This window comes from Patagioenas fasciata, chromosome 1 (genome assembly GCF_037038585.1).
Source record: "Patagioenas fasciata isolate bPatFas1 chromosome 1, bPatFas1.hap1, whole genome shotgun sequence".
NCBI classification, from domain to species: Eukaryota; Metazoa; Chordata; class Aves; order Columbiformes; family Columbidae; genus Patagioenas; species Patagioenas fasciata.
In genome coordinates this window covers 153,758,790-153,830,640 of record NC_092520.1, presented here as the reverse complement: position 1 = coordinate 153,830,640, position 71,851 = coordinate 153,758,790, and the positions used below count along the sequence as shown (strand labels likewise).

At 43.5% G+C, this 71,851-nt stretch overlaps 1 protein-coding gene across 1 annotated transcript; it reads right to left on the bottom strand.

Annotated features, from left to right (window-relative positions):
* Positions 1–19,484: 19,484 nt before the first annotated feature.
* AKR1D1 (aldo-keto reductase family 1 member D1) lies at positions 19,485–57,125 on the bottom strand. Its single transcript, XM_065841092.2, has 9 exons — positions 56,827–57,125; positions 40,147–40,314; positions 35,558–35,674; positions 29,804–29,881; positions 27,441–27,563; positions 25,598–25,707; positions 24,955–25,120; positions 24,085–24,167; positions 19,485–19,651 (listed from the first exon to the last, which is right to left on the bottom strand). Exons 1-9 carry the CDS (start codon positions 56,917–56,919, stop codon positions 19,609–19,611), a joined length of 981 nt encoding a protein of 326 aa, XP_065697164.1. The 5' UTR covers positions 56,920–57,125; the 3' UTR covers positions 19,485–19,608.
* Between the last annotated feature and the right edge of the window lie 14,726 nt (positions 57,126–71,851).

The following is a 71,851-nucleotide window of genomic DNA, read 5'->3' as shown; positions in this document are numbered from 1 at the left end:
CTTATGCAAAGAAAAAAAAAAATAGCTGGAGATTTAGCTCTCCTACATAAACAGCTTCATTTCAAAGTCAGAACCCAGTGCAGACAGGCACACATGCATACACATACTGTTCTTCTTCAGCAGGCTTTAGAAATCAAATGCATACCACCCATGCGGTGTTAGCATTGTCTTTGCCACGGTCTCTGGCAGCACCACCAAATTGGGCAATCTTGGAATTTGTCACTGTGGGAGATCTGTTTGGTTTGGGTTATTAATCCATCTTTCCAGGTTCTGTCTTCCCACGCAGGAGGGAAGGGAATGTTATCAGAAGCTGGTGCTGACTGGAGCACAGGGTGCCCTCTGGCCAGCAGGACCTCAGCTCCACCAAACATCCCCACTCCCTCAGAACAGAAAACTCAATGTTCTCTATTCTTATGGCTTGGAACAAGCAAATATTTCATCACAAGCTGTACATTTCTAAACTGATCTGTCTTGCACAACATCGCTATGCATTCAGGCAGTTCACTCTAATTATCACTTTATAAGATTTTGCATCTGCTTCTGTTAAGGCACTGGAGTTGCTAGTATGTTTTCTTGACTTGTTTTATTTTTAAACAAATTGTTTCAGTGTCTGGCTGTCAACAGCTGCACTCTTCCTTTTGTGCATTTTATATCCACCCCTTTGTGCAGCGTGTTCTGATACTGCAGCTCAGCTTCAAACTTGGACCCACAGAAATCATCTGACAGGCTGTCGATTAGGCTTGCAGTTCACCCACTGTTTCAGGATTTTTCCCCAGACCCATGGAATTCTTTCTTGAATAACAAATAATATAACTTAAGCACTCACAAAGGTGTGGCAAATGTTAGGGGATTTTCAATAGGGTTTTCTCAGTGTGAGGAAGAGCTCTCCAGCCTCAGCCAGATGTGGGCTGGTACCGTTGGGTGACATGTTTGACTCTTTGGATACAGCTGGTATCACCCACTCTATCACTCACTCTGGCAGCAGCAGAGCTTGCCAGCTCCGGGTGGTGCTCCAGATAACCTTGTTAACATCTAACCTCAGCCAGTGTCAGGCTTGGTATTATCAGTAGCTCAAAGTAGGGAACATAAACAATGAAGTGGATCTGGGTTAAAAATCACCAAACAATGACTGAAATGCAGGGTTCAGTATTGGATCATTTCAGTTCTTGACACAACGTGAAACCCTGAACAAGAAGTTTATCATGGATTCCATCCCCTTTGGAGTAAAATAATGAAAGACCAAAGAAAGAACAGAATTATGGGACTTTTAAAGAAAGCATTCTTGTATGTTTATTTTTATAATTCCAAATTAGAAGCATTTTCTATTAAATCCTTCAATATTTTTAAAAAATAACAGTGTCAGTGCCCAATGAACAAACCATTGCCTAATATACCCCTGTGGCAAGATCTATTGAAACAAGTCTACTGCAGATTTCCTGATGTTAATGTTCATAGATAGTTTCCTGATTTCTTTCTTTCTGTGGCTCATAAGCTCATTTTCTTATGCATGAATTTGTTATTTATAGCAATTTGTTTGTTTATTTTTCTCTCTAAGTTGTACAAATAATGACTTGCAACTTGTGTTGTATATTGCCACAAACCTGTTCTGGCTGGCATCTATTAACAGCAATGTGCAGTGACTCAGGTATTAAGTGTATGAGGATGCTTGTATGCTCTGTCTTGTATGCTCTGTTAGTGTTTAAAAACATTCAAGACAGTAATTAAGTAATTAGATATATATTGATATTTGTTTGGTTCAGTCTTCCTGAAAAAATACATGAGCAGTATTGGTTTGGGAAAAAACTCAGAGATCTAAATATCTGAGGTGGAAAAATTGAAGTTTGCATGCCTGAAATGCTGAAGTTCTCTCATGTTGATATGTGTGACAGTGTTACTGCTGACAATAACAGCAGTTGTTCATCAGCTGCCAGCACTGTTACAACACTCTAAGCAGTAAGGCATAAGCAAACCACCAGTAACATATACTGTATTTAATAATTTTCAGTCCCAAGCAGGACACAGGCACCTCAATGTTAAGAGTTGGGTTTGGTAAAGTATGATTTTGAGACTGGAAAACAACAATGGCATATGTTGTCATATAGAGGTGGGATTCCATGTTTGTCATGATTATGCGGGTGACAAAGTGTGCCCTGTCCCCAACGGGTGCCATGTCAGGAAGGCTGCAACGTTGCGTGTCTCTGGGGCAGCGAGGGTTAAGCCGTGTAAATACCATTCTGAACAAAGGCTGGATTCATGTGTTTTCTTCCTTGAAGGGAGCAGGAGAAAGAAACATGAGTAAAATATATCAAATGTTGTTGTGAAACAAGCCTGTTGCTGTTTTCTGAAAAACAAGGATGTGAGCACTCATTTTAGAGGCGTGCTGAAGCAGCAGGGGAATGGGAGGGTGACTGCAGCCGTTCTCCCTCTGGGGGCTGTCATTGCCCTGCCAATGCCAAGGACTAAAATCGGTCAGCTTCTTAGAAGAGGACGTGGTGCTGACCATGTGCCACAAAAAATGTCTGCTGTACAAAAAACCACAAGCTATTTCCCACTCCAAAGCATAATCTTTAATAGTAGCTGTTCTTGAAGTAATTGGAAAAGTTATTCTGATTCCTTTTTTTTTTTTTCTGGAAAAAATATCTCCAGTTGCAGCTTATGCTTTTGAAGAGCAGTTTGAAAATCAGTCCAGCTGATCTAGAAAAACTCAAAATCCATTAGAATAAAACTTCTTCATTGACTGCTCAGCTGGGGTCAGAATAACATGGTGTATTACTGAGTGCTGATTAGTGAAAAATCAAATTAACTCATTTGTTCTCAGTTATTGCACTCAGAGATATTATTGATGACTTCTACTGAAAAGTTCTCTCCCTCACCAATGAAACCAAGTGAAACACACAATCGATGTTAAGGTTGACATGAGGAACATTATAAACTCTTGTGACTAGACAAGAAACACAGTGAGATATTATAACTGTAGTCACTGTAAGAAATAAACTATTGCTGCCTCTTAGAAGGCTTTGCCTACATGCAGCAGTAGATCCACTGTCGTCTGGGTGGAAAAAATAGATGTGTCTATTATATAGCTCTGACAAATTATCAGCATTTTCAGTAAGCTGTGGTAACACATCCACAGTCCCCTGGGAAGGTGAGATCTCTGCTGCGCGAGGTCCAAAAGGCGTGTGCAGGAACATCCCCCTACAAATCTAGAGCAGAATCATGTCACTGCTGAAGTGCAGTGCGTTGGATGGTATTTGGCCAAATTGTCCAGTCTCTCTGCAATCCCGGTTTTGTGCGTAGTACGAATGTGAAGTTGGGCATTGGCACTTCCTTTGCCAATGAGAATCATAGAATAGTTTGGGTTGGAAGGCCCGTGGCAGGACATGGACGCACCCCTCACTGCATCACTGGCACAGCCCTGCACATGCTCTCCCTCCCAGTCGCCATTCAGCCACCCCAGGGTGCACTTACAGAATAGAACCATAGAATAGTTTGGGTGGGAAGGGACCTTCAAAGCTCATCCAGTCCAATCCCCCTGCCATGAGCAGGGACATCTTCAACTAGATCAGGTTGTTCAGAGCCCGGTCCAGCCTGGCCTTGAATGTCTCCAAGAAGTGGCATCTACCACCTCTCTGGGCACCCTGGGCCAGTCTTTCACCGCCCTCATTGTAAAAAATTTCTTCCTCATATCTAGCCTGAATTTACCCTCTTTTAGTTTAAAACCATTACCCCTTGTCCTGTTGCAACAGGCCATGCATGAGCCCAGGCACCGGGGACCATGCTGGAGGGCAGGAAGGATGTGGAGCACTGGCCAGATGTCAGCACTCAGTGGGGTTTGGATACTGCTGAAGAACCTCAGGTCTCAAAGTCTAGGGAGGTGAGTCTCCACAGGCTGCAGAGATGTCAGGTGAATGAGACAAAAGGTGTAGCACAGCAGCCACAGTGTGTTCCAGCAGTATCTTCTGTGAACCTGATAGCAGACATGGTCAAGGCTTGTTTGCACTAATGCTCGCTCCAGGTGTGCACTCACCTTGGAGAAGTTGGGTACATGGACAAAACGAGAAGCTACAGGAGATACACTGATGTGGTGGATGAGTCCTGTGCAAAGAGAACACCTTCTTGTCAGCATATTTAGGCTTGGGGGCTTTGGGAGGTGTCTGACATCTCAGGCAGGTGGCTGTACATGAAAATGAACATTAATTTCATGGCCAACTGGAAGGTCAATTTTCAGCCAACAATTAAATATGAAAAAGCAATTATATCTATAGAAAACAACTGATAATACGTTTCTATGGTTCATAACAGTGCTGCCAAATGTTACCACAGACAATGAGTTTATTGATTTTGGCACTGCTCCTTGACCATACATTTTTGCTGTTGATTTCTTAAGGGGTCGTTGTTTAATACTTTGACATTCAGCAGTTAAAATATAGAGAAAAGCATGGGACTGCACTTTTTGCAACCTGAAGAACAATATGTGATTGCAGTGTATTGCTCATACCTGCCTGTATGGTTAATAATGCACGCATCTTAGCATACAGGTCTGGCAGTTTCTTGCAACTGCACCAGAATGTGCTTCTAAATGAAGTCAAGAAGCAATAATTACAAATTATGTTTTCTTACATATATATATATGTGTGTGTATATATATATATGTATGTATCATTGAAAGATACTAAATGAAATCATATTTCATTAGGCTAGATTCTGTAAGAACATTGAGGAATATATGTCTTCATACTTTGCAAAAATGTATTTGAGACTGCTACATCAAAACTTTTAAAATTACTTTTATTCTGAAAGTGCGTAAACCCATTAACATTAAATGAGACTTTTCAAAACAGGATTCAACCTTCTCAATCCAATTGCAACATGCTTTATTTGAATACATACACCAAAGCGTAAAATGATGATAGTAATTATTCCTGGATGGTATTAAAAAGTTTATCCATATGCATAAATTGAATTATGGCTCTGGTAAAGGTGCATTACAAGCAAATAGATGCAGTAGAAAACACTTCATACTCCTCTAGAATCTGTTGCCAAAACCGTCTAATCTTTTAAAATTAGTTCAGGCTGTTGCTGTGAGATAGCTTGCCTGTACTTGATTACATATGCACAAAAATCAGGAAATTAAAGAAATTGTCAACAGTACAAAAGTGATTTCTTGAAAATGTTAGCAAGAGAAGGCCAGAAGTGAAGGTAGAAAAGACTACAGCCTTCTGCAGTCCCAAGAACTGGCTGTTCAAATGCATGAGCAACACAGAGAAACCATAGGGGAACTCAGCGCCAAGAAGTCTAAAGGCATTTCAACAGCACATTTGTGAAGTGTAATTTTGCAAAGACTTATAAACTGACCAAATTGGGAAGGTTTTCCTGGGATTAGAAAAAGACATGGCCTTGCCATGATAACTGCTGCTCTGCCAGACTTGATGTTCTGCTACAAAGAGTAGTTTTCCTCATGGAATAAATGTTACAATGTTCCTTGGACATTAATGTTGTTAAATAACAATAATAACCACACAGAAGCAGCTCTCTAACATGGAAAATTTCAATATTTACACAGTGCAAAGCGAGCTGTGGTGAAAATCAAGGTGTTAGAATAGGAGGGATGAGGCAACTGAGCAGTAATCAGGGTTACATCCTCCACCCACCGCATGAACGTACACGTGTGTATGTTTTGTTGCTATGCCAGCTACGAGTCAGCACTGGAAACTCACTGCCCATCTACAACAATGTGCTTCAAGTAAATAATGGCAATTAAAAAAACAAATGGAAAGGTGTATCCAAGCAGTTTCTTGGTTAATACTTCACTGAAAAAGCAGTCAGAGATAGACACAGGAAAAGAAAAAAAACTATTTCTTTTTTCTTACCCTCCCCATCATCTCCTCCTTCCTGACAGACAATGAGCATTGCTGCTCTGGTCCCATGCCAGTATCGGGGTGCTGAACTGTGTGATATGAAACTCATGTGAATGTTTAGTTGTGGTCATGACAGTGGCAGCCAAGGAGGCCTGGCAGAAACATAGGGTCTTACGTGTGTGCCCAAGCTGCTTGAGTCTTTATTCTCTCCAAGGTTCAGTTCCCATTCCATAAAGTCAGGTCACTTCTTTGACCCAGATGAATATTGTAGGGGTAAATGTGTTCAAGACTGGAAGTTATATCCATCTTGCAGTAATAAGAAGCCACCAAAACTACTGAGAGTCTCCTGGACTGCCAAAGCCTCCTGGCCTCTGTACAAGTGACTGTGACATGTAAACAAATGCTGGCCTTGTTGCAGGACTAAAGGACTTGATCAGAAAAGAGGGACACCATCCCCCAACACTTCCCCACTAACCCTCCCATTGAATTTAAATAACATGGTGGTCAGTTAGTGAAGAACAAGTTAAATGATCTAATACAACTTCTAACCTTTTGTCTCTATGAGTTTTACTTTGTTGCTGGCAGCAAATGTAGGATAAATTGGTAAAGCTCCTGAGCTGGGGAAATGGCTCTATGTTTTGCCTGATGTCTTTGGAATCTTTCTCTCTAAGACATCCTCTGCAAACCATGTCCAGAGTGCCAACCACATGAAGAAGCAGGATTCTTGGAAACTGTATGCAGATGATGAATCAATGAGGAAAAGGGGAGAGAAAGCATGGACAGCCTAGACAGGTGATAGAGCCTGTGTTCTACAAATCCAGACTGCCTTAAGCTAAAGCAAACAAAGCAAGCTGGGAAAAATACAATGGTTTAGATTTTCTAAATTCAACTTTTTCTGTTTTATTTTGAAACAATTTGCCCTTAAGGAGTGTCCATTCATTTTAATTTGCAGAAGGCTGACAGCTCATCATGTTACATTTTTTTAAAACTTTGCTGGAAAGATTTTTGTTTTGACTGATCCCCAAAGCAATATTTTCCCCTCTAATTTACATTAACTACCTTTCAGTATAACTCCCTCACAATATCAAGGCATGATAGAGCTCAGTATCTGATGGGTGTTTAGAACAAATTTTCTGCAATTGACAGATTTTCTCATAGTTGTTCTCTTGTAATTTTTCCTAGATTAACTCATCTGATCTGATGTGGCAGTTTTTGTGCTTTGGGAACATAGCCTTCTCAAGTGCTCAGACAACATGAGATGAAAACGGTGTCTAACTTGAGCTGCACAGTGCCAAAACGTAGTGCTGGAAGGAGATGGACGAGTCATTGAGACCCATCCTCCTTTGCTAGCAAGCTGTAGATGTTTAGTTCAAAACTCTTGGTAGAACATGTACTCCAACCAGCTCAAAAAGCTTCCCAAAACCCTCAAGACACAGCTCTGCAACAGTTGTGTGTTATTTGGTGGGAACAGGAGAGGGTGAGGCCAGCCCCACCAAGAGGGTTGAGTCCCTGTTGGGCAGAGGAAGAGACATAGACTGTGAAAGGCAGCAAAGGAAAATTTGATTCGGACTTAACTAAAATCTTTTGTACCAATAAGGGCAATTCAGCCCTTCTGTAGGCTGCTGGGGAAAGAGAGAATCTCATTCAGGAAGGTCTTTAAGAATATGTCAAAATGCTATGGTTGCTTCATCCTGGGGTTGGATGGCCTTCTGTGGTCCTCTCCAGATTATTTTCCCTGTATTTTTCTATAGATCACAAAACATTTGTAAGCTATTTCTTCCTCTCCTACCATGATTTATCTACAGAAATCACTTCTGAAACAATTTTCAACGCTTTCCTCTGAAACAACCATTTCCTCTGAAAAATTTCCTCTAACTGTTGTATGAAGTACTCTCAACATCCAACTAGAAGAAAAAATTATTGGCTGGAACATGACTTATCTAAGATCACATCCACAGGCACAGGAAACCCTCAGAAATTACAGGGACATTGGGAATCTCCTGAAACTATGTCTTTCAAAGAGTTTAGCTGGACCATGACTTTACACCCCACCTTTCTAACCACCCCAAGACTAGTCTGGGGTCCACCTTACCCATTTCTGGGAGCACAGCTGTCTCACTCATGCTCAAACCAATCTTACTGTCCACACACAGATTCTCCAAAGGCTTGCATTGATTAGCAGTTCTCATGAAGGTGGAAACTCTCTGTGATGTGTGATCCAGGAGTCCCTGCTTGCTAACATGCGTAAGGTCAATGCACAGGGACCCACAAGTGCCAGTGACTCAGAATGCAGATATCCACGCAGCTGTGGAGGTCAGTGTGGGCAGGGTATTGACACCAGCTGCAGCCCTGGGAGCCTTGCAGGAACATTACGGTGTTTTGCTCTTCTGTCACTGGTAAAATGAATCACTCCAGTAAAGTTAGACATCTGTGTGTATAGCTGGGAACAGGAGGGTGAGCCAGTAAGCGAGACTGGATGTGTTATGGCTAGCTGTCTTCTGTCCCATTTGATCACTTGAACAGACAGATGACTGCTTACTTTAGGCTATCAGGCATATTTGTTGTACAAAAGGATTCATGGAGTTTCAGTTATGCTTTTTTTCTAAACTTGCTGGAATTATACTGAGTGTTCATTAAAATTCTGGGACTCTGCTTGGTGGGGAATGAAGACAGTACTAAGTATCAAGGCAAAGGGTAAATGCACTGCTCTCTATGCTGTGCTAATATGCTTCCTTACATTAGAAGATTATACAAACTCACAGAAGAGAAATGTGGATAAATAAAGTGATAAACAGAGTGGTAAATCCAAGTACGAAAAGCATACACAAAAAAAAAAAAAACTTTATAACTTTATTATACATGTATTTCCAAAGCTGAAATATTTCCAGAGGACCAGTTTTCCATTGGAGGAAAAGTTTATTCTGTGGAGCTATATCAGCAACCTTTACACCTGTTTGGAAGAGGGAAGTTTTATTAAAATGCTGAAGGCCAAGTGATTTTATTCCATGAATTACTAGAACTGCAGAAAACAACTAGCTGTGGGCACGTCCTGAGAACTGGCTTGTCTCAGAGCTTGTTCAGATAAATGATCTGAACTCATTTATTCGCAGAAGATTCACACTGAGCATCACACTCAGTAACTAGCAAAATACAATTTTTAATGATGATCACTAGACGTATAAGAAAATAAAATTAAAAAAAAAAATCAGTAAAAGGAAAGAAGAAAAATGATGTAACTTTGCAGACAAATCTCTTCTGCACAGCTCTTTAACAAGAGCTTTCAACAAGGGGGAGTGTGTGTGGGGGAACTGATCTCACCAGCAACCCATTCTTTGAGAAATTAGACCAAAGTATACTGTTCCCCAGATGGGTGGAAAGTCCCATTTTAATGCATCTTAGTAGTTACAAATAGTCAAGAGCAATTGCTTGTAGGATCCTAGGAGTGCTCTTTGGGTTTCCTGCTATAAACAGTAGGCAATTAAAGACAAGCGAACTTTAACCCTCCCGATGAACTGAACTCAGTTGCTCAGAAGGCTACAAGACCTTTCCAGCAGAGATTGTTGTGAGTTGCTTAAACTCACTGCATAACCTGGAAGAGCAGTGGAAACACAGATCCAAGAAATCTGAAACCTTGCGCTAGGACACTTACCTCAAAGAATGCCAAAGGGGGCAAATCTTTTAGGGTCAAAAAAGGATGAAAAGCAAGGTCTTCTATGGCCTTGTTTAATGCTTAGATTCTGAAAGGCCAAATATTTATCTTCTGGATTTTCAGAAGGAAAACTTCCATGTTTTTCTCCAGCAGAGGTAAATTGGAAATGGGAACCTTCCCACAACCAAAACTTAGTTTTCAATTCACTCTATGACAAAATATAAAATATAAAATGTAAAATATAAAAAGCAGACTGAGGCTTATATCTCCTCTCTGAACATTTCCCTAACATCCATGCCCCCTGAAGGCCCTTGGCGGTCTTGCTGCCCACCAGAGCCTGACGTGCAACCTCAAAGTCACAAACATTGTGGGACCAAAAGTCAGCACTGCAGTGGTCAGCACTGCACTGTCCAAGGCACCTCCTGCACCCAAATCAAGGTAGATTGTAATACATCTCCTTCCACTTAGAACCATAGAGTAGTTTGGGTTGGAAGGGACCTTCAAAGGTCGTCTAGTCCAATTCCCTGCCATGAGCAGGGACATTGTCAACTAGATCAGGTTGCTCAGAGCCCCATCCAGCTTGGCCTTGAATGTCTCCAGGGATGGGGCATCTACCGCCTGGGAAACCTGGGACAGGGTTTTGCCACCCTCATTGTAAATAATTTCTTCTTCATGTCTAGCCTGAATCTCCCCTCCTTTAGTTTAAAACCATTATACCTTGTCCTCTTGCAACAGGCCCTACTAAAGAGTCTGTCCCCATCTTTTGTATAGGCCCCTTTTATGCTCTGAAAGGCGGCAATAAGGTCTCCCTGGAGCCTTCTCCAGGCTGAACAATCCCAACTCTCTCAGCCTGTCCTCGCAGCAGAACTGTTCCAGCCCCCTGATCATTTCTGTGGCCTCCTTTGGCCCCTCTCCAACAGGTCCATGTCTTTCCTGTACTGAGGGCTCCAGAGCTGGACACAGGACTCCAGGTGGGGTCTCACCAGAGTGGAGCAGAGAGGCAGAATCACCTCCCTCACCAGTCAGGGGGGCTGATGGACCCCATGGAGCACAAGCTGCACCCACATGTAGGCAGCAGCAGAGCTGGGCACAGGTGGCTTTCCTGCAAAGGTGCCCAGTGAGACCATTGATGACCAAAGCATACTCTCTGTAACTGCTGTAGGCTTTGGCTTCCTCAACTTGGGAAATACAGGAAATTCGAGGGGGAGGGAGCTATTTCACAGCAATGCCTGCAAAGAGCGTGATTAATTTATTTGTTCTTCTGTGAACACCCTAGCTCGATGACTAAGTTAGATCCACAGACGGATGACCCAGAAACAGTAGAGATAAGTTTCATGTGTAGGGGAAAGAAAAAATAAGTTAAAAGCCGTACATAGATTGTTATTTTCCCAAATTCAGTGGTTTGCCTCACAGGTTGAGCCCTAGTCAAAACCAAGAATATAGGACAGATACTTCCCCCTCTCAGGGTGGGGTAAGTGAGATTTGCTGCACCTGTGACTTCTTAAATTAGCAGCACATAAATTCATTATAGCATCTAGGTTTCTCAGGTATCAGAGTAGCTTGTTTCCTTTTGTGGTTCTTGTTCAAGTTGTTGAGGTGGGAGCTGCTGGTTTTACTGCACCTTTTTCTTCCCTCAGGTAAGATGTTTGCACTTGCTGGGGGGTAGAAGGAAAAAGGAAGAAAGTATTAGGTGAACAAGTCTGATCTGGTAGCTTGGGCTGTTAAGCTCCCTCTGTGGAGGGAGGAACTTGCCTCCTCCCTGATCAGAGGATAAATCTGCAAGGTGGGATGCTGCAATGATCTCTGAGGAACTGAAAAGACTAGGTGAGTGTAGGGTGGGAAAATGCTTCTTGGTTTTGCTTCAAGCCTGTTTATGAGAAACCTTTACTGTGAAAGTGTCAAGCTGCAAAACAAAGTGGGTGTGAAGTAATCTATAGCAGGCTAACCAGTTAAACTGTGGCTAATATCAACCTGGTGCTAAACTAATGCAAATATTTTGTTGTATTTGTTAGACCTCAGAGATATTCCCTGGGAGGCTGTATCTGTGGTGCAAATGTGGTTTTTAGGCTGTTGTGTTGCTCTCAGCCTGTGATTCCTTAGTGCCAGTGAAGTGCTGTATGTACAGCTGTAGCAGATGAGATGTTCTGGGTGCCTGTAGAAGCTGATGTGTCTCATTCCAGCATCTTCACCTGGAAATGTGTGGCAGCACTCTGCAGCGAGTAAGATTCTCAGCCGGTGTGCGTACGCGTCTGTGCGAGCCTGCAATCATAAATACACTCAGTCTCTTGTCTGAAAAGGTCAAAATATCTATGTTTTTCTGGCCTTGGAGCACTGGGGTTATTTCTCTAAAAAAAAAAAAGTGCTTTTATTGAATGCAACTTGAAAGTACTAAGCCCTGAGTCATGTGTGACCCTGGCACCAGCCAAATCCCTTTTGAGTACTTGGTCATCTAACCCTGTGTGCATCATGCAGGTTGAGGTAGGAAAGTTCTCCTCTTCCCGTCACCTTCTCTTGCAGCTATCTAGACAGTATCTGACACAGAGGCACTATGCGCTGGCTGTTATATAAGCCATCAGGTTCAAACCCAAACACCCTTATTTGGCCCTTTAACTGCTGTAGCCATGAATTCCGGAATGGCCCTGTGTAGCTAAGAACTCGTATCTTGACCAATCTTATGCTCTTTGATTGCTGTGAGTATTTCCTCATTCCTGTACTGAGATATAGCTGTAAATGTAGAGGTTAGTGCCTCTCCCTTATTATATGGTTTGCAATAGGAGAATCTTGCTTCTCTCTATACCGCTCTAAAAGGCCAGTCTTCATCACTGGTTAGCTGGCTTCCTCAGCTTCCCCACCACTGTTTCTGCTCTTTTCCAGTCTTGACTCTGCCAGAGGCTGTATTCTGTAGGGCACATCAGGCTTTTATTTCACGTGAAGCTCACAATCCTTCAGAGTCAAAACTACTGAAAGGTGTACAGTGTTGTTTCCTCACACTTTCTCTCTCCTAAATAGTTGTGGTTTGTAACTCTTATGGTCTAGCACAGCATATCCATGCTTCCATCATAAGTGCCACGGGGAAGACATACTTCACATCCAATACTCTTTCTAAATGATGAGTTTTACCAGAGCTGGGAAATAGCTCAGGTGAGCGACCTTTCCATGGAGGTGGTCTACATCAAGGCCTCTTTCTTCGGTGAGTGGGAGGAAACCAGAAGAATGGGGACAAGTGTCCGAGCAATCTTGTCAGGGAGTGACAGTGTGTGAGGGGGACCCTCGCTCAGCAGTCAGGTTTGATTGAATTAGTTGTTCAGGTATGTGGCAAAATGGAACTTGGGAGCAAACAGAGAACCCAGATGGATGTGTTTAGCTGCAAAGAGGGTCAAAGGAATAAGGTTTAGAGGAGGCAGAGATAATCACACAAGGTCAATCACTGATGTCTGTCAAGTGCTGGAGAAATTGGGTCAAGGGGAGGTACAAATCAATGTCTTAGTCCGTTTAATCTGTAGTATCTCTGCGCAGCCTATTGGGTTAAGCGTTTGGTGGTTAAGTGATGGTCAAGGGTTTGCTCTCACCAGACTAAAACTCTAGAAATGCAGTGAAGTGAAATTCATACTTATACATATTGTGATGGAAGGGCCATTTACATCATCCTTTCCAAAACACAGAATCCTCTCTGATAATATAACTGGTATTGCGTCCAAAAGAAACATCAGAGTGCGAGCAACTCACATAGCATAGGAATGAGCCATAGTATGAGGAGGGGAAGTTCTGATCCTCGTTGTACAAGGAGGGGAAGTTCTTATCCTCGTTCTGCAGGAGTGTTTTCCAGTCAACAGTGACCTGAGTGAGGGCTGGACTTCAGGTGCCATCCTTCCCAAGAAAGTACATCATGTTTCTCAGCCACCAAGTCCTTCCTGTTTCACTCTTGGGAATTTATCATACAAAGTCAAAGTTCAGTGGAATGGATGGAGCCAGTTCCCGTCCAGACAGCTGTATAGCTTGATAACTGGATGAGGTGAGACATGTAGGTTTAAAACCCCATAAGAATTTGAACCTGACTTTCTGCATCACTTCTTGGTGCTCGAACTGCTGAGAGAAGGGAACTATAATGCCCCTGTCCCTCCAACCATGCTTTCTGAGGATGAACCAAGATAACTTGGTGGACCCAGGCCTGGACATGTGTAGATTGTCAAGGGAAGTCATGGCTGCTGATGTGCTATAAATGCTATGCATAGGAAAAAAATGAGTAGAAAACCTAAGTCATGTGGGTAATTCTAATGTGTTACATTTTACTTTCACGTTTTGTTACTTCCACTCCATACTGTGAGGACTATACCTCACAGGGAACCAGGGAGGCAGCACTGGCTTGTTGAATAAGGGTAGAGATTTCTGATCTGTGACTTAGAAGCTTTCAGAATGTTGGTGATTCCTCTTCAAAATTTCTCAAATACAGATCAATGTAGTCAATGAAAGGTAAATGCAATCCCTTCCTCTTACTGCAGAAAAGCAGTGCAAAATTGCAGTCCTACCACTGTGGAAAAGCAGGGAGGAGCTGCCTGGGATATCCTGGACTGTGTAGGACGTCAACAGTGAAAGTGTTGGCTGGTGGGGACATGTTGCTGGGAAATCTCTCTGTTTCACATGTGAGGACCTCTGGGCGTTGCCCTGTAGGTGGAAGCTGAGGCTGGGTGGCATGAGGAGCAAAGCAGGATCTCTTTTGCCAGGAGATCATGAAGACAAAATACTCTGCAAGGTTTTCCCAGGGTCTGTGCTGACCTGGGAGAACAACATTTGTCAGGCTAATTGCGGGAATATAAATTTTAAGATGAGCTTCCTTGCACTGAGGGCATATGGGGCTTCTGTTTTGTGTGCCTATACTGGCATGAGCCTGGAGTCAGCAGAGTCACTCCTGATTTATATGTGCTGAAATGTTAGCAGGATCCTATCCAGTGTCCTGCGCTCACTCACTTGAGTGACCTTTTTCTTGTTATACATGAGGCTGCTCTGGGACGTGTTCTAGGTCATCATGAGCTCTCGTGCCCTCAATTGTGAGCAACACATTTGTCTCAGTGCAAGATTTTGCCTTTGTTATGTTTGGTCACCTCGGGCTGATCTGAGGCCTCCATCCAGGTAGCTTTGCAGTCTACAGAGCAAAACTGAGCAGCTTCATCAAGTGGTGCCCCTCTGTGTGCATGTGTGTGTTCATGCACACGTGTCTTTCTTTCCAGCTCCTTCTCTCCCTCCTATTTTTCCATTTGGTTCTGCTTTGCATTTTATTTATAATGTGTTGTCCTGTTGTGAGTATTGCTCATGCATGTTAAGATTCCCTAAGGAGTCTGTCTGGCACTGAAAAATTAAAATGAACTTTTTTGTTTTTCACACTCTCAAAGCCCTTTATTATAAGCTAGGGTTTTTGCTCCAGGGTAGTAGGATGTTGGGAAGAGCTGAAATATGGCACTGATGAGAATCAATTAGTATAAAAACTGCATTAGTACCCAACTGCATGCTGATTACCTCACCCCAAAGGCCAATGTGTTTGCAGTTTAGGTCACAAGTGAAATAAGCGTGTTGAATCTCATTCTATCATGTCACTCTCTTATGGACTTTCTTTTCCACCTCAGTGCTTTTCTCTAGATCTGCAAATTGTGTCCTATTGAAAACTAGGCAAAATATGTCTGGAAATAGCAGCTCCTTCCCTTCTTCTCCCCCAGAAAATAAGGGAGTTGTCTTGCAAATACCAAACTGATTTGCTTCAATTTGGTAGATGGCAAGAAGGGACTTTGGTGCCATTCGAGAGTGAGGAAGGTGGTAACTTATCTTAAATCTACAAGTTTGACTTATTTTACATGAGGGATCTGAGTTTGTTATCTCTGCTTGCTGTAGAGTCCCAAGACATATCTTGCACAACCAGTCGTGTGATTTCTTTTCCTCTAAGAGTCTGTGCAACACTGGCTTTCCTTCCAGAGTTAAACGATTCACACAGTAAATTGAAGAATCAACTCTGATTCCGGTTATGTGGTGATCTTAATCAGTTAAGAAAAATAGTGTCCTCTCTGCTGTTGAATTCCTTTGCAAGTCCTAAGGATATGGTAATGGTTCAATATCCTGCCAGTCTGGAGGTGAGCAGATTTTGGGGTTTGTTTAATTCAAGAAAGGAACAGAGTAAGGAAGATCTATCAGGTGAGGACTTGCTCTATGTAGCCGAAGGCTTTGTCTTTCGTGGCCTCTGATCCTCTCCTACTATTCAACAAAACTTAGTTTTTGTCCTCAGTTGTCATTACGCTTTGGCCAGGAGAAGAGAGATGTCATTTTTACTGCAGACCACCCAGCTTTGTGGCACCTAGGTTTTAATGGCAGACAGGGGGTGAAAACTGTGGGAGGTTCTGTCTTCTCTTTCCCTGTGTCCAGTTCTGCTTAACCACAACTGTGTCCTAATTCTGACTGATGACTTGGTGTGGTCACTTGCCCTTTCTTCCACAGGACACATCATATGCCTCTATAAAACCTCTTGATAGCTTTGTGGTACAAAAATGTGCAATGTAAATCCAAAGGGCACTCTTTAAAGTAAGGTTGTAAAATGTATACAGGGCCCATCCCACTTTGTTTCTTACTATTTTCCCTGTTCCTGTTGTAGGCACCTGCACAGCATCGGGTAAAATCTGATGCATTTTCCTTCTGAAACAGAGTACTACTCCAGATAATTAGTCTTGGGGAAGATGAAGCTCTGCCTCCCTGTGGGGGAACAAATTCAGCTAACCAAGTAGGCTGGGGCTGGTGTTGGCATGTCACACGATAACTGCTTGACAGTGCTTCCTTGTTGCTTCACTTATTGAACATGAGCATTATTGAACACATGCTCAAGGAAAGGCAATACTTGTTCCTCTGACAGCCAGATAAGCCCATGTCCTAATGTACAGCTGTGGTAACTGCTTTGCTGCTGTGGATACAAGCATATCACCTGGTTTTCTGCTGGCCGGAGCAGAACATCTCTTGGGCTGCAAAGAAAGACTCTAAAATGCCACATCACTTGTTCTTCTCTTTGACATAAAGTCACTTGTGCATAGTCAAGCAAACTTATTTGGTCTGGATTTCATTTCATTTTGCAACTACAGGAAGTCACAAACAGTTACTTACAGTAAAAGTGAGTAAATTTTCCTGGTGCATATTTGGGTTTGTTCTTGTCATGCACGATTGCTATCAGAGCAGGAGGTGCTGGAGCCCTCTCTGTCCGCGCCTGATCCTTCCTGTTGGAGCAGGGCTGTACGTGGCTCTCCTAAGTGACGTGTTTTGCACCTGGCAGAGAGTTCAATAAACCTCAGAAATTCACTAGATGTGCGCAGATGAGCATGGGGCCAGGGTTTGGGTTCTCTCTGTCTCTTTGTGCAACTGCCAGTGGAATGCATTTCCCAAGCCCCCATCTGCAGCCCAGTTTATTTTCCCTCCTCTAAACCTTTTCTTTGTAGGGCAAAATGGAGAACAATGGGGAGCAATGGTCTGAAACTGAGAAAAGCGAGGGAAAAAACTAGGCTAACCGTCAGCAGCAGTTTCATAACTGATGGAAATGAGTATGGGAGCATTTGCCCCTGGGAAGAGGCTGAATCTTTTTTATCAGATTCAAATGAGGCAATGCAAAGGAGAAGGAGGATTCTATTAAAATTAGAGGAGAGGAAAAAATAAAAAGGGTTTGCTGGCATGACTTGGGCTGGAGGAACTCTTACAATCTGTTAACTCGGTACAGATTGAAGACTTGGTTATAGGGTATTTCCTGTTAGAGACACTTCAGCATGTTGCCTTTCTTACAAGAACAAGGTCAAACGAAGGGACTCTGATTTATTAGAACCTCAGGCACTGCCTATCCTCTGGGGTGGATGTCTGGAAGAAGCGGATAGCTGTGAGGAGGCTGCTGTGGACATTTAAGAAGAGAATTAGATGACATTTGCAGTGTAGAATACAAGACCTTTGTCAAACCCAGCCTGAATGTTGGCTGTGGCTGGAGACCTGCAGCTGGTGTAGTTACAGTGCAAAAATGTGTACAGTGCTATTGTTGAGCTGTTGAGTCCCTGATAGCTCTATTTAAGGCTTGTACTTACAAAGCAACTGGAATAATATATTTGGTATGGTGGTAACTGTTCTCTCTGGCACTTTTATTTAGACTTGAATTTTGTTCAGGTTTTTGGCCAGACCCTCAGCTGCTTGCAAAGTGGTGAAGCAGGACTGTGATAATGGTTCTGACTATCCCTAGGCACAGAGCTCCACCTCACCTTGGGATTGTCCATAGATCTATACCAGTAGACTTCTAATGTGTTATCTTCCTCCTCAGTGATACCTCCTCTGCCTTTTTTTTTTCCTTTCCTACCCCACTCTAGTCTAAGTGGGTAATAGAATAAAATGGGAACTGCCCTTGGATAACCTCTGGTGAGCAGAATGCTTCTTTGCTGACACAGCTTTATAAATGGATTTATAAATGCTATGTGAAGGCCACCATCGTGTCTCCATGGAGGAGCTTCTTTAGTGGTGCCTACTGAGCTCATCCAGGCTGCTTTGGCACTAGACCCACTTGGGAGACTTGCCTGCTCCTCCTGTGAAACGATCACCCCCGTATGCCTCCGCCTCAGCCCTGAGGAGCACACTCTGATCCAACAGAAGTGTCGCCATGAACCACACGCTCTGGTGTTTTCCTGTTTCAGTCACTTTGGGGACAATAAATATCAATGGTAATAAATAAAAGCAGATGCTATAGACTGAAGATTATGTATGACCCATTTTTGCAACTGCAGTATGCATGTTTTAGTACATGAAGTACTCTCTCTGTGTATGGTTCAGTTTCTTCTCCTACAGCTCTCTAGTGTAGCCCCTCTGTGGCAGGGAACTGGGGTGGCTGGGCAACACAGGGAGGGAAAGGAGCCTTCTGTGGGTGCGGGTTTAGTCTGATGCACCTATAGGCTGCAAAACTTGTTGAGCAAACAAGTCCTCTGAAAAACAAATTCATGCTGAAGGGGTTAGTCTTCCTTACTCTGGTGTCCGTGCTTCTGTGCCCATTTTTTCAGGGAACTGAGGACAGATTGAAAGAAATGTCCAGGTTTCAACCTGGTTCTTTCTGCCTAATTCCTACCCCCTTCTTGGACCTGCCAGTATTCTCCAGTCTCAAAGCATGGTAGAAAGTGGTATTTAACAAAATACAACTTCCTCTTTCTTTAAAACTCAGTTTCCTAATTCAGTATTGTCTTGGTTAGAACTTTATACAAAAGACTGTAAGAATTTTAAAGTAAACAGAGATTTTCTTGGGTGAACTGGTTTGCAGAGCAGGAGAGAAGGTTAAGGGATTTTTCATCTCACAAGATGTGGCACTCACTAGTGTAAGCTCCAGGTCGCACATGCAACACTATGTGTTACCATCCTCATATAGCAGCTCAAGTAGAGATGCAGTAGTCTTAGACTCTTCTGTGTTTCACTGAGGGTCTCAGTTGAGATGAGGGAGGAGGTATGAACATGTTTATAATGCTTTAGGGCTTGAACTAGTTGTATGTGGAGCCAGCTGGGGTGTATCTCTGGAATGCAGCTCATGTATGAAGAATACATGAAGAATACTGCATTCAGTGTGAAACAGGCTTCGCTGCATGAAGCAGTGAATATATCTATATGGATATAGATATAGATATCATGTGTGCATATGTTTATCTCAAATGCAATTAGTTCCCACTCCTAACTTTCATTTGAACTGTGAAACAAAATGATACTGCTTCACGTCTACTGAAGCAGAACTTCTTGTTTCAAATTTGGTGACAAATGTGCCATTGAATGAAAATGATTTGGCTTAAACTAGTGAGCCTGTTTTCAAGAGAAACCTTCAATTCTATCAGCTGTCAGTTTTTGAGCTTCAGTGCTCAGAATTAAAGTATCCTCAGCCAAAACCAGAAATTCAATAGGTTAAGTAGATTTGCTTTTCAGTAGCAATAAAAGACTGACAAGACAAGGGGAAGTAAATGTAATGTTTTTAATGCTGATTTGAACAGTCTCCCGTGAAGTCAAAGCACCAAATGTTGGGTCTCTTTCAGTGAAGCCAGATGGCACTGAATTAGGAACTTGCCCGGACACACCTTGTTTTCAGTATTCATCGCTGAAGGGATACTCTGGATGGTCACGCCACCTGTGAATAGGTCAGAGTGAACAAGTGAGCTTCTTGAGAGAACCAGGTTATCACGACACTGATGCAGTTGTCCTGTGCCTAGCAAAACTGTTCTCTTCCTTGGACTACACAGGTGGCCTTAATGGAAAGCTCTTCTGCTTATTCAGAAGCTGTCTGCTCCGAATAATCTTCCCTGCAGAGTTGGAAGCAAACCTGTGCATTTAAGGAGAGGACAGCAAAGGACCATTTTTCAGGCTTACAGACTGCATACCTTAAGGACAGATGGGAAAAATCAACAAGAGTTTGAGTGTCAGCTATTCTTGCTATATTTGTGGATTTAACTCAGGTTAGCAGAAGTATTGTTGGGAAGTAGGATGGCTTCACTATGTGTGCGTTGTGGAAGGGGAAGACTTCTTTGTTCAGATGTCTAGAAGGACCCTCAGAAATAAGGGCTATATTTGAAGGGGAGGTGGACACATCAAACTGTATCACTTTGGCTTATGCACTTAGAACTGGCATGAACAGGTCTGGGTCTGGTATAGTGCTTTCTCCAAGAGGCTGCCATACCCATACAAAGTCTGGCTGTCCTCTAGCTCAGCCTGGATGTAGATGCTTTTAAAGGTTAATAGCATCAGTGGCAGAGAATTCACAAAGGAGCCTTGGGGTGACCCAGTTCAGGGGAGAAAGGTATGTTCGTGGCTGCATACTAACAAAAGCAGGGATGCTTTAGGTTTCATTTTAAAACCTGTGTGCTCAGGGAAAGCATGTGATCCAGTATCATTATAAAAGGCAAGAAGATGATTCCTGGGCCAACTGCAAGTGGGGAAAAAAATAATGTTGTTTGCCTGTTACTGTCAGACTTGAGAGAGGTAGTTGAGTTTTTCTGTGGATTTTCTTGTTGGAGATGATGATGCTAAACCACAAGCTCTGGCTTGACAAACACTTCTTATTAGCAAAATCAAAATTTTCTGAAGAACGTTCTCAGGTGCATCACAGCAGCTGGCTGCCTTGCCTTACAGCAGAGCACAAGAAGTACTGGCATTTATCCCAGCTGTGAATCCTTCCAGTTTGGGAAGAATACATTTCACAACATTGAAGTTAACTAACTGGAAGGCATCAAACATTTTGAATTGGTTGTGTCAAAACATTTCATTCCGATATTCAGCCAAGCTGAAGTGTTTACACATTAACAGATTTACTTGGTTCAAAAAAATAAGCCACAGCACTTTGTCTTGTTTGATTTCAGTATAATTTGACAATGTCTGAGTTGCCAGTGTCATAATCTCTACTTTCTATCTGTGGAGCATGCTAATCAGATCTTGTATGTTCAAAGGTCTGAGTCCTTCGAGTGAAAATGACTCACTCAGAGGAGTCAAGGCAGCTTGGAATAACTGGTAAGGAAGAATAACTGTAGCAGAGACCAGGAGCACAAGATAAATCAAGCAGCAAGATTAATATAAAACTTGCCCAGCACAATACTCCCAGATTTCTTCAAGGGGAGAAGAAACCATTTCAGACTAAGAGTTCCTGGAATACTCATAATTTTATAAAACCTCCATTTTCACTTCAGATGCTTAAGGCTTTCCACTGATTTCAATATCCTGTTCATATAGGCTTACTTGCACCATCAGAACAACAGATGTGCACACAGTGCCCATAACAGCTGATAACTGGAAGACTTCGAGGAAAACTGGATTTTTCCATTCCTGCTGGCATTTGTGTCATAGTAGCTGAAGGTTCTGCGCTAAGCTGACTAACTAAAGTCTTTCTGTATGATGGTTTGACTTTTTTTCAGATACTTATTGCTGGATGAAATAAGAAATCTCTTTAGGCTGATAACTCATCTATTGTTGTGTCAATTCCAGACGCTCCAGTGCGAGAACACACAGTAAGGCAGAATATGTTTAGCTACTCCTTACATGGCAACATCACTTTTCTAAGAAAGCATTTATCACAGTTGAGTTCAGAGTGTATGTAGGCATTTTCTGCAAACATGGCACTCCTGCAAAAAATAGTGCTAGCAATGTCCGTCCTACGCATCCTGTTTTCTGCGTCTTTAGTGGTCTCCTGTGACCAAATTTAGTCTAATAAAGCAAAACAGTTTTTGGATAGGTGGCTTAGGAAGTTTTTCTCATGTGGGCATTTACATCCTCTAATTTTGCTTCTGGAAAAGGCTCTTGTATTTGCACCAAGATTACATTTTGTGTATATACTCACTAAAAGTTTAAATGATGTTATAGCTCAACTTCGCTATGAAAAAACCAAACCATTTCAAATACCAAAACATGCAAGAATCTGCTAGGTCATTTGTGAGAAGTCTTCTGGAACTATGTGTTGCTATGTTTTTTAAAAGGTATCAATGGAATCACCTCATCCTGCATAAACTGGTACATTGCATTTTTGTTGCTCTATTTAAGAGCTATGTTGGTATAAACAATGTATTTTAAAAGTCACATTCGTTGTTTACGTTTCCTCATTTTGATCTGTCTCGGTATCAGCCTGCTGCTGCTGTATCATTTAACCAAAGCAGGTACCAGTGCCTCTGCCATCTAGCTTAATAGCTAGGGAACAAACAAATTTTAGTCAGCCAGGTTTAAACAGGCTGTACCAGCTTTAAGAGATACCAATGTAGGAGCAAATTGCTGTGGCTGCTCTTCAGACCGGCTACATTGTTTTGCTTAATGGCCATAGGAGAAAAATATATCTGATCTATTGCTGTGTTGTGTGGATTAAAGAATCGACCTCAGCATGGAGAAGAAAGCAACAGTTCATGATCTCTGCACCATCTAAGGGGGGACCTTATCACTCTGTACAACTACCTGAAAGGAGGCTGCAGCATGGAGGGTGTTGGTCTCTTCTCCCAAGTAACAAGTAAAAGGACAAGATGAAATGGCCTCAAGTTGCACCAGGGGAGGTTTAGATTGGGTATTAGGAAAAAACTTCTTCACAGAAAGGGTTGTCAGGCATTAGAACGGGCTGCCTAGGGAAGTGGTTGAGTCACCATCCCTGGGGATGACACACAGATGTGGTTCTTAAGGACATGATTTAGAGGTGGACTTGACAATGCTAGGTTAACAGTTGGATACTGTGATATTGAAGGTTTTTTGCAACCAAAATGATTCTATAATTGATGGAAGGCTATTTTAAGTTTTAAGAAACTAAAGCTTTGGAACACCTAGCTGAACTTAAATGTGAACAGTGAAAGCCATTATGATGTTTTAAACTTAATTCATATTTCCTATCGTACTTATGCAGTAAACCACAGTAAGTGGTTTACTTGTTCCTTTGCAACATTCCTTCCATCTTTTGAGCAATGAAGCTCCTTCTCTTCATTTTTAGTGCTTGAGCACACTACAATTTGGCAAGATGCAGATAATCCAAAGTAACAAGAAAATTGCATGGAAACTAACTTCTAGCATTTGGCTACACACTGAGAGCCCTGAAAATGGGAAAGTGTAAAGTTTGGCCATAAACCATAGATGTTCTTGAGCTGAAGGTAAGATAAGTGCCTTCATTCTTCGGAAGAGGTGTTGAGTCAGTCTGAGCCTGCAGGGGTAGATCAGCCTTCAGGTGAAGCAAGACTACATTGGGTGGAAAGCTTTATCTCATAAGCAGCAAGAGATCAAGCCTTCTTAATGATCAGAAGAGACAATGAGGAAGTGGTCTCACAGTCAAACAAGATGCATGGTTTTCTTCTTTCCATATAAAAAGATACAACTCAACTGACCGCAGAAGAGGGAGATTGCTGAAGAAGACAACATCAGAGGAAAAGTCAAAACAAAGTTTCTGACCACTTGTGGTCACTAATGTATCCTCATTCATGAGGAAGTTGGGTAAGCAAATTTTGATGTTCTGACCAAAGTATTAAGTGAGGAGGAGCAGAGCTTTCCTTAAATTAGCCTTGTTGTTTCATGTATTAGCACTCTTAACTCTTAGCTTTCCATATGGCATTTAGGACAAGTTGCCTCTGGAATCACTAGGTTTACAATCCATAAGCCATTATACTCAAACAGTGATGTGCTTTGCTGAGCACTGGAAGTGAGGGTGGGAAGGAAAGACAAGAAAGGGCTCGCATTTGAAGTTCTGCTCTGATATCCACACTGCTAGACAGGAGCAATGCTACACCTTGTGAATGGCTGAAGCCAACATTATAACATAGCAGAAAGCGTTTAGGGAGATGGAGCAGAGAGTGAATAGCCTGATATATTCAGTTTCTACTGAGTGGGCTTTTGACATCTGAGCTGTAAGCAAGTATTGCATGCTTATTTTTGCAGTGGGTGCAGGAGCATATTCAGGCTGCATTAAAGACCTCCCATATTTAAACCTTACCTTAAAATAAGGTTGTTTACACAAAAATTAAAAAGTGATTTTTGTTTTGTTTTTTTGTTTTTTTTTTAAATCCTCTGAAAAGATAGGAAAGTTCTATGAGGATCTAGGATTCCTCCTGGACTTACATTAACAATTCCACATAACGAACGTTTTTGTTCAGGGCTTCAATTTCTTTCATCTCTTTCTCAGTGAGGGAGAAGTCAAAGATCTAATGGAAGGAGATGTTAGGAATACGTTAACATTTCTTGACATGATCAACATTCATATGTTTCAGATTTCAGAAGTCAAATCTCCCCTTATTCCCCCTGGCCATCTACCCTACAAATCAGTACTTGCTTGCACTTTTAGTAAAGTCTTGAGGACATTAATAAGTCCAGTCAATTACTTATACTCTCTTGCAAGAAGAGGAGGTAGTCTGGCAATTACTGGGCCACCAGCTTTGGAAGCAATACATTGACAGGGAAAGCAGGGAGCAGTATGAGCACTAAGTGCTGCAAGGCACACAGGAACAAATGCTTCATCTTATTTGGGTGTGGTGGTCTAGTCAGATGTTTTATGGTGGTGTGGTTATGAGCCTTTCTGGCACATTGGTATGCAACAACCCTTCCTTAACAAAACTGCCCCATACATGAAGACTGGGTAGAACCAGTCAGTTATTCCCAAATACTGATGGCCAGGTACCTAGGGCTGCTGACCTACCGAATTATTTCACCTCACTTGTGCTGCTTGCTGCAGTAACTGGTACTCTGGGATACACCTCAGTTGGAACTTTAGCCACTCCAGAGGGTTAGAAGACACTGAAATTTCCTCTCTACTCTGCTCTGTTATTGTCATATCATAATACCATTAAGTGAGGGGACAAAAAGCATGAAATGCGACAGAGCTTGACATTGGTCAAGCCTTGTGTTTAGAGAAAGAAATGGGATCATCACTTTCTATTGGGCACAAGCCAATGTAAGTGGATTAATCCATGCACCCTCAGAGTATGAACTGACCTGGAAATTCTCCTTGATACGTTGTGGATTGAAGCTTTTTGGGATGACCACCACCCCTCGCTGGATGCTGAAACGCAAAGCAATCTGTGCAGCTGTCTTGTTGTACTTCTTGCCAATGGCATTCAGCACAGGATCTTTCAGTAAAGGAGGGGAGGACACATTTACCCTGGAAAAAAATTGGAGAAGGAAAACAAAAAAGCTCTCCTTATCCTCAATGTCAAAACATAGCAGCATCTACTTGTTTCTGAACAGCATACATCACCTTTTTGACAACTAGTGTGAAAGATGGGAGAAAAGCTTTGGCATTTAGGTTGGCGGGCAGTCAAAAGCAACTTCCTATGTCATGTCCCAATGTTGACTTAGTTTCTACTTCATCGCCTAAGCCTCAGTATTCCCAGTTACAGACATTCCAAGTTACAGATGCTTTCTGTTAGAGGAGACCTAAGGTGACCTGCTGTACAGACCACCTGGCACTTTTTGATGACAGCATGCAGCAGGAGTGTCGCAAGTTTACATTCACAACAGTAATATTTAGACACTGAAGTTCAAAACTACTTGGAAAAACAGGCACAGTTATTTCGCACAGAGACCCAGCAATGGAGAACTATCATGGCCCTGCTGTTAGAAAGTGACATAGACTTACCATGTTTCATCTCTTGAGGTTCCCAATGGGCTGTACCCAACAATAACAATGTCATGTTGCCTGCAAAATTCTAAGAGTTTGGGTTGGGTAAAATAGGGATGGCATTCAACCTACAAGAGTAACATAGAAAGAATTATTAACTAACAGACCAGGTGCAGAAGCAGGTGGTGTTGCAATATTTGTGAGAGCTACAGACCAGGTGACACTTTCAGGAAAGGATTCATTTAAGTTCAGGAATAGGGAAGCTCAGTCTGTGGTTACTGTTCTGTACATTGCTGGGTGATAGATGATTTTTTTTTTTTTTTTTTTTTTGGTGGACAGCAGATCAACATCTGCAATTATACTTTGGTTGCAGAGAATTTTTATTGGCCCCCAGTGGAAAGGTGGCAATAAGTGGGGTGAAGGGATAGAGATGAGTGAAGTTCACTAGAAGTAGGCAGAGCAGGTAACCCATTTCATGTGGGTCAGATCTTTGTTCCTCTGCCTCTTGTGTTTGGAATGATGTTTTTAGGGCAAATGTTGGCATAAGCTGTCCCAGATAAAAAGGTAAGGGGTGTATATGTAAAAGCTGAGATATCTCCGTAATAGTTATGACCTTGTTACATGCTCTGTCCTCCTACATTGCAAATACTGTACATCATTCCCTTACAAGCAAGGATTTTCTGGCTGTGTTCTCAGTCTCTGCGAAAGGGATGTCTACAAGGTGACAGAGCAGCCACTGTTTGCAGGCAGACTGAAGCTAGCTGGCACATCTGTGCATGCTGGCTATCTGCCCTAAACTGGGCTTAATCTTTTGCCTGGCTTTCCTCAACGCTGGGAAGCAGCAGCAATGCTCAGTGCAGTCTTAGGTGCACGCCAAAAACAACAATTGCATTTTGCACCCGCTGGGCTTGTTAATCAGTGAAGGGAGCTGGAATTTCCTCCTCTCACAGGCTGCCTTTACCTGCAGGCCAAGGACAGAAATGAAGGCTACAGCCAGCTGTCATGCCTTGGTTTATGTCAATCCTATCCCTCCAGGTAACAGCTGAGGGTGGGAAGTTGGTCCCAATTGGTGTCTGACCTCTTCTCTGATACTACTAACGTGGGTATTTGTTCATGCCCGATGAGTCAGAAGAACTTTCCACTGAAATGCAGCGAGATGCCAAATGCCAGAGTCAAAGGTATTGGGCATAAAGATGGGTCACTGTTCCTTACTGCCTTCTCTGAGACCTGCTACTTTAACTCAGACATGCCTATCATCTTCATGGGCTTGTTTGGCTCAAGTTGGTTGCTTAATGGGTTCTCCTCTTTAATTTAGGTTTTTCTCTAACTCTTACTGATGTCTTATAGGAAAGGCACACGAGAGCAAGTACAGGCAATGAAGGAGTTACTTCTAATGGCTTTTAAACTTCAGAAGCTTAGAGTGACTTAGGATCCCTGATATTTAGGGTTGTTTTGGTTTGGTGTCAGCTGAGGTAGACATGGCTTCATTGGTTAGCCCTGAATGGTTTGTCTTGGGAATTTTTTGAACTTGAAGTAAGGTACGTGGCAGAGAGTTAAGATCTTCATTCACTCAGTATTCAACCTTGTTAAGGAGCTTCACACAGCGGCACCAGTTTTGTAGTCCTGGAGCAGGAACTGAGGAGAGCAATCATTCCAGCATCTTCAAATGTTTATCTTTAGCCTAGATAGGATGAGTAATATTTTCAAGCTAGAAATGGAAGTGTGACAGTACAGAGGGCAGCACCTGCGGCAAAGTGTATGTCACCCTTCTGCACGAGATGGCTTTGGCCATGTGTTGCTTCTGTGTTGCCTGCAGGGCAGTGGCACCATGGTGGGTGCTGCCCTTGGCTTGTAGTCATACCTGGTTGCTGACAGGTTTGTACTTAAGTCCAGGCTTGTTCAGGATCATCTCCAGCTGCCTGCGGTTGAAATTGGAGACGCCAATAGACTTTGCCAAGCCTGCATCTTTACATGCTTCCATAGCCTGCAAAGAAAGCAAAGACTGGTGGAGCCACACATTGGCTTGATTCCTTGGAGCATGCTTCTAGGGATGGTAGGTGGAAGATAGCCCATTCCTGAGACTGCAGAAAAACCTTTGCTGCAGCAGAACTAACAGCTCTACTAGCATGAGGACTAGCACCATCCTGCTATTCTAAACTCTGTTCCCACACAGACCCCCTTTCCAGACCAAACCCTTACGTTTCATACCTCCTGTGAGGGTAGAATTTGTCTGGAGAGCAGAAAGATTAATCTAAGATATAGATATGTAAGTGCCAAACTTCTGCTTTCAAAGAGTTTTTCTTACTTTTAGCACTGCCTCAAAGCTGGAGAAGGGAGTGTGAGCAAAACAGATTGCTTTCCTGATGAGTCAATTTATTTCTTTTGATTGTATGAGAATTTTTCATATGAAGTCTCTATCCAGCGAAATCCCCTAAATATATGGCAAGGCAAATCACAAATCCAGCACAGAAAACTTCAGTACAGCATAAACTTGAAAAAAAAAATTAAGGGAGAGAAGAATTCCAGATATTCTGCACTTCAGAAGAATCCTAATAGCTGAGAAACCCTTATGAATACTGGATATGAATACATACCCTGGTCTTCATTAACTTAACCTGCTGGGTTGTTAAGGGGAAAGAGGGTCCTTTCCTACAGTCTCCCCCTTTGCTCCCAGGAGCTCTGCACACGAATGATTTGGTGACTGTTTGAGGCAGAGCAGACCCCACCATGGAGCTGAACGCCCCTTCTGCTGGTTTTGTTATTCCTTTCTGTCTCGCAGGAGCTGAAAGCAGGGAGGTAAGAGGCACCATGTATTTGATGACCTCTAGTTGGCCTCATATGCTTTGTATCACTCGGTGACAGGTCAGCAAATACAGTCATCTGGAGCCATTTTTGCCTGCTAGCACCATACTGAGAGAGTGAAACTATTTGGATTCAGTTTAGCCAGTTTTATTTAGATTGATGCTATTATCTGCAGGCATTCACCACCACCTATTTTTCTCTTGGCTTATTAGCCAAAGAGAGTGGCCTGCTACACTTTGTCCTTTGCAATAAGCACCAGCTTGGAGATAAAAACGTAAGTGTTCCAACAGCTGTTGCTTTTAACATTTGAGCAACTGGCCTGTGAAAAAGAGGAATGAACCACATCAGCCGAAGGCAAGGGTAACATAAACAGCCAACGTGGAAGTCCCCGTTCACCCTGAGACACAGCCTGGATAGCTCAGCTGCCAGGGGAAAGCCCGAGGTTGCCCTGGGCTCTCCCTGACTCAGAACTTTCACTCAGAATTTCACCCATTCTTCATCTTTATCTGGTGCACCTCGAGCAGAGCTCTGGATGGTGCAAGCTGAAGTAGAGCATGTAGCAGTCCATGTTATCTCTCTCAGTGTGAACTGGGATGAATTAGTGATGCTTCTGCAGCAGATCTGGTGCAGAAGGAGAGCTGACCAGCTTTGGCCATGAATTAAAGAGTATCCAAGACTTTGAAAGGTGAGGAGATTGTTAATTTCACTTTCTGCCTCACCTGAGATCCTGATGCCAAGTGACAGTAGGCTTAAGGAGACATCTAGATACAGGAGTAGAGTGCATCACAAACAAATTCAGGATGCAGTCTTTCAGGCAAATGCTACTACCCTCCACGTTTTCCTTAGCAGAAAAACGTTGTATTTTCATCTGATAATAAAAATCAGGAGTCAACCTGTTCTGATGGCAAGGGTTTGTTTGGTGTTGTTGTCTGTTGTGGGGTGGGGTCTTTTTGTGTGTTATTTGTTTTTCGTGTTTTTGGGGTTTTTTTAAATTTTTTTTTTAAATGGTGAGCTTTAAGGGAAATTCCATTTTATCTTAAAGGTGAAAACCTTCCTTTTTTGATGAGGATTTGGTCACATCTTAGGGCTCCAACTTTTTCCTGCTGTAAAGATCTGATAAAGAGTGGAGGTTGGTAAAAACCTACAGATACTTCAACTACCAAATGTAGAGTGCGCTCTCTGAAAGAAGGAATGTGGATGTCAGATATTTCAATAATGTTTTATTTGTTATGAAAATAATTAAGTGATGGCAAGAAGCAACATCCTTAGGGACAGAAGTAAAATTTATCCATGGAGCTAGTAGAATCTGATCCGTTTGCCCTGTTAATATGCCTCAGCACTGTTTATGAAGGCTACAAGTAAAACTGAGAATGAGGATTTGTGTTTTTAAAGCATATATGGATGGATGTTTTGTTTGCTTACCTCCCAAGTGGCACATAAGTCTGTCTCATGGTAGATAAATTTTCCATTTTCATCTTTTGGGTAGATTGCATCTCCTGGCTGAAAAGTAAAACCACACTTTAGTGCTTTAAAGAAAATTTTTCACAAGATTTTTCCATGGACTCTGTTTCTATTCACAAAAAAAAAAAAAAACAAAACAAAACAAAAAACAAAACAAACAAACAAACAAACAAAAAAAACAAAAAACAAAAAACAAACCCAAACAACCTAAAAAAATTTTTAAAAAATTCAAAAGCTTTCTCAAAACCACCCTAAGTTCAACAGGTCATTCATGCTGAGCTTACCACATCCTCTACGGCTGGATCATCCTTGGATGCACTTCTGAACTGTCACATGAGTGCACACTCAGGAGTTCCTGGATGGCCTTGGTTTGCAATAAACTTTTGACCTTTACATTATGGCCTCCAAAGGACTAGTCTCCTTTCAAAGGGCTGGATTAGAGTACCAACCTGTATTCTCTTCCATTTCATCCCTCCTTTTATCCCAGCCCTTCCCCTGATCCTGCTTGTGTCCTGGGCACCTGGGAGGAGTACCAGCTACCTGCAGCTCCCAACAATTGGAGGGACAATTTCCAAGAGTTATTTACTAGTAGTAGAGGGTTACCTGTATAGCTATAATACAGGCTGTGAACCTCTTAAGTGCATTATTCAGCTTTCTTCTGGCATTTGGAAATCTTTCTTCCTACCTCTATTCCTCATAAACAAGACTTCAGAGATGAGTCATGAGTCAATATCTCACATGCACAGCTATCTTTTATTTGCTGGTCATTTCACTGCTGTTGCAGGCAATGTATTAACACCTCCCTCCCTTTTGTCTGATTGCAATTTCACTTTTTTTTTTGTTTTTCATAAAAACCCTTCAGTGGTGTTTGACATTTGATCTGACTGCAAACTGCTATATTTCAAAGGTCCGGGTACAAGATGTTGACATGATAACTTGGGAACATACAGCTGTGACTAACATGATCAGGAACTGGTGCCTCTCAATTCAGTTAAGAAGTTCAATTTCAAGGCATTTCATGGGAAAAGTGAGCCTAAGAAAAACACAGCCTCAGATTTCAGAGGCCAAGGTCTAAATTACAGGCATAAGTCTGTTTCCTCCAAATGTGGTGGTTTTCCTTGAAGAATTCCACAGATAACTTGTTGCCTTTGTTGCTGTATCTTGCTGAAAAAAAAGAAAATCTTGACTAGGAGGTAGGTGGCTGTTTGCTATATTTTCTATTAGCAGGCAAACAGTTTGCCTTTATAACTTGAGGTGGAGAATCTACAAAACCATGCCATTTTGGAATAAACCCTTCATCCCCATGATATCCCCACAGACTCTCCAAAGACTGCAAGTTCAATGCATAGGAGTTGGACTTCTTTGAGTTCAGGGGATGACTCTGAATTCAAGACCTTTTTACTCTGTTCCACTTCTAATTCATTACCTTCTGTTAAACATTACTTTTTTATGGTAGTCAATATACAGCAATTACATTAACTAATTTATCATCCCTCCATTTTCCTCTATCACTTAAAAAGTAAACAAAGTCAGGATGAACAGCACTTGAAGATGAACTTATCTTGACTGAGAAAAGTGGTGCCAGCTGTTGTGGATTTCTATAAGGCTCAGTTCTACTTCCTGCCTCTGGGGAACTGTACAGGGTGTTCAAGTACAGTTTTGTCTGCTCAGTGTTCTCTAGGCAATACTTTGTCCACCAAGCTACCTTTCTGTGCAAGAGAGTTCCTGGATGGAAGAACTGTCTGCAGATGGATAAAGAGAGATAAAGTGCTGACAGAAAGGTGGTGATGACAGGATGGTGGTTACTGGGTTTTTGAAAAGGTCTTTTAGAAGCTGGTCATGTTTCTCAGCTTTGGGTTCTCATGCACTTACACCACACCAGTCATTACCGCAAATGCTGTTGTCTTCTCTTGGAGATAACCACACACCTTGGACTGAACATAAGGTGGCTTCCTACCGTGCTGCCATATGAGCACTGAAGCAGGTGGGACAACACTGTACAGTCACTGCCACTGTGCAGGAATCATACTGTGTCATGAGGGGCCTGGAGCACCAGTCTTATGAGGTTGAAGGAACTGGGGCTGTTTAGCCTGGAGAAAAGGAGGCTGAGGGGAGACCATATAGCTGTCTACAACTACTTGACAGGAGGTTGTAGCATGGAGGGTGTTGGTCTCTTCTCCTGAGTAGCAAGTGATAGGAAGAGAGGAAATGGCCTCAAGTTGCACCAGGGGAGGTTTAGATTAGATATTAGGAAAAATTTCTTCATGGAAAGGGTTATCAGGCATTGGAACAGGCTGCCCAGGGAAGTGGTGGAGTCACCATCCCTGGGGGTGTTTAAAAGGCATTTAGTTGTGGTTCTTAGGGTCATGGCTCAGTACTAGAGTTAGCTTAGGTTATGATTGGACCTGATGATCCTAAGGGTCTCTTTCAACTGAAATGATTCTATGATTATATGATTCTATGTTCAAAGCCTGTGGTCACTCCAAAAGCTAGCAGTCAAGTCACTTGCATATTTAAAGCACAGCAGTCGGTAGGTAACCACTGAGAGGAAAAGCCCTGTTCCCATTATAATGATTTCCTCACCAACACAGATGCAGGAAGGCAGCTCTGCATGTCCGATCACTTTCATACAATGCTCTTTGACAAGCAGGTTTTCTCAAGAGAGCAATTTTAACAAGCTGTGAATGCTTATTGTGTAATATAAAGAGGTAATAGGAAGTCAAATAGTGAGGCTATTGGCCTGTTTCGATTTATTCTTTTAAAGTGACAAGAGGATACTTGGATGAGATGTTCAATGGAAGGCTAACATAACTTCTTTCCTGCTAGATCACAGAATAATTTAATTGGTGGGTATTTGGAGAACATTTAGTACACAGCTACCTGCTTACTGATGGATCAGTCATCTGAGCAGAGCCCCCTAGAAAACCTGCCAGTGGGTATCACACACAGTATCACAGTATGTTTGGGATTGGAAGGGACCTCAAAAGATCATCTAGTCCATTCCCCCTGCTGGAGCAGGAACGCCTAGGTGAGGTCGCACAGGAATGTGTCCAGGCGGGCTTTGACTGTCTCCAGGGAAGGAGACCTCACAACCTCCCTGGGCAGCCTGTTCCAGTGCTCTGTTACCCTCACTGAGAAGAAGTTCTTTCTCAAATTTAAGTGGAACCTCTTGTGTTCCAGCTTGATCCCATTGCCCCTTGTCCTATCATTGTTTGCCACTGAGAAGAGCCTGACTCCATCCTCGTGGCACTCACCCTTTATATATTTATAAACATTAATAAGGTCACCCCTCAGTCTCCTCCAAACTAAAGAGCCCCAGCTTCCTCAGCCTTTCTTCATAAGGGAGGTGCTCTACTCCCTTAATCATCTTTGTTGCCCTACGCTGGACCCTCTCCAGCAGTTCCCTGTCCTTCTTGAACTGAGGGGCCCAGAACTGGACACAATATTCCAGATGGGGTCTCACCAGGGCGGAGTAGAGGGGAAGGAGGACCTCTCTCGATCTACTGACCACCCCCCTTGTAATACACCCAAGGATGCCATTGGCCTTCCTGGCCACAAGGGCACAGTGCTGGCTCATGGTCATCCTGTTGTCCACCAGGACCCCCAGGTCCCTTTCCCCTACACTGCTCTCTAATAGGTCATTCCCCAACCTATACTGGAACCTGGGGTTGTTCATACAGAGGGCATGTGGTGGCCTGGAGGAGACGTGGTCTTGCTCATCATCTGCCTTGCTAGGGTAGAGTGGCTGAGCATCACCACTGGTCTAAAGAGAGGTAGGACACAAGTCCTGAACAGGGAATCTGTGTGAGGAAGAATACAAGGAGGTACAGGCTAACATTGGTAGGGCAGTGAATAATGTCACCCCAGATGTCAGCTGTTCCCAATTCACCCAGAAGTGCTGGTATGGTGGTGCTCTCCTCTTCTGAGTGGTGCTCTCCGAAAACAGATTCCTCTCACTCTGTCTAAAAGTCCCTATTGAGAGCTTGCACTGCTGGGCCCTGCAAGGGCAAGTTTCTTACTGATTTGACTGTAAGCTTTGTCTCCAGTTCTTCACTGATTTCCAAGCAGAGACTAGTTTTGTTTGAAGGCTTTTGACGAGACTGCGATGTCTGCAGACTAGGGCAGAGTAGGAGTGTGTTGGCATTACACCTGCACACTGCTCACCAAAGGCAAGCATCGCATTCAGGATGGGTGTATTTGTCAGAGGGAGCATAAAAAACGAAACCTGTCACCATTGCAGAAGAGTGGGATTTTTTCCTTTTGTGTTTGTCACAGAAAAATGCAAATTTTTCAGGCAGAAAGTGACTTCTTTTTTTCTCTCCTCTCAAGAGGGACGTGAATGAATCTACAGGACTGATACTCTTTTAACAATTCAGATTGTTGATACAGGCCTCAGGGAGTCAGATGTATATTACTTTAAAGCCAGCTGTCTATCTTTATATTGTGAGACAATGACCTTCACTATGTGGGAGAATGAACTACTAGAGAATACAAACACAAGCAAAGGGAAACAGGAAATTGCAAGTGGTGGGAAATTTTTAAAAATGTTCCCAAAAAGGTTCCATACATAGGACTGTATAAATAAAGTTTTAATATCTGAGTCCAGTTATTCATATACCAGTCTTAATGGGATATGGCTTTCTTGGGGAAAAAGCAATGGCATGTCTATGGTGATTGTTTCATTGGTAAATCGCTTCTTATCTGATACTTCTGGCAGTTTGGAGCCCATAGTAAAATATAATTTTAATAATCAGGGAACAGTCTGCCTTGCAAAAAGAGGCCAGTTCAGAGCTTAAGCACCCCAGAGAAACAATTAGCCAACTGATTGCCTGACCCTGTTCTCTCTTAAAAAAATAAATATATATATATATATGTATATGTTTAATTGATTCAAAACCACTTAAATACGTTTTGAACCTCATTCTTCTAATTTCAAGGTTATTTAATTTGCCTTTATATCATGTAATTGCAGAGGAAAATTGTAAAGCAAGGTACAAAAGGCTGTGAAACAAGAGAGTTTGGGGACTTGCAAGAGCTTGTTGCAAGAGAGGCATGCAACGCTGATGGGAGCTTGTGTGTTCAAAGGTTTTTGCTACAAGTTGCCCAGAACCAGCAGTGTGAAGGAATATGAGGCTTTAACTTTTTAGATATTTGAGAGCAAGACAACCCACGTTTGGGACCAGCTGTGATCTACTGTAGCTGTCCAAGAGGAGAGCTGGAGCTATGGAGATTAAGATCACAACCATGATTTGCCCAGTAGCTTTAATACTACTGAGGCTATCCAGTTTTTGGGGACAGAGTAAGGAAATAAACCTGATGGCTTTTTCTCCGTTCCCTCTCCCCTCCAAACTTTGCCCCTTAGCCCTTTGCTGCTTTGTGTAACCACTTTTGTCCAGTGCCTCCCTCCTCGTGGCTCAGAGAGGATTCAGACACACGTGCTGCTTCAGTTACAGTAATTTTCCAGCACGGAAGTGTTCAACCCCAGTAAGGAGACCTGTTCTTCCCATGGAGAGACCCCATGCTGCAGCTGTCAGCAACTGTCTGTAAGTCTCTCTCTGTGTGAGTAGTACACAGAAATGTATGTGTGCAGTATGTATAAAAAATGTCTGGCCAGAGCGCTATACTCAACATGGACTGGAAGCTGCAAAGAGGATGGTAGATGAAGACCTTGGTTCAAGCCAACCATGCACTTTGTAGGGCAGTTTTTCTTTTTACCTTGAAAGCCATTGGCAGCTCAATAATGTAGAGGTCAACGTAGTCCAGCTGCAGGATCTTCAGGGTTTTCTCCAGCGTAGGGCGCACCAGCTCTGGGGGGTGGCAGGTATTCCACAGCTGGGGAGGTAAGCACAGGCTCTTTTTTGGGTGCCAGGATGAACAATGAGCACCCTTCAGCTGACACCACCCCCACTCCCTGCTACACATGCACACTTGTCTTTCTGACAGAGCCCATTATGCACAGTGCAATGATACTGTGGTCTACATCACTGCAAGACAAAGGTGAGGAGCCTTATTCTGTTCTCTGCCAGAGGCAGATGGAGAGGCTACAATAGAAATCCTTGCCCAGGACTGTCCCCGTAAAGCCATTATATATTTGTTTATTACAAGACAGGTTCTTCTGAGTTGAGTATATTGCAAACTCTTGCTCAATGAACTTAGGCAGATTCCTTCTGTTTTCTGAGCTTTCCAAGTATGTGCTTTCACTGGAAAACTATGTTCCCACAAGAAATCTGTGGTCAGTTTTATGCTTGAAGGCAGAAGCTCAGATCATGTGAGTTAGCTCTTGAACAGCCAAGGACCCAGCACAAAGAGAATCTTTTGGTTTTCTCCTGTGGTCATGGAGCCTGAGTGACTGTCTGACCTAGGGAAGTTTTAATTTACGTCCCCAGTCCTCACTGAAAGCTGTATAACTGTTTAGCTACTGTAAGGCAGGTGTGACTGGTTAAAGCCCAGCCTTTTCAACCTCTTTAATCACAACTGCTTCCTTATGGGGTTATGCCCTGAGGTTGCTATGGAGTGTCCTTAGTTGATTAGCTTTCAGCACTATCTGTAACTGAACTCTGTTGATGCAAATCTCTTGCAAGAATAAGACCATAGCATGGTAATTAGTAACCAAAAGCTCTTTGTAAACTGATTGCTGCAGTTAAAATCAACAAAAAAACCTCCAGAATTAACACAGAATAGAAGGTTTAAAGTGCCATTTGCTTGCACACAATAAGCTGGGCTATTTTATCTTTTTTTTTCAATGCACAAAACTGATGTAGAGTCATGTTGAGGTTTTTGGCATCATTACTGGATGGGAAAACCTGCTGTCTGTTGGTATGGTCATTGTCTAGACAGTTCTGCCACCAAAGCTGGCAGTTACCTCATGCCAAGGTATGAAATGAATTTGTTCCTGAGACACGAAACACTTGAATTGCCATTTTCAGGAGAAGATAATGATTATAGGTGTCAAAGGACACAGCCTGGATAAGTTTTAAAGTATTTTAGATCTTCAATTTTTTTAAACAAGATTATTGTTTTCCCATGGAATGACTATCTATCTGCTCAGTTCTGCCAGCAGAGGCAAGGACATGTTATCTCAAAGATCAGTTGTTCTGAGAACAACACATTGGACCCTGTCCTAAGTTGATAAACCAAAGCACAGTTTGGCACCTGGAAAATCATACTAGGCCTTCCTCAGCTGGATGATGCAAGGCGTGAAGATTTTATGATCACTAGATGGTGGTTAAACAGGCTGAGGTGTACTACAGTAAAGGGACCAAGGTCCTGCTCTCAGAGTTTCAAGCTGTTCCATTGGATTTCCTGAAAGCCTTTGGTCTGGGTGTTTTATAAGCATTTTACATGTAAAACGAGATGTTGTTTTGGACCTAAATGTAGGTAAAGGAATGAGTCTGTATACCCTCCATGTTTAGTTTGTTTTGTTACTGTGTTTTGGAAATTTGGTAACCTGAGTTATGTTGATACTTTAGAAGCAGTTTTTTCCAAGCGCCCTTTCTGGCCTAGTGCTATTGAGCTCGATACTTGCCAGTCGCTTTAAAAAATTGCAGAGGTTCTAAAGAAACAGCCTGTAGAAATAGCAAACATTTGTACTATGTTAATACATAGATGCCATGGAAACTTGAGTTTCATAACTGTTTTCATGATTTGTACAAGTTCTTGTATTATCTACCTAAGTAGAACCCATGTAGACATTTGAGCAATCAAAGCTGCCAGCTGGCTCTGGCATTTCAGGACACCACGTTTCCTGGAAATGTTACTTCTAGTTTAATGAAAGAAATATCCTGGGATGAAAGAGGAGACCAAAAAGGTCTTGCTATGTAAGCCAAGCGAGATGTTGGCAGTTGATGTAAAACCTCTAAAATTTCTGGATGCTGAGCTGCTCTGCCTGATCAGCCAGCCAAAAGCAAGAGCCAAGTGCAAGTGCTGATGATTTCAACTGGCAGATGCAGCTTGATAGCACCAAGTCACTATTCCAGTAATGCTGCCACTCAACGGGGCTCTTCTTGTTAGTCCCTGCTGATGGACCAGCCTTCAATTTGCATCATCTTTGTTTATGGAAAGATCTACATGAGGGGCTTGTTTCTGATGGGTCTTGGGAATTTCTAGTACTTCTGCTGTCAATAAGGCTGAAAACAAAACCAGCTTTTGTTGTACAAACTGCTTTCAAGAATGGTCTACTGTATCTACCACATTTCCCAGAAGATGCAACAATTCACATCAGACAGTTGCCAATCGATGGCTGATGTATCTACCGGTGGCTTGATTTTGTCTGTAGTTCATAAGACACAAAAGTTTGTAAGGTACATAAAGCTGGAGATAGATCAGCTCATAAGACAAGGGATGTCCAGTCCCACTCCTCTTGGGAAGTTCAGAACTGCTGTGAAAACATTCAGGAAACCTATGAAAATCCTGGATTGTGATGGATTGAATTGGTTGCAGATTATTTTCCACTTTCGTCTTTGAACTCTTTAAAGACTACAGAGGTACTCTAATGAGCTATCCCCCTGAGCACCTGAAGTTTTGTCAAACACAAACAGGACTCAACAGAAAGATAAATTCAAGAATGTCCCATCTCACAGTCACAAGGCAGGGTGGAAAACCACAGGCATTGACTACTGTGGTGCTGCGAGCTGCAGCCTTGAGGCTTGTAGGATCTGTAGTCTAGGAAACAACTGAATTTACAATCAAGAAGTTTCACAGGTGGCTCAATGTTTAAGTAGTGATCATCAACTAGAAAAAACATCCAGTGATTAGATCAGACAACTGAATATAGAAAGGCTTAATAAATAAAGTTTGGAATCCTGATGAAATTTTGACAAGATATGCACTGCCACAGAACCTAAAGGTTTATATGGGAAAATAAATTGCAGGGGAAGCAGTTGAAGACTCAAAATTGTTAGGACATCTGGTTCTAACCTTTTGGCACAACTTTGTGGTTCTTATTTCAAATATTACTGGTAATTTGCAGTAATAGCACTATAAAACAGTTGAAACAAAATATTTTGAATGATCCAAATCAACATATTTGGCATATGAGAGACTACTCTGATAAAGGTGGAAAATTTTGAAAATGTGAATCTTTTCTCAGGATGGCAAGGTTGTTCCCAGTAGACCTGAGCAGGGAACTTGGAAAAGAGTTGCATACTTTATAGATTGGAAATTGCTTTACTTGGAAATTGCTCTATAGCTACTGAAAATCCACTTGGTCTGCAAACTATCCAATCCAAAGCTCGGTTTCCCAGATCACAGAGCTTGCCTAAATTACTCACACTTAAAGGGGCCTTTTATCCCATGGGATCTTTCACTCTAGGAACCATGGTATTTATTTCCAAGACCGTTGAGTAACTTTTGAGGATTACATCTTATTTGGGAAAGGACAAAGGGAAAATATTAGGCTGATATGTCCAAAGAAGCACTGCAGGAAGGTGAACTTGAGGCCATAAGCTCCATTAGAAACTGGACAAGCATCATGACCTTTCTGGGGCCATCTGATCTTTATTCTGCAATGCGCAATGAGCTCTCTCTCTCTTATATCTAAGATCTAGTTACTTTAGCTATAGCAGCTTTTGTCAGATGCTTCTTCAAACAAGGAATTTCATTCTTCTAGCAGAAAATCAGCTGTGACTTCAAAGCATTAACTAGCTCATACACTACTGCAGCATTGTTGCTCTAGAGCTGAAGTGTGATGACATCTTCTCTCCAAGTGAGTTGATTTAAGACTGTAGAACTTTTTAATGACAGGTGACACAGTAACTAAGGGTGTAGCTTGACAAGTAATTATCTGGCAGTAGTACCAACGTAAGCACTTGCTGTTCTCCTGTACACAGACACTTGCATGCATGTGCTTGCTCCCACCCCTTTCATTGTGCAATCTCAGGGCAAATCTATACAGGGAATTGCTCTTAACAGAAAATAACTAATTTGCAGGATCATTGTCCAGTTTGGGCTCAGAGTGTGACTATGCAAACGTGCATGCCCACATAACACATGGGACAGTACTAACAGCTTAGGCAGCACCACTGAGTGTAGCAACAGTTTTGAGTTGCAGGTACCTACAGTACTAGGCAGAATGGATGTTGCATGGTTCCTACTGCTAACAGAGCTTGAAATTGAGAACAACAGTGATTCCTGTGCTTAACAGCAAATCTAGTGCTCATAAAGCTCTGAGGCATTATGGTAAAGAAAAAAAAACAGAGGATGTTGGGTCTGGAAGCATGCCAGATGTTGACCACCAGCATGACTTAAGAAGGTCCATTCACAAGAATCCTGGATTTAGTGTAAATAATCTGAGCACAGCTCCTCACCTTGCCACAGTAAAAGATGTCTTCTCGCTTGATCTTTCCTTCAGCAATCTTCTCCCGGATGGCTTGTCCCACTTCATGTTCGTTGCAGTAGACAAAGGCGCCATCAATATGGCGGTAACCAGTATCAATGGCGATCTTCACTGACTCCAAACAGGAACCTTTAGGAGTCTAATGAGAGAAAGAAAAAAAAATAGTTTCAGCCCTCTGCTTGCTGCTCTTGCAATGCTATAGGGTCCCTGAGATATGCACAAGGTTCGTGTCAGAGTTCATCCGGTCTAACCATCCTTTACCTCCCCAGACACTTGTGTTTCAACTTCTGAATAAAAACATGCTGTGTGCTTTTCTTCAAGACTGTTGCAAATGTGGAATTAGACCAAAAAAGGAGCAAAGCAAAAAGTTCTCTCTGTATCTGGCAAATAGTATTAGAGTCCTCAGAAAGTAGAATCAAATGTATTTGATATTAAAATTATTTTAGAATTTCTTATCTAAAAATCAAGGGCTTTTTTACACAAGCTGTTTGATAAAATCCTTTGCTCAAGTGGAAGAGGGCTTTTTGGTTGAGCAGAGCTTGTCAACCACATACCTGATCAGAGGCTGCTTGAATACCTTAGGGCACAGTAGAGTTTTTGCAGGGCAGAAGTCTGGATTTCATTTTCTCCTCAAATCAACTTACCTTTGACAGTATCAAAATCCAAAGGGTGATAGCTCAGGACTGTCTACTGGTATTCCCATTTCTGGACAATTGCTTTACCATGTGGCTAAGAACCAGTAGAGGTTTTAGTGTATGCTTATATACATCCTACTGCTTCCATTTAAGATGAACCCAAGAAACCTCTTAACAAGTCCAAGTGGCATTTTTGTACTCTGCACTGCACTTATGTGTACTCATCTTTGCTGAAATTCAGAATAGGCTTGCTTTTTCAGAACAGGAATATTTTTTATTAGCTAATGTGGCAAGCAAAATACAGGTAGGTCAAACCAAGGAAAAAAAACTAAGTCTAGTTACTGAAATCATTTGACTGATCACTGAAATTGTGCTGAGAACACCTTATTGTCACACTTTGTATAATATAATGAGAGGACAGCTCTAAGTGGTAGTGCTCAAGGGCTCTTAGCAACACGTGGCAATAATGTTCTCCCACCCTTTTCAGAGGTATTGTACTGCTAAGACAGGGACAACTGATTCTCTTAAAGGAAAACTGAAATAGGGTGAGTCAACCTGCTCTGCTGTGCGGTTGTCTGCCAGCAGCAGATGCCAAGAGGGGAATTTTGCTACCTCCAAGTGAAGGGCCAAGACCACGCTGCTACTTCTATGAAAAAAACAGATGCCAGAGACATCTGGAAATGAGAGAGAGTATGAAGAGAGGACGTCAAATTTGTTGGTTTTGTTGATGCCAAGGAAAGACAAGAAGCAAGATAGGCAAGAGGTGCTGTTGAGAAAGACCACTTTCCACCACAGCAGTCAATCTCCCTCCTCTCTCTCCAAGCTGTCCTCCAGCTGCTGAACTATAGGGTATGAAACTTGTAGCTGCTACAGGACGTTGCAGTGACTGAGGACACTGGCCTGCCCTTCCACATTAATGGAAGAAACATCTATGAAGGACTGCTGAAGACGTCTGAGGGTCAACCTCTCTGTCTTTCAGTTCCAGAGCTGTAGGCTGGGAGCAGATTATTCTGGGGTAATGGGATCGTGTTCTTGCTGGCTCGCTTTGCTTTTCGGTGTCCCATCTGGGCTGGCTGCTATCAGACACATCTGGACTGACTTTCTGTTCAGGCTTCGGACTTTCCACTCTATGACGCAGTGCCTAAAGGCTCCTTAAAATGCAAAGCAGCTTACGCTTGCCCTTAATTGTTATAGAAGACATGAATGAGGGCTGAGAGGCAAAACATCACAATTTGGCACATTAAACTATTTACAGCAGTGCCGATGCAATATCGTCTCCTTAATTGAGGGAGACAATGAAACACTTGTTTGAATGCTTTGCTGCGAGAGCCTCCCAAAGGTACTCTCAGCCCCTGCCAGGGCCTGTTCCTTGTTATTAGTGAGATGTAATGAAGACCACGGCAGCTTAAAGCCTTTCAGGCTCAGTCAATGACTAGTTTTCACTCGAGGCATGTTGGGTAGCGTCACAGAAGCACGAGGCATGGAGCAGTGACAACCTCCAACGTGTTCACTGCCTTGTCCCTGTCTGAACCTGCAAGGAAGGATTTAAGGAAGGCAGCAGGCAAAAAGCCCTGACACAAATACTACGAGCATGCAGTTGCTGATGGTGGTAACCTCAGACCTGTGTCTCAGCAACAAGCTGCAGGAGGCTCCAGCTGCAGTTGCAAAGCTCAGGCTGACTAGCACAGAGCAACACGGCTCAGCTTAAAGGTCTTGTGAGCTCAAGTCTAAGTGATGACTAGTTATCCAAAAGAGAAATGTGTTTTTTAAAGTGCAATCAGTCTTTTCTCTATTGTGCTGATCTTTCAAAGTGTGACTTTGGATTGCTTCTGCCTGTTTGACTTGTACAATTCAAGTGTATGGAAGCAGAACATTTAGAGTACAGCGATGTGCTACCTTAATACAGATTTTAAAAAATATATATATTTTTTTTTCTTTTAACTTTTTCCCTTTTGTTGAAGATTCTGGAAATGGCATGTAGATCCAGTCCTAGAATTTCCTCTCTTCTCTTTGCACTCTTGAGATTTCATTAACACAGCTCCCAGTTGTTACCTGAAGCTGCAAACTAAACTCCATCAAGCAAGGAAATGTTGATTTTTGAGTTGCATCTTTTCTCAGACACCAGGGCGAGTTTGGTCAGTAACAAATGCAGAAGGAATAGGTGAAGCAACGCAAACATATAGGGGAACAGTATAATTGCAGACTTGGGAGGAGTGTGCAATAGAGGAAAATGAGAAAGCTCACTGTTACTGGAAGTGCCTTTGGCTGAATCAGTTAACTTACGCTAGAACTGAACTTCTGTGCATTTCTTAATTTTTTGCATGGGACTTACACACATCTGTACAAATAATCTTGTGAAAGCCTCCTCCATTTCAGGGAATAATCTTATTCTTCAGGGGCTTGAGGAAGCTTTTTTTGGATCAGGTCTTGATTACCAATGGCTGGAGATGGGTTTACATTAAATATAAATGTTTTCATTGCGCTAGTTCATTTCATCTGATGTGGTATATTAGTTCTGACAGATTCTGGTCTAAGGTGCTTCATATAAAAATGCAAGGCAACCTAGGGAACAGTTTTTGGAAAATCCTGCCTCTATTGAACTCTCCCAGCTGAAGGCCTGGGACATCTGTGAGTCTGGAAACTTTATACCATATGTTTATTTTCATTCTAATGTAGAAACTGTCGTTTCTAGCATTTCACATATCTAATCCTTCCAAATCCTGCAGTAACAGGCTGTGGTAAACTGTGCTGATGAGTTGCACAGGCTAGTCATGTTGTGGTTTTGCCACTTTTTAGAAGTGTTGCCCTAAGTGTCGTATCTTATTCCATTGTTTCCTGACAGACCATATTAAAGCTGGATGACTTGGATCACCAGTGCTCATCCATCAGAGCAGGCACAAACCCGGATCCTTCCCCTCTACCCCACTGCTCAGCCTGGGGAGTTTTAGTCTCTTCTGCCTTTCATGGAAATAAAGTCTTTAATAGCAACTAGATCAGAGATTACCAACTGAAACCCAACTTTTACTTAAGTGCAGATGGAAGTTTGTGCTATGGCTGCTTTTACATCTTGGGATTTTGTATAAGGGTTGGTACTTCAGTCACAGCAGGTGATGGAGCAGCGACTTCTAGGCTGCCTGGCCATGGAGTAGCCACCTTTACCATGAAATCCAGACCTCCTCCTCCTTACTATGGGTTATACTCACTAGTGTATGTTATCTAAAACATGGTTGCCTGTGCTGTCTACTCACTTCAGGTAGGCCTTTATTCTTGCACCATTCCCAAATAAGCAGGGCTCGTGTTTAGAGCATCACAAAAGCCAGATGAGGTACTGAAATATCCTCATGCTTTAAAGGTTTGTGCATTGTCAGTAGTAATTCTGGGTGTTCTGGCCTTAAGACAAATCTTTGCTTCTTTATTACTTTTTATTTAAGTGTAGATAAGAGGTATGTTTGATCCTTACCTCAGCTTCTAATCAGTGTGCCCTGCAACTGTGCTACTTTGATCAAGGACTGTTGTTTTAGAACTGGAATTTTATAACCACTTGTACACTGTAAGTCAGATTTTTATCTTCAGTGCTCTCACAGTCAGTCACTAATTTGTGCCAAATAAGGTATTAAATTTATTACATGTTTTACAATAAAAGAAAAACTGCTTGGTTGACTAGAGCCACTCACTCAGTGACTAACAACTCCTTCAACAGCATCTAGGTTAGTTTTAAGATCATAGAGTTTAAGGAAACAACACATGCAATTATCCTCTCTATCAATCAATAGCTTGTAAACCTGCTGATTTACCACCATGCATGACAGATTAAACCAGTATCTGTTTCCTTCAGGTTCCACAGTAAATAAATCTGGCAGAAGCACAGGGGGAGCAGACTAAGATTTGCACTTTCACTGAAAGAAAGGAAGAGGCAATTTGGCCCCTTCTCTATAGATGAAGTGGCCAACTGGCCAGTTTACCACATTTGGTGAATCTGAAAAAGCAATGTGCTTCATCAGTTCTCCCTGTCTGAAAGGGTCTGCTCTCTTTTTCCTCTGAGACTGTGAATATTTTTATTTTTTTAATGTTTATTCCAGAAACCTTCCATCACATCCCATTCTGTCAAAAACTATTTTCCCTACCATAGAAAATGTACAGCTTCAGTTTTGCTCGTGACTGCATGTGACCAAGCCACAGGAGAATATTTTTTTTGTGCAGGCATACCCATATTCCCTCCCAAGTAGAACAGTATTTGCTTAGCAGTGTTATTGATTGTCCTACTCACTACTGTTATTTAGTGTTGCATTTCAGCTGGCCTCCAATTCGTTTGCTTTTTCTATATCATCCTTTTCTGGTCAGAAATTTCCATCAGTTTCCCAGTCGATAAAGAGGAATTCTGGTTACCTCCAAAGACACATTAGCAGTAGATTATAATCTTACAAAACAATGTGGACAACTATGATAGGCACTGCTTTTATAAATGGCTTAACATCACTATTGTAATTTTTTTTTTTTAAACTGAAGGAGGATACATTTAGATTAGATACAAGGAAGAAATTCTTCACCATGAGGGTGGTGAAGCACTGGAATGGACTGCCCAGAGAAGCTGTGGATGTCCCATCCCTGGAAATATTCAAGGCCAGGTTGGATGGGGCTTTGAATACCTGGTCTAGTGGAATGTGTCCCTGCCCAGGGCACGGGGGTTTGGACTAGATGATCTTTAAGGTCCCTTCCAACCCAAACCATTCTATGCTTTATTCTTTATTAGTGCATAGAGCAAAGGAAAACAGTCTGACTTAGGTTCCCAGATTCTGCTCTGCCTTGTTTCATATATGCAACATTACAGAGTTGCACCAGTCTTGGCAGCTCCTTCAGAGAAGGAGCTGTTTACCTTAGTCCTGGGCACCTCACCTGGGTAGTGCAGTGGTATTCAGTCCCTCAGCTAGGAACAATGATCCTGAGAAGAAAATCTTGAGGTGTTGGGAGAGACAGGGCCATCTCCTGGAAAAAACTGAATGTAGCTGCAGCCGAATTGCACAAGAGTTCCAAACTGTGGGCTGAGCTTTCCAGTCTTAACCTATAATTTAAGATGTGGAGCCGCTGTTTAAGAATCTTAGTCAGCTAAATACAGGAAGGAGAAAGTAGGTACATTCCTGGGCTCAGAGCCTCCTTCGCCAGAGCTCAGCGCTCGGACACAGATTCTTATGCGAGTTTCTAGAAGCCCAGTTGCTTATTTCCGTTTGCCTCTTTTCTGGACAAACAAGCAAAGAGGACTAGCTTAAGATGTTAGGAACACAGCACAGAAAACGTGTACTAAAAGCATTACAGGAAAGCATAGGTTGAGTTTACGAAGCCAGAGGATATGAGCCACACAAGGGTACATTCTTAGAATTATTTAATCTTGTAAAGAAGCAGCTGTACTGTACACCTCTTTCTTGGAAAATGCAACCGCCAAGCACATCTCTCTCTCGTACACAGGAAAATCTGGCTTTCATCCCCCGGAAGCATTGGCAGCCACCATCCAGGAAGCAAAACCCAGTGAAGAGACCTCTGCAAAAGCAGGTAGAGCTGAGAACATGGGCAGAGACCAGGGCTGAGAGCCACAAGTTGCTATACTGGCCCAGAGCTTTGCGTTACGTCATCCATTGCATTGTCGTAGAAAGTGGAGGATAGCAAATGTGCCCAGAGAAGATGGGGTGACTAGTGGTGTTCTCTGCCTCATGTCATGTTGTGAATGAGCATGATCAAGGGGTGCCTTTCTCCTCTAGTCTGTGTCCTGTCAGTGGCCTGAAGCATGAGGTTTGATTGCCCCTACAACAAAAATGAGATTGCATAACTGCAGATTTAGCATTTCTAGAATTCCTGTGACATTGTTGTTCTAGGATTTAGCCAAAGCTGTCTTCAGGAAAGCCTTATTATTGTAGCTGGCAGAGGCTGCTGGAGTTATTTTTACCACTTGATTGCAGAATCTTCAGTTTTAGGATCACCGCAACTTTTCACTTGATGCAAGTTCACTTAAGGCAAGTTTAAGCTAAAGGGCTGCCATGCTGCTCTGTCAGCAGATAAAGGATTAAAGCAAACTAAGCTAATGATGTGCACACCTGGGTCCCACACTGGCAGTGCCAGCAGGGTGGACCAGGACAGTTTCCTGAAGAGCTGGAGGACACAATAGCCAGCTGGCAAACCCTGGAAAGCATGGATCTAAGTGGAAGGGTGGGTACTTCCAAAACACCCTTCAGACAAAACACGTGATCCCAGGGATGCATGAGGTACAAAATGAAGATAAAGCATCAGCTTGTGCAATAACAGAGGAGAAAGGAAAGGTTGCCAGTAGTTCTTCTGCTTCGTTCCCTAGAGTTAAAGGGGAGAGGTTTCTGGCGTCAGTTTGAAGAAGTGTTTGCAAAGGCAGATGTAAAACTTGGGGAATTCCACCACCTAGTTAGCTAAACCAACAAAAGTTGGCTTTGATGAAGCCTAGAGAGGCATTTTCTTCACAGTGTTTTCAAGTTTTGACAAATTTGGCCTCCTAGGTCAACCGAAGACTCAACCCAGATGTTAGCTTCCCACATGAGCTGTAAGAACATGCTTACACCGTTCTTTGGAGAACTGCGGGGAATCAAGGACACAGGGGAGTGCACAGCCATGTTTAACGTATAGAGGCAGTTGGGGGCATTTTAGAAAATGGAGGTTTGTCTGGAAAATTGGCATTAAGTGTTCTTGCCAAAAAGTATGTCTCTCAGCTGTGTTAATTCAAATTACTCACTTGCAGAGGTTCAGTTTTTCTCCTCTTCGACAATGTGATTCCCTGTCTTGTCTTCTATAAAACAACCCTCATAACTTTTATTTATATAGGAGGGCTTTCCTGTGGCTCTTGAGTGGGGTTAAAATTCCAGCATGCTTAGAAAGCCAGAGAAAAAGAGAAAAAAAACAGTCTGTGTGTGTGTCAGTATTTGGCCTTGATACTATTGCATTGGTAACAGCTAGCTTTGCAGGATTTGGAAGAGGACTATATTGAAACAGCTAGCGCTTGTCACTGCAGAATACAGCTATGGAAGGCCTGCTTTCTGTTTGGTTACTTTTCAAACAAGAAGCCCTGTGAATTTTTTGGGGTAGTGCTACTGTCCTAAAAGCTTATCTGGTTTAACCTTCTATTACTTTTGGTTCTGGGCTTATTCAACAAAATTCAACCCTACGTCACAGCCAGAGATGTAGCTCGGTGGGTGATGTTAACATCTGATACCCATCATGTGAAAGCCATACTGACTCCCTGACTAAGTTGTCATCTCCTAGATGTCACCTTGCTCTAGGAACATTTTCCTCTGGAGAGCTCTTGCGGTATCCATGTCTGTGTGTCAGTACCATGTTGGGGAGCCAAGTGACGCCGTGCCAGGTTGGCTGTAAGAGCCAGAACCTCCGCTTGGCTTAGGCAGGCATTGCTGCAGAGGGCCAGGTGATTATCTGGCTGTCAACAGTTTTGTTAGTAGAAGTCCTGTGCTCTGCAGGGGGATACATCTCTTCAGACTGCTCCAGGATCAAAATATTTTCACATAGCAGCTGAGATGTCAGCGTAGGTTAGAGGTGCTATCTTTTTAAGAAGAGTTTTTTTGAAGGCTTATAGTTCAAGGCATGCTCAGATTCAGGGATGGGGGAGTCATTCTGAACATAATCTATTCCACAAAGCAAACTAAAAAAATCTACTGTTTTCCAGGACTAGCAATTTTGTGACCATTTGGCTAAGAAGTCCTCCACAGGTTGATGAACTTTGTAGCTAGAAAGTTAGTCTTTCGTTCACCCTCATCTACAAGGCTGGGCCCATCCTCATGAGGAATTATTGTTTCAGTAAATGCAGCTTTTAATCTACCACACATGATTAGGCACTAATTGCGTTCATAGCTGGAAACACCACAGAAACCATTGGCATGAAGGAAAGATTAGTCATACTATCAGTTTGTTTTCTATTAAGCTTCAGGATTCATAGAAATGAAGAACCATAGAGATTTCAGGAGAGAAGATATGTAGAGGTAAATGAACATTTCTGCAAATTCAACTGTGTCTTAGAGCCACAGGTTTTGTACAAATTGAAGTCATAAGAACAAAGCCTGTGTTGTCAAAAAAGTTGCATGCAAGAATCTTTCCTCCAGCTTGACAGTGATAAGTCATTTTATCAAATCCAACTTTAAAATCCAACTTTAATAGTTAAAATACAGTTCTTACACAAAAGCTAGGAGTCTTTGAGTCTGCCACATTTTAGAAAAAAAGTAGCTACTTTTTCTGATTGCCTGTTTTTCCTAATTAGATGACTTAATTTTCCTTTCTTAATGAGATAAAGATGCAATCTTGCATTTATGCAAGCCAAAAATTTTCCATTGTATAACACGAGATTACAGGGAGCTAGCAGGAATTGAGGCGTCAAGAGGTGGTTGCAGACAGGGGAGGAGAGTTCATGGCTGAACACCAAGATGACAATGAATTGAGGGCACAGAAATGTAGAAAGACTGTTCCAGTGGCAGAACAGAAAAGGTGAGTGTAAGATAAGAGAACTCTGCTTTTCGTAGGTGGTAAATATGCCATTAAATCATGTATGAAAGGGAACTTTAAAATGCGTCATGCAACATTGTTTTTAGCAAAAGTCATTGGTAAAAGCACAATTTGTCTGAGACTCTTTTGATTTAGTGCATTATTCTACTCTGTACTTTCACCTGTTTGCTATGAGAAGTCTTATCTGTGAAAGCAGTATCTTCTTATGGTGCTTTTGATTGTGTATACAGTGAGCAGCCATGCTCCTGTCTGACAGCCACGTTGTTCTGCTGGCACATGCTACTGTGCCTCTTCAAGGCATCTGGGGACCAAATACCAAGAAATCCTGCCTTTATCTGCTCTTGGCAACTGCGTCTTGCCAGTAACTGTGACTTAGTCAAGGAATAAGGAGTAAAATCTGAGAGATTAAGCACCAAGAGCATCACGCAGCACCAAGATACCTGCAACCGAAGGAAAAGCATCCCATCTGTGGGATCATCTTAGTATGCTTTAGTCCTCCAAGCATGAAACTGAGTCACAGCTTAGTGAGTGACCTGGCTACAGATACATGGTTTCAGGATAAATACCTTTCAGCAGAAAAATTGGACAAGAGTTTGCTAACAGGCAGGCAAGGAGCCCTGTGAAACATGTAGCACAGGGGTGTCAAACTCATTCTCACCAGAGGCCACATCAGCCTTGTGGTTGCCTTCAAATGGCTGAATGTAATTTTAGGACTGCATAAATGCAACTACTCCTACATTTATACAGTCCTGAAACTACATTTGACCATTTGAAGGCAACCACAAGGCTGATGTGGGCCCCACTGAAAATGAGTTTGACACCCTTGATGTAGCAGATCAGGTGCAGTTATCTTCCTAGGCTGCAGTAATGTGTCTCCTTTCCTTCTGCCCTTACCTCTAATGTAAAGGTCTCAATTCAGGAGTATGGTTTTAGGATATCCTCAGAGACCAAGGGAACATCAGGTCACCCTCTGAAACATCTCAAAAATCTTGATCCCCAAAGACAAGAAGAATTAGTACTGCATGAGGTAATACTGCTGCTTTAACAGAAAATGGCTTGAGAAAGCCAGAAGTGGTTACTGAAAGGGACTCTAAAGGGGCACAGTGTCCTTTGGAAATGCTGGTCAGAGGTGCAGCCCAAAAACTTAAAAAAAAAAAAAAAAAACCACACACACAAAAAACCAAAAACAAAACCAACAAAACAAAAACAAACCAAATTTTGTTTTGGGAACTTTCTTTGCTTAAGTTCAGGGCATAAATATGAGACTCTGTAGCCAAATATCCCAGCTGACTCCCCCTAGCTCTCTTCAAATCAGGTCCCCAGTACCCTTTTCACAGATGTAAACAGCAAAATATCTCCCTGGCCTACATCTGTGGCGATTTCATGTAGGTTCATAAAGTTCACTTCATTACAGAGCTAAGTCGGACTCAGGACTTGCTGAGTTCAAACACTTACTCATGTGTAGTTGTTTACATTAAAAGGACTGCGGTATTTTCTTTATACATTTATTTTAATAGCATGTCATGGGAAGTAAGCTAAGGCTGTAAGGACACTTGCATGTTAGGGCAATTCCTGCTCTTGCCACTGCCTCTCTTATCTCTTTCAAGAAAAAATCTAGAAGCCAAGTGGGAGGATTACCGAAGAAGGAAAACAGTTGTCTGAGCCAGAGAAGGAGAAATTTGTAGGAAAGAGATCAAGAACTGGAGGTCTTTCAATTTCAGCTCTCTCTCCAGAGCTCTTAAGTGTCACTCCTGCCTGGGACTTTCAATATGCAATCCATTTCATAGCTTTGGGTCAGGCCAGGTGACTTTCTCCACGAGTCGCCTGAAATCATTGCTGTCTCCATCATGATCATGTTTCAGAAGCCAGTGATGGCCAAGAGGAAAACAAAGGGAGTTAAATTGTGTGTAACCCCCCCTCTCACTGCAGCTCAGAGATCCAGATCACATCAAGGAGACAAGTCCCTTATTACATCTTTTGACTTAAAGGCAGCCCACGGCAGCTCCAAAGGCAGCCAGCCTGCACCATTAAGAGCAATTTAAATAGTTTGTGTGCGCGTATCCTTGTGCAAGGAACTTTTTTGGTATAAAAGGTCCTGCAAAAGCACTGCTGGTGAGACCACTAGGGGCTGCGAGGTCTGTACAACGAAAAGTTACTATGTTCAGCTTCTAGCTTGGGTGTAAAAAGTAATCCAGGGTGCCAAAACAGTGTTTTTACTTATCCAAAACAGATTTTTTTTTTTTTTTTTTTTTTTTTTTAACTTGGTCACTCAGATTGGATACGGGAGCCCTGGATGAACTTTTCCTCTCCCTGATTCAAACCAGCAATTTCTCTTAAACAAAACCCAGACTGTCTGGGCGTTCACAAGGGTTACTTTGTGGTACTTAAGGATTTGAGGAAAACGAGTCTCCCTCCCTCCTGGCTAGATGCCATACCAAGTTCTTCAGCATCCAAAGCTGTGGGGCTGGTGGGCAGTACACTTTCCCGTGGGCAGGGTGCTCGTCCTGCTCCAGCCTGCGCATGTTTCTTCTTGCCTCTCTCTAGCTATCACATACCCCCACAATCACGTTATTTCCCTGAACTGTGTGATATGAATTTAATCCCTGGAGGTAGAGAAGAGGACTGAACCTGGTTTCCCACGTCCCATGTGGATTCCCTCACCACCAGGCTATCCAGGGAAAGAAAACTGCTACCTCCAACTGCTTTAATAATCCTTTGATTCCTCAGCTTGTACTGCCAGTGCCCAAAATGAAATACTTTGCCATTTGTTTTGCCTGAAAATATTCCACAAAACTGCTTCCAATTTATGAATGGATTTGGCTACCTCAGAACCTCATTTTTAGCAAAGTCACAAGTTGCCAAAAACCCTCACCCGGTGCTATTCTTGAGTGCTTCGCCCAATCTTACGTTTCAGAAGCAGTGCCTGGGTACAGTGTGGTTGCTACAACCTTCCCTCCAAGCCCTCTCCTCCTTCAGTCAAAACAGGAAGGCAGGAGAGGAGCTGCAGCCAAGGCCCCTTGACCTTCCAGGGAGACAGCGAGTATTTACGTGAAGGCGTTGGACTGATGATCATAGCTGTGTTGACAGGGATGAGTTATAAAGTGAAGTGGTCATAAGTGCCGTTTTTAATGAGGTGTAGGATTTCCAGGATTTAGGAGTGTTTTTAGCACCTCTCCCCTCTGAGCCGGCTCGTCCCCGCGCCCCATCCTGCTTCCAGATGGGCACCCGTACTGCTCACGAGGTTGTGCTGGGAACTGAGTATCGATGCTGGGAGACGGGGGGAGCCCAAGATGCTGACCTGTCTGTGCTGCAACCATGCCACAGGCTCATCAAGGGGGTCATCCTCCCCCGTGACATCTATTTAATACCCCAGAGAATTGGGTCAACGGCTCGGGGGCCCTCGGGGAGGGAATGCTGGACACGACACATCTGCTGGAGCCTTGGCAGAGCCGTTCCTGCATGCACGGGGCTTTGCCAGAAGGATCCACAGAGGCAGACAGAGTCAGAATTAGCCTCAAATTTTAAAGCCATCTGGAGGGTCTTGATAGTCCAGATTTGCTGCTCCTGCTGTGGTTTCTTCCCAAACCCAAGAGGAGGAAAGAATATTTGAGGAATGGAAGAGAGAATAGGGGAAGGAGTCAGTGACTGAGGTTTCAGTGTTTCACCTGAGGTTTTCAGTGTTTCACCTGAGTCCATCCTCGCTAGGGTGAACACCCTAATTTACGTAAGCAAAACTCAAATATGACTTACACGTTTCCTTCCCTGTGTGAAGGAGAACACAAAACCAACTTTGAAGCACTGAAATCTGAATAAAAAAAAAACTAGGCTTTTTCATTATACAATTATTACCTTCCCTTAAGAATAAAGACAGGAAACACCAATTAAAGCAGCAAAAACCAAAAAAAATTCTAAGTGCTTTTCTTGATAACTAGCCCAAATTTATCACTAATTCTATGACCCAGTGAACACTTCTTTCTTTCTGCTATTGGATGAGCTGATAGCAAGTGGATTCATTGCACTTTCCTGCTGTGCTAGGGGAATAAACCAAAAAGAAACCCCCAACGTTGTACTCCCAGTGTTTTCAGTCTCCAAGATTTAACTTAATTCTTGTCATCCTGACCTGTATCCTGTCAGAAGACAAGCTCTCTTACACCTAGGGGGAAAGGGTGTCCAATTAAATTAATCTGATTCTCAAACAGACCTTTTTCACAGTGGTCCAGCTCTGTTCCAGTTGAGCGATGTGCTTTGTTGAGTCAGTAAACTTCTATATGGGACCAAATCTGGGTCAATTGATCTATTTTTTGTTCAGTGCTTCACAACTGGAAAAGCATGACTTTAGGAGAACAACTAAGTTATTTAAGATGAGCAAGGCAAGCTGCCGACACATTTCAATTCAGAAGGCACTGCTGTGCAGTTTATCCAGACAAAGCCCAAAACATGAAAGCTGGCTTTTTGCCTCCGTTTTCTTGTAACCGACCATTGGAGAAGCAGATTTCCCTGCTCCGTGGCGAACTAGATCTGCCTAGTTTGCTTAACCAGTGAGCGCATTCCTGCATTTCAGGAAGAAAACTCTGGGCTGTAGTGTGAGATTGAGAAAACAGATTTATTTTGGACAAGCTGCTCTGACATGGAGGTGCCAGGGTGAATAACCTTTGGGAAAAAAAAAAATCTGCCTCCAAAAGCATGACGAATAATCTGACAAATAAATGGCTCTGTATTGTATATCAAAGCACAAAATGACTAGAAGTTGTGGAGAACTGACTCATGAGCAGAAATAGCGTGCTGGGAACGGTTGGCACCGTTGCTACCACCAGCTGCCTGCCTCCGCTGCTGGAGAACGGGTGTCTCAGATGCTGCTTCTTAAGTAATTCAGCCACAAAAGGCTACAGCCAAGCATTTTAAGAGAAACGTGTCAGTGCTGGTTTATAGCCTTGCTTGTTAAGATAAACCTTGAAACGGTCCCAAGTTGCCGCAAAACCTTTCAGCTCTCTAGGCGGGAGAAGCAGGTCAGAAACCTCACCGGGCATCCCAGTGGAAGTTGCACCACGCAGAAGTCATAGCTCAGCAGAGCAGCTTGTCACAGCTAAGCAACACTTTGCTGCCACAGCAAGGTGTTGACAGAAGCTCCCCCTGTCCTCTTACCAGCAAAAGCAGCCTTTTTAAATGGGCAAGCTTTAAGCCACGACCTGTTTAAATGTCCTGCCCTGTCACCAACCAGTAGCTGCAAACCCTATTCTGCAACAAATTCCGTAGTGCCCTGCTACCGCGTTTCCCCAGCTGCTCTCTGTGATGAGTTCCTTGCCTCAAATAAACAGTCCTAATCCTAGCAGAAAGCTCCAGCCCAGCTCCTCCAGATAAATATATAGTGTTTCACCTGGTCTTCTGTGAAAATGAGACTTTTGCAAGTGACTTATCAGTCTTTCTTTACCTCTTCTCAGCTCCTCTTCCCACCCATAACTTTCTAACATGTTTATCATGTAGAAAGAGAAAGCTCAGAAAAATTAAACTACAAAATCAGGGGGAGGGAGAATGGGTGGTTGGGTACAAGCACCCATCCCCACTGAGGGTGCAGTTACACAGCAGCTTCAATTGCTCTAAATTGGAGTTGCTATAGCAATGCCCTGCCTGCATAGTCTTGTTGTCTCCCCTTCTGTCACCAGAAAACAAAGGAGGTACATGCGAAAAGCAAAAAGCCACTAGCCGGGGCTGATTCAGCTGAAAAAAAAGCCCTAACTAAAAATGATTCATTTTTGCTAGATGAGGTCCCCACAAAGGCTCACCATCCACCTCAACCCACAGGAGGGCAAAGGAAGCTACAGGAGTTTGCAGGGCTGAGACAGAAGGAGCAGGACCGTTGCTGTGATGATTAGGGGACGTCTGAACTTCTGCAGAATGAACTCTTAGCAGGATTATAGCATTGCTGAGAAGCCGCTTCTGAAAGTGGCACCCCGGCCGTCTCCCCTCTCAGCTCCGGCAGGTTACTTGCTGCTCTGAGCTCCTGCCTGAGCCTGGCTAATGCCCCAGTGTTGAGCCACGGTTGTGGGAAGCACAAGTCAGGAGCACCTCTTCTGCTGGCAGCCTGGCTTTTCTCAACTTAAAACTACTGTGAAGTTTCAACTCAGGGCTTTGGAGGACGATATAAAAGTCTAGAAAGTGATGCTTCAAGTTTGCTCACAGCTATTTTGTCACTGAATTATGCAACATTCTGCTTTGCTACATTAAAATTTCTGTTAGAGAGCTTAATTTTGCTCCACTAACCACTATTCAAAGAACATACTAGCCAAAAATATCTCCTGAAACTCTAGTGATGTGGGGGATGGTGCCCAGCCTCTGAAATTGCAGATTCTCACTAATTTTTCCCATGTAAACTGTCATTGTTAACCAGGGAGATCTACAGCACTGGGGTCTCCTTACACCCTTTCTGCATCACTCACGCACTGCCTGCAGCAGTGTTTATTGGAGATCTTCTTTGACACTGTTATTAATACAGCATAGTACAAGCGTGGTCGTTAAATGGCCTTAATCAGGAGTTTTCTTTAAAAAGGTATTTTTAAATATCTTATGGTATGTGGAGTCATACAATATTGTACCTCAGACTCTGATGCTGTTACACAAGAAGGGTTCTGGCCATTATATCTCTGTTCCTACTCTTCAAACAAACAAAAAGAACTGTTGAAAGACCAGGCAGTTCAGAAGAGCAAAAGGCAAAGCTAGTGAGTTCCCTTTGTGCTCTCTGGTGCACAGAAGGAAGAAGCATCAGGTGTGCTTCCCCTGCCTCGATGCAGCTGAACCAGGGACAGTTAGATGGGATGCCTGCCCGGGACACGCAAAACCAAAGGGTGCAGAATATTTGAGAGTGGTTTGGCCGCTGGCAGGCATCAGGATGCAGGAATTTGGGTCTTTGTTTCAGGAACATTCCTTGGAAAGTGTCAGGGCCAGCTGCAAGACGGTCCGAAATCCCTCATCTTATCTGCGCAGGGAGTGGGGAGCAGCGGGGCCGGCCCGGGGGACTCAGTGACACCGTCCCCGTCGTTCCCCGAGCTCCTCGGGACCGAGGGTTCCAAGCCGCCCTGCCAGCGAGCCGGCGCTCACCGGTGTCACATCCCGACCCGGTGACCGCAGCGGCTCCGGGGTTGCACCGCCCGGACCCCCAGCAGCCCGGGACAGCGGCAGAGCTGCTCCCCGGTCCCCCGCACCCCTTTCCCGGGTGCCCACCAGCGCGGAGCTGGGCGGCGGTGCGGTGAGCACCGCTCCGCAAGCTGGGCAGGGTTTTTTTTTCCCCCCACCTTTTCCTCCTCTGCGCGCCGCCCGTACTGCTCAGGGGAGAGCTCGGGCTTTAACTTTGCACGGGGAAAGAAGCAAAAAGAGAAATAGCCGGGAAGAAAGGAAAGAATTGGCAAACAGTTGGGGAACCTCGGATCGGGGGCTCAGTAGCGAGGGGGGCTGCCACCTGCCCCCGCCAGCGAAGCGGGGCGTCCCGGCGCCCCCGGACTTACTTTCTGGGGGTCGGCGTAGGTGCCCAGCCCCAAGAGCGGGATGCTGTTTCCGTCGCTCAGCGGAACGCGGTGGTTCTCGGCTGTCAGGTTCATAGTGCTGGCAGGTAGGGCCGCCCCGAGCCGGGGCTGCCTCCGCAGGGGCGGGAGCCGCCGCTCTGCAGCCAACCGCCGCCCCTGCGCACCAGCACCCACCGACTGGCCGACCGGACCGACGGCACCTCTGCAGGGGCTGTGGTACAAAGTGCCTGCTCCCGCCGGCGGGGACTGCCTTTTTGGGGGGCTGAGCCACGTGTGCCCGTGGCGGCCCTGCACCGCGCCCCGCCGCGCACCGCCCCGCGCCCCGCCCCGGACACCGGCGGCCCCCGCGCACCGCCCCGCGGACCCCCGCGCACCGCCCCGCGGACCCCCGCGCACCGCCCCGGGCCGGCTCCGCCGCGGCCCCCGTGGGGTCACTCCGGCAGAAGCTGCGCGTAGGGCAGAGACTGCTTCATGCTAAAAGTTGAGGCGGGCCGGGGGGCGTCCTGCACCCCAGGGGTACCTGCCAGCTGCCACGGAGCCACCCTCGGGGCTGCCCTGCCGGCGAGGGGTCCATGCCCCGCCTGCCGGGGTGTCTGCCATGCCAACCTCGCCCCAGCAGCAGGACGTGGGCTTCCTAAGGTTTGGGGTGGCAGACCTTGGAAGTTTTCCCACGGAGGTGTAAAGCCCTGTTTCAAAACCCCGAATTCAGGGTTACCGGGGACACTTGGTGTCCTCCAGGGACAGTTTCTACCTCTTCTTCGCAAAGGCTACAGACCGCAGGTTGAAAACCACTGCTCTAGGGACAGCGAAGGAATAAAGAAAATCCCAGAGAGCAGACCAGTGAATTGCTTGTCTGCCTCAGTATGAGTTCCAAATTACAGCGAATGGGCTCAAGTTCCTCAGAGTCTGGTCCTCTTGCAATGTGGAAAAAAAGTATGTATTTACTATCACTGATATCCCAGGAGGGGACAATGCCCTTTATGAAATTCAGCCCATGGCTCTTGCTGTCCTTTCTGACTCTCATAAAGCACTCAAGGCTATGCCTTTACACTGCTTTGCAGAGATGTAGCCTGAGCCAGCTGCTTTGTGTCCTGAAACTGTGTCTACATTGAGTTCTCCGCATTTGATGTTGCAGTGTATGCTTTTATATGTCTTCTTAGACTAACGTGAAATGAACACCTCAGAGAACATTATTCCTCAGCCATAACAATGTCTTTTGCCTGGCAGATTGTTTTATCTGCTCTAATACCCCACTTCAGCTTCCTGTGCATGGTAATAGTTCAGCAGGTTATGCAGTTCCAAGAGGGGTTAATGGATCCACTGTGGTAAGTTATCTTTGCAGGCTTCTTGAAATCAATAGGTGTGCGCTAGCTTGCATTTGAGGAAAGGGTTAGTGGCTGTTAAGGTTGGGGACCTGCTTGGACAACACCACACCAAGAGATCTTTTTAGCATCACAGGTTAGATATCTGCAAGAGTCTCCAGTGAAGACAGAAAAATTGCAACTTGTACGAGTAAGAACATGCCAAGCAGCTCATGACTGAGTGCAAGCCCACTTGATCCCTGCCCAAAGACTTGCAGAGATCCAGGACATCCTGCAGGACAACGGTAGCATGCTGTGGTGTAAAATGGTCCTTGGGAGGTGGGCTGAGGCTTTTCTGACAGTCTGTGCTTTATCTGGACAATACAAAGCAAAGGACTAGCTGTAAGGTGACTGGGTTCTCATCTGAGATGGGGAAACTGGGGCAAACTACAGCCTGGCTGTAGTTGCTGTGAACAGCCTGGACCTGCTAGACCTCATCTGTGTATTATTGTAAACTGTGTGTACCTGCATGTGATGTGGAGGAGGAGAACCCAGTGACCTTCTTCATGCCTTCCTGTTGTTCCCATGTAAGTGGCTGCCACTTTCTTGCTACAGGAGAAGCTCTTAACTCCTCTCTCCATGCTAGCCATGCCTAAGCACACTGTGTGTTTGTAGGAGGACATGTCGATGCCAGTGTGTGGAACAGACTGCCTCATCTCTGAGCTATAGCCCTTGTCCTGCAGTATTTCCAACAAAGGAGCAAAAGCATGGAAAGAGGTGGAAACGGGGTGGGTAGAATCTGATCTGGCAGAGGGCATTCAGAGACCTCCCCATTTCCAGCTCGCTACTAGTATCCCATGAAGAATCCCTGCTGTCAAGTGACTGATTCCTACCCCTGAGCTCCCACGCTCCAAGTCCACCCCAGAACCCACTTTTCCATAACTACTCCCAATCCAACAGCTTGAGGAGGGTTTTATGGCACAGCTCATTCATTTGCTTCAAGCTCAGACATATCCAGCTTGCTCATGTGCTCTGGCACTAGAGCAACGTGTGCCCTGAGCTGCGCATGATCCCGAGTGAAGCAGAGCACGACTGAGTCTGCAGTGCCTGTCCTGAGCAAATGCAAGGAGCCGCTCTGGCAGGAGTACACCAAGCTGATACACGATAGCCCTCAACAACAACTGGGAAAGAAAGACTGTCAGACTTGCCATAATTCACAGAAAAGGGAGCTTGGGCAGGAGAGCAACTCCTGCTTCTAGGAACACCCAAGCAAAGTGGTCCATCCCCCAGCAAGGCAAGCCAGGCAACCTCAGGCATGCTTGCCCCACTACAGGCACGAGTCCCCCAGCACTCGGCAGGGGCTGACGGGCAAAAGTCACCTCTCTTCTAGATTCATTGCAAGACCGGTCCTTATAAAATTCAGCCAATGTGCTTGTCAGAGAAATTGGAGAGAGGCAGAGGGTTTTACAAGTCCTTCCCGGCACCCTCACACCTTTTATATGTGTCTTTTAAATCCCTATAGCAGTGCTAGCTTTCCTACCCTACTGTTTCAATGCCTTTGCAGATTTTACATTAAACCTCATAAAACAGATAGGAAAGTTAATTCCTTTTTCATTTGCACCTGAGTTACTAACTTGAAATAGCCTTATTACATAGAAGCTAGAAATACTAGTGGATCTTGAGCTGAGAATGGTTATTCTTTAAAGAACAAAGGAAGCCAAATAATATAACCCAGAGCCTGTTGCATATAATTCTTGTTAGTTACAATTTCTTCTAGCTGTTCAGGGGAGTACAGTTCTCAGTTTCACAGCTTAAATGACTAAACCAGACATTTTAAGAGGACACGGTATCTAGCAAACTCCAACTGCAAAACAATGCAAATTTCTAGAGGCAAAGATTTGGCTGCTGGTTGTTGTTGATCAGCGACTATTCAGGAGCTTTTATAAAATGCAGATGTGATCTCAGTTCTTTCTCTAGGAAACAAAAACAATGAGGTTTCAGCCTGGCCTTGCTAGCAAGTAATGAGAATTACCATCCTATCAACACAAGTTCGCAATCTCTAGCAAAGCTCGTAAAGCACACAAAAACACTTTAAAAAGTGGCTAAGGTAGTTTCGTGATTCCTGGACTGAAGGCACAGACATTTATAGCTACATTAGTCATCTCCGACAACTAAAGAGTGGGGTTTTGAAAAGCAGCATTTTATACTTAAATGTGGGTTTCCCCCTCCTCTGTATACACCCACAAACAAAAGAGATTAAAAAATACAAAGAAAAATTACATATAAGTTTTTACAGGAAAAGTAGATCAGACATCTGAGGTTTCTCACTGTTAAAAAAATTGCAGAAATCTCAAGTAAAGAAAGAACTTGATGGCCTCCTTACCTGAACAAAACTTGTCAGCAATCTTTTAAGGTAAAGAGGTCACCCTTTTACTGATTTTATCTCAAATCACTGGGGATGGGAGAAAAAGTGTGAAGCCTTTAAATATGGCCTCCACTGTTCCTGGAAGTTAAAAGATGGGAATGAGAAGGTGGTGTTGTGAATCCTCTAGGATTCATGTTTTCTGAGAATTGGGGGTTGCTCTCCTCCTCCTTTCTTTTTTTTTTTTTTTTTTCCTTAAGCGATCTAATGTTTTGGACAAGGGAAGATGTTAAAACCAGTGTTCTGGATCTTGTGAATCCGGGTTTGTTTACATGTTGTAGATTAGATTAGTGAGATTCTAGGCGTAGGTGACCTGTAATGCCTAAAATCTAGCTTTATTTAAAAGGAAAATAGGAATCACTTTTACAATACATGTATTTCTATGTTAGATAAAAAGTGCATGTTGCTACACTGTTTCTGTTCTCTGTATGAGCCCTGCTCCACGCTATGTGTAATTAGCTGCTAGAATGCGTGCTCTGCATGTGTTTTTAGTTAAAATTTCTTAAAACACAGTCTTAAAGTCTGCATATTTTCAGCCTAGTCCTTTAATAATGCACATAAACTAGCATGTGTCCGTCACGCATGTGGAATGTCTATTTATAATATATATTTTCAGCTATTTAACTTATAGATTTTGGTAGCATGCATTCTGCTTAATATTTATTTTCCTTTTTTACTGCTAACTAAGATAAACTAGTACATATCAAAAAAACCCCCTTCTAGTTTCACTTTTGAACTCTAAGAAATAAGGTCTGTGTAATGTTTTGTAGGGGGACTATAAATGGTTTGTGGTTTTTGTTGTTTTGTTTTGTTTTTCTTTTTGCTACTTTTTCCAGTGTGGAAACAAATGATACAAACTGAACTGGATAACACTTCTTCTCTGGAAAAAAAATGTTGTAGCATCTTCTTACTTTTTATTGTCAGATTCCAATTATCGTCACATATGTCATGGTCTAGTTTTCAGGGACACCCCGTGAGACAAGTGCTACCTTATACCACCTGCATGAAACCCCTTTGTGGCCAGGGGGTTTCTTGGAAGCATTTGTGATCTTTTCCCTTTGATCATGTTTGTTGCACAATGAGGCTGATCACAGCCGGGAACAGCCTGGGCTTTGTTGGGAAGTGCGATATAATAGGCTTTCTTAGCAGTTTCTACGCAGGCACTTTTTCCCTCACTCCCACTGGTGCATGTAAACTACTTTGCAAACAATGGAATGCTTAAGTGACATGCTCTTGTTTACTTAAATATATTTTTATGTCTGCTAAGGACTTGTTCTTGGTAAGTCCTCCTCTGAAGGCCCAAGGTTTGCTTTCAAATTGTATCTGACCTACAGGTTGGTGACAAGAGGAGCATAATATATGTGCGCTTATAATAAAACTCTTCACTGCAAGATCCACAGCGCAGCACCTGACTTCTGCAGACCTCATCTTGCCACACTTTTCCAGCACCGGTGCAGGACTTCTGGATCCTTAGGGAGAGCACGAGGACGGGGAGAAAATGTGCCTACCACTTGTGCCTGTGGAGAGAATTAGAAAAATACTTGATGGCTGGGTCACATATCCCTTCTGCTTTGTATAAATGCGCTGTGGCTGCAGCTGCAATAAAAGGGAAATTCCTAGGTATCCTTGACGCCGTTCCATTGCTCCTAGGAACACTGGAAAAGTCAGGCCACTGGCTTTGATCACTCTTAGGGTACAGGAGGGATGCCAGCAGCTGCTTCAGATTATCCTCCCACTGCTTCCAGCGGCTGCGGAGCTGTGCTCGCACCCCAGCAAGCTGCATGGGCTTCCCTGCAGGCCAGCCCAGTGATGGCAGTCTCAGTCCGTCCCTGTCCCCATGCTGGCAGCGGGTGCAGAGCCCAAGGCTGTGACATCACCTCAAATGCAGGTTACCACAACCCTTGTGGCAGGTGCCACGGGTTACTCTGCCAGAGTGAGTGGTTGTATGAGTAGCGATCGCCTGCTCAGAAGTTTAACACCCCTCTTGTTTGGATTGTAGCAGCCAAATGTGGCTGTGATGGATGCTGTACTGGAGGCACTGGTCATGAAGGAGAGCTTGCCCTCTCCACGGCTGAGGAAGAGGAGAGGAAGCAAAATCTGACAACACGACAGCCAAAATTAGCCAGGTTCTTTATACACCACCACCATGTTTCCTACGGCACAATGAGAAAGCGGCCAGCACTAGCATTATGGCCCCTAAATTTTATGTTTTTTTCCCTTTGGGGTCCATTTCAGGTGCTGAGTTGCTCTGTTAGACTTTGGGGAGTGCTACTGATGCATTGAAAAGCCCTATGGAAGACCAGCAGCTCCTGTGGAGGGTCAGGAATTGTCAGGAGAGGGCCAGAGATGCTCTGTTTGAAAAGGTAATCCTCCTAATCCTTTGGAAAGGTAACCAAGTAGTCTTCTAGCAGTTTCACTTACATAGGCAGTGTTTCATGAGCCTGCTGTCTTTTGTGCAATGTCCTCACGCTTGAGTTGGTTGTTAGCAGAGTTTGCAATGAATCAAGCCAGAAGCCACCTCATTTTTTCCCTCAGTCTGTTTACCGATGTTATCACTTTCTTCTAGCAACAGTAACTCAGTTTCTGCTGCAGACTGTCTCTGCTATGGCACATGCACAACCCTGGAGCTGGTGAGCACTGTCTCTCAGATCCCCGGGCAAAGGTCAGCAGTTGCATGGTGGCCTCAGGATTCCCCAGATATCGACTCCTGTCATGTGGGTCATTAACCTTTGCCCGTGAGTAAGTGTCCTCGTATCTCACCTCATTTATTCTGGTCTGCTATTTGATCCTGTCCAATATAAAGCCCTTTCCTTTGGCATCCTGCAAATCTAAGCACCGGTCTTGATGATTTCCAGTATGCCATCACCTGATGCCGGTGGAAAATACCCTGTGCATTACACCCAGCTCTGAGTAAGTGGTGGCAGAAGGAGTAGACCAAAAAGAGGTGGCCATGCATTCACAACCCCTTTTACAGAGGCAACGGGGACAGAGGAGCCATGGTGTCTCCCTCCTTGTCAGCTCTCTTCCTCAGGCAAAAGAGGGATAGCCACCATGGGAAGATGTTGACACTGCCTGTATCGTGCAACTAAGGTGTTTTGGGGCTTGAGGACTGTGTTGGCTTTTTCCTCCTGATTCAGTGTGAGTGACTTGCTGAGAGCGCCATGCCCCTGTGTGAGTCCCTTACTTATAATCAGGCCCTTTGGAACAGAGTAATAAGCATCACCAGATCTCAACATGTTCTGAAAACACGAAATTTGTCTTGTGTCCTTTTAAAGAGCTTGGCCAAGCTTACCTTTCTTCAGCACACAACCAGTGTTCCAGCTGTCTCCCATGTTTACCTGACATGTAACCTCACACACCTCGCTTGAGTTCACCCCAGGGCTGCACAGGAGGTCTTCTTAGTTCAGCTCTGATGAATGATGATTTTACTTCCTTGCATCGGATAAACAGCTGTTTTCTGTGTTACCTGCTTTAAGACCCTGGCTGACACGTTGTTTCTCTCCTTGCCTCCAGCAACAAGCAGACACATCTGACTAATTGCAACAGAGCTGCACTGGCACATTCTTGCAGTCAGGACAGCATGCAAAACACACAACTTTTTTTTCCACAGCATACCACCTAGCGAATGGTCTTGAGATAAAATAGCAGGGAACATGCACTTGCAGTTTCTTTCCCCTATTTCACACTGTTCAAAAGGGTGAAAGCAACACAGGCATAGAGATGAGGGTCCCAAAATGGCCAGTTCCCGTTGGCCACGGCACTTCCAGCTTTAAATCCCTACCGGGGCGGCCCTTGCTTAGAAGTATATCTCATTTGGGCCAGAGCCAATGTCAGGAAGAGGAAACTATAATATTAGCTCGTAAAGAGAACCCTGCAGGTAAAGTCTAACAGCCTGCTGATTTCTTTGCTTGCAGGTATTTCCTGTGGAAGCTTTAAATACAGAAGACATTGTGGGTTTTACTGGTGCCACCTGCTAGTGAGCAATGCTCTCTGCAAGCAGAAACAGGAAATTTAGAAGCGCAGACTTTAAAGCATCCCACTGATGCATTTTAGTCTACCTGCACATGTTTTAAAGTGTGCCAGGGTGCTTTAAAAGGCCGGATAAGCTCAGCTTTGCGTGGGTTAGTACTTCTGGAGCTGGCATGCCAGAAGAGCTCTCCATGCTCTGCAGGGGTGTATCTCAGCAGCTGGGGAGGAGCGTGATGCTGGTGGAAGCAGAATGGAGCTGGAAAGGAAGCAAATTCCCATTTGAGTGTCTATGAGTTATGAACAGAGGTTTTATTCGGGCTGGTGTGACTTACAGCTGTGTTCAACTCTTCATTCCATGTTTAGTTATGCACTTTGACCACAAGGTGTTTTTTTCCTTTCAGTACTCTCACAATTTGCAATGGCCATTGTTTTTGTCTGCTTTGCAGCCGAGATAAAAAACTGATTTTTTCATCACCTTCTTTTCTTTTCCCATGTTGCCACTGGATTTTTGATGTTCACATGTACATTGGCAGATTGGGAAGTCTCCTGCTGTGTTGTGTGACATGGATGTCATATTCTGTTAAGCACCACCAGCCTATCAATTGTCTTCCAAAACACTTTGCCCATTGGAACTTCAGTGTCACGTTTATTCAAGCTTATGCTCAAATAGCTGCCTTCTACCCTACCACTTTTCTGTGTCTCATGTTATCTTGTGCAACAAGGCAGCACGATGTTGAACTTCCTCTCTCAGAGGTATTGTGTAGCATCTCTGCAAATCAAATGGTAGTGATTCAAATTGGGATTAGGAAATCGAGGCAAACAATTCCTCATTTGCTTAAGACTGGAAAAACAGTTGGAGCAGAGCTGGGTATAGAACCCAGAATAAGTCATGGGGCTGCCTGTCATAACAAGAAAGGGGAGTTTGCACCAACTTCTTTTTCTGAAATGGTTTGCTAAATCTTCTGTAATTAGTTTAGTAAGCAGTAATAGGTGGGAAACAAAGTACAAAATGTTCTCTTCCAGCTTCCATAGGTTACTTGGTGTCTTTCATAGCCATAAGGGATTAATTGTGGCCCCAGGGTAGGATTGTACCATAAAACTTTTATTAAAAGAGACTTTTCCAATCCCAGCTTTCTAAAATTTTGTGAAGTAATTCTTTTCTGTTGTTGTCAAAGCACCTTTAAAGTGTCAGATTCTGGAACTTTTAATTACTTAAAAAAAAACCCAAAAACGCCATGTATGCTCTGCTGATACTGACCCTATAGTGTGACAGCTATTCAACTAGTTATGCACAGTACTGATGTGAGCAGATGAGTAAATGCTCAGAAATGGAAAATAATTTATCCTAGCTTCTTTCATTTACACAAGGATTTTAAATCTTACTTACTGTCTCAGTAGTAAGTGACATTTTAGACAGGAGAGTTTGGTTTCTCCTACCAGTTTGATGATATCTCTTTCAGACAGGCCCTCCTGAAAACATCTCCAAAGTGAGAAATGAGAAAATCCTTTAGTGAGCACAATAATTGTTATTAGACAGTCCATATGTCTGAATTTAAAGAAAACTGGCTTTCATGAAAAGCTGAGATGCCATTTCAAATATATTGTTCTGCTTATTGTAGACACGAGCGTAAAATGTCCTTCTTTTTTTTTGTGGGGGAGGCCCGCAGAACTTTCAGCCCGCATTTTCAAGGAACAAGCAACTCTGTGAAAGGAAAGGGCTCTGTGAGACTCAGCATTTAGGGTAGAATGGAGACAAGTGGATATAGATGCAGTCACAGTTGCCTTTTGTAGGTAAAAATGTACTTGCAGTGATATGAAAAATCTGCAGAGGACCTACAGGGAATTGCTGATGCTGAGGCACAGGATTTGTCTTGAGTTTTGTGCAGCATGGGCCAAGAGACAGAGTGGGAATAAAAGGCTGGAAGCTGCCAGAGCCCTGTGCTCTCCTCATCTCCAAAAGGCACAAACCTATCCCTTGGGATATAAACTTGTAAATAAAATGAGCACCCCTGAGGTTACAGTGTCCGCTGAGCATGGAATAAGAAAAGGTAAGGAACAGCTTTTTAGACTAGATATTTTCATTGTGGCAATTTTCTCCATGATTTGGTTTTGTTGGTTTTGAAATAGAAATTACTTTTGTTGGGATCAATTGAAATGAAAAGTGTGCATGCTCTTTTAGCCGTCTCCTCTCTCACCGGGAAGCAGCTGACTACATCCAGTATTTATTCCTTGCTTATGCTTGTTCTTTCCCAGATCCACATGTCTCTAACAATTAAAAAGGGATTTAGAAGTAACTCTGATTAAAACTCCTTACTCTTTACCCTGTTTCCCCAAAAATAAGGCAGGGTCTTATACAATTTTTGCTCCAAAAGATGCTTACTTTTTTACATGTATAGCTGCCTGGATACTATTTAAATTGACTTTTTAATGAAGTGTAACTAGGGCTTATTTTTGGAGAAGGGCTTATATTTCAAGCATCCTAAAAAATCCTAAAAAAAGCATGCTAGGGTTTATTTTCAGGGTAGGTCTTATTTTCAGGGAAACAGGGTAGAAAGGAGCCTGAAGGCACCTTTCAGGCTGCTGTAGCATCCGCTGAAGAACCCAAGCATCTCCTTGGTACCTGGACTCCCTTGGTGTGGTCTGCCCCTGCATGTGAAAGAACAGCAAAGGCTGAAGGAGCAATATTTGTCCCTCCTGCACTGTCCATTTACAGGACGCACTCGGTGCCCATCCTCAGCTCTACACGTTGCAGAAGGTGGACATGGACACATCCCTGCGACACTCCTGGTGATCTCCTGCATACTTGCAGGGCTGATGTGCATCTTGGGGAGCCCAGCAAGGCTGGGGCTGAGCGAGCCTTGGTCCGTCACCTCCTGCACTCACATCTGGGACCTGACAGACCTTCCTTCTGGTTCTGTTTTGTATAAATCCGCATGGCTGTAGCACTTCATCTGATGTGACTAACACGCATGGTTTTTCTCTGCTCTTTCCCCTGAGGAAGGTGTGTGGGGGAGACTAGTGTGGGCAGCACAGTATTTCTGCTTCGGTCTGGTTATTTTAGAAACGAACTTAAAAACATATGTTCATGGCAGTTCGTTTATGTGACGGAGACAAGGTTGAAAAGATAGGCCTGGAAAGTGGACCTGAAACCTCCCTCAGACCTGAGCTGTGTTCAGGGATCCTGTTACACGAGTTTATTGCAGGCTGGTATGTAAATTCACTATATCCCCATAATTGTATTTTTAAAGGTTTCTTTCTTTTATAAATATCTTAATTTTCTCTCCTTTCTCCTTCATTCACTTTCTTTGTTTGTTGTTCCCCATTTCATTTTTGGAAATACTCTGTGTTCTGCAGAAATCATTGTATGTACTATAGAAACACATCTGTACAAATATTAATAGTCCTAATTTACTCCTTAACTAGATCCTTGTTGTGTTGTGTGTTGTATATTGTTCCAAAATTACTATCTAAATTTCCACTATTGTTGAGGCAGTCTGTACCCCTGAAATACATGTGTGTTAATAAGGCAACAGTTGGGGTTGGCAGGAAATGGCAATGGAAGATTTTCCCATTTAAAAGTCAGGATTGGCATGTCTGGTTTTCTTCATCAAAGCAAAGAGAGACTTTTATAAATGATGTCGGGAAGAAACCTGAGGAGGGAAGATGTCAGGAGATAAAGCCCTGTCTGGTAGGGAGGGAGGTGAAGGGGCATCTGGCTTCAAGTCACAACTTGGGTGAACCTGAATGTGGAACTGAAGTCCCTGACTCTGTGAGCTTGCTGCCTGGGGCTGCTCCCCGCTTGATCAATATTTATAGATTCAGGAAGTGAGAAGAAAAATGAGAAAACAAATGCCTATTAACTTCATCATGAGAGCAGGGCAACTGGGTGTGATGTATGAGGCAGAAGTTCAAGCCTTTGTTGAAATCTGTCTCAACGAGAAATTAAACTTTCTTCTTTATGGTCTACTCCAGCGCCATAACCCCTGCGGCTGCTGGGGCTTGTCCTGCTTCTCACCAGCCAGACCTTCCCTGGGGCTGGGAACTTGCAGCAACTCAAGATTTTCTCCTGGGAAAAAGTTGCCACAAAGTGCTTCCCATCGTTTCCAGGAATGCAAATGGGATTTGATGAAGACAGCTGTCGTTTGGTTATACCTCTACACAACATCTTATGGGCTTTTGTGCAAGTATAATTAGAAAGTTGAGTTAAAAAAAGAAAAAAAAAAGAGTAATTTGGGAGGCTTTGCTAAACTCTCACACTTCGTTACTGTAAGGGTGCTATTGAAATGTGATTAGTGGGGCTTTGTGTGAAAAAGCTGAGATTTTTTACAGGAGCACATGGCTTTGAGCACTCCTTTTCTCTCTTCCTCCTAGGGACATTGGTGAGGATTTAGGTGATGATTTTAATGGGAAAAGGATCTAGTGTGTAAACTGTGATCAGCCTCCCACCAACTGAAAATGAGAAAACATCTACTCAGCCATTTCTGGAATGTCTGGATATAAGCGAAAGTGACCAGAGGCCTGTTTGTTGCTTTGAGAATGTATTTGCCATAGTGGACTAATAAACTCTCACAGATTTTATTTCTTAAAAAAAGTTAACTAAATAAGAGGTCAGTCATATTTGTAAACAAACCTGTCTGAATTTAATGTTAACAGAAAGCATTAGGGGCTTTTACAGTTTTTTTTCTGCATGGCTGAATGCTGGCACAGTTGCTTTTTAGATAACTTAGTGCACATGATTCTTTTTTATTAGAAAATAAACAGAAAACACATGCCCAGCAGCTTCAAAAGGTCCTTGCTCCAATATCAGTGGTAGAGCTGTGCAAGAGCCTCCTAATGAAACAGGAAAGCAGACAAGTCATTTTCAGGTACTTTGGTAGAAAGCTGAAGCTCTGGCCAGCTTAGTGAAAGATTTGTGGACCTTGTGGGGAGTCTCCGCTCTGTTTAATGACCCTGCACTGATTTTTTGCTACTTCTTCGAAACCAAGTGAAACTCAATAGCTTGAGGTTTCAAAGCAAACAGAAAAGAAGAGGAAGGAACACTCCTGGGACAGGAGATCTTGTACAGACACCTGCAAAAAACAAAGAGGCTGGTTTTTGTGTTGCACTAGCGGAACACTGAGCAGGGAGCAGGGGGAGCAGTTATGTCCCAGAGGTTTGGGTAAGGACACCCGCCTTGCTCTCCCCCTGCACTATGACTGGTGTCGCCAGGGCAGCGCAGTGCTGCTCACATTACCTGCCTGCACCAGAAGTCTGTCAGCCACATGAATACCCCACCAAAAAAATACAGCAGGAGGTACCAGCTCTGCCCACAGACCCAGGCTGCAGTAAGAGCTTTGCCAGGACCATGCTGAGTTTAGCGTGGGCTAACATCCTGCTTTTTGGACAGGACTTGTAGCCAGGGTATCATCACTTACGACTGGTGTGGCTATGTCTGTGTCTGGAGTGTTTCGGATCCTGTCGCTCCTTTGCTTTTTATGTAGCGTGGCTTGTACACGATATCATTTTACTAGAATGATGCTTCTTAGATGCTGCTGTAACTGGAGATACCCTGACCTTACAGTCACATGCTGGCTATTTCTTGTGCCAATACAAAAAGGTAATAGAAACTAAAAGGATAGAGCAGTCACTGGGTATGTGTTTGCATTTCTTTCTCCTGAGCTTGTAAATAATCTGGTTCCTGGGAATGTTTCTGGGATTTCTGTTTCCTTTCTGCTTGGTAATTGGCACTGAAGAGGCTTGGGGATTTTATTTACTTTTTCAAGGGAGAGAGAAGAAAGGTGAGAGGAGTCTGATTGAGCTGTCATGAGGCTGGTGAAGCTACGGTACAGAGAGGATGGGCTGGAAGCATGACTTCATGCATGCTTAGGGAGGCAGCGAGGTTCCCAGGCAGAACGGACAGCTGGCATAGCGGAAAAGGAAAGCAGGAAAAACCCCCTGCAGTCACACCACCATGTTTTCCATGGGCTGGCCTTCATCACCTATTCCATCACCTTTCCTAGGCAAGGCTGCCTCTCCAGGCTTGTGTAAAAAAGACCTACACCCTTTTAATTAAAGCTATGTCTTTGAACAGATTTCCAGTAAAGTAGTACAAGTGCCTGCACTCTTATTTCAGCATGAAGGTGGAATATTTTTTTAATAATTTATTTTTGAGTTATTTTATCTTAGATCAATAAAGAGTAGACTGAAATTAATACACCATTTTCACACCTCATCAAAAAAGCATGTGATGTATTGCTTAAACTTGTAGAAAATCATGCCTGGACAAAGCTTGATAAACCGTTCCAGAAGAGGAACAGATTTCCGTTGAGCCAGGTGGTCTGGAATTGGTTTTGCAGAGTGATCCCCAGGTATCTTCTGTGTCTCACTGTACACAGGCTCCTTCCTATTGTGTCAGTGTGTGGTTCCTTATAGCAGCTCCCAAGATTTTAGCTTGTGGCCTCATAAAGAACAAATGCATGCTTCCCTGCAGAGAGATGTGAGGATGGGAGTGTGGAAATTTCTGACATTTGAAATTTTGTTTCGGTGTTCAAATTTTAGAAAGAGATTTCTATTCAGTAGCTAAGAGACTGTCGAGGCCGAATTCAAATCACTGGAACATCAGCTTGTGTGGATGAGTGGCTTCTTGCACGTTCAACCAGATGAGTGGGCTTTGTGATAGTCCAAAAGCTCTTCTGCAATCCCCTGCCAAAGGGACACAATTTTTGTGATGGCCACATCTTGGCTATTTCTCTGAGAAGCAAAGCCCTTTTCTTGCCCACTGTGTCTTCAAACCAAACAGCATGAAACCTAAACAATGCCATATGGCTTCTCGAGTTTTGTGATATGCATGGACAATTTTGCCAGCATTGCTGACGTGAAGCGATCAGAGAAGCGGCAGGGCTTTGCACGCTGTGCTGCCCCTCTGAATTGTCCCACAGTGGCCTGTCCCACCAGACCACCCTGACGGGTGAATGAACAGTAGTCATTCATTAATGCTGAACGGAGATCTGAGATCTGGTGCTGCCCATAGGAAGCAAAAGCCCTAAAGCACGCTGCAGTAGCCTTGTTCTCCCTTCACAAAGCTGCTCTCTGTTAAACTACGGTATCGACCCACACTGGCATACAAATGCCTTTCGTTATGGTTTGCACACTGTGTTATGTGAGGCTGCAGTCAAAAAGCAAACGAACAAAACCTGCTTGTGGTAGTTTACTGCTTAAAGGTATTGGAAGTGAGTTTATTCAGGGAAAAAATGACTGGGGTGATTATATCTCACGGTAGCACTGGAAGGAGGGGGATGCTTGGGCGCTGAGGTGGTGGCTTCACTGGTGACTGCAG

Bases quoted from the DNA above. Each gene is read 5' to 3' on its own strand.
- AKR1D1 (XM_065841092.2), bottom strand. From the start codon at position 56,919: ATGAACCTGACAGCCGAGAACCACCGCGTTCCGCTGAGCGACGGAAAC. The intron at 35,675-40,146 runs GTGAGGAGCTGT...TTACCTCCCCAG, and splicing joins ACATCTTTTACTGTGGCAAG to CTGTGGAATACCTGCCACCC. The intron at 25,708-27,440 runs GTATGACTACAA...TTACTCTTGTAG, and splicing joins ACAAACCTGTCAGCAACCAG to GTTGAATGCCATCCCTATTT.